Here is a 72,089-nt window from a genome sequence, read left to right on the forward strand (position 1 = left end):
TCTTTTGAATGATTTGCTCGCCTTTTCCTCACCACACATTCTTTTGCTTGTTTGTCAAAGTGTTTTTATTGCTTTCAAACGAATGGTCTCTGCATCAGCCCGATCTCTACTCTCCCTATCCATTTTTTCATCCCTTATTTCTAGTTGCTCTTGGTCAGAAGTATCTTTACTCTCAATTATTTCCTGCTATACTTTTTCGACTTTACTCAAATCGAGTACTATCCCAGATGCAGATTCTTCCTTTCGTATGTTGATTCGAAGTTGTTTAACAAGTATATAACGGTCTCTGGCAGATGTTTGGGATACTTTGAAATAAATATCTTGAATTTTGTTGAGGTTTCTGGAAACTAGCTCACATTATTCTCCCCGTTGCTCTGTTTGTTCCTTCGTTCCAGGAGAGGATAAACAATAATAATTTCTCTTCTAAGCAGCTCCTCGTGCTTTCCTGTCCATAACATTGATTTTCTAAAATTTAGAAACATAAAATTCTCTTTAAGAAGGTTATGGTTGAATAATCATGCTAAATTGACAATAAAAAGCATATTTACGGTTTACTATTTATTGCTAAACGTCACGTTCACGAGAGAACGTGAAAACATGAAATAGAATTTGATTGAATATTTACAATATCAAAACAATCCTTGTTCGTCCTTGACATGGCGATAATGCAATTCCTAATTTCATGTATAGTTACATGAACAAAACTTGAATTTTCTTCATATCCACAAGTATAAGAACGTAAAGGCACCAATAAATATCATCAAACACGTTTCTTCACTACTCTATACATTTTCAATAAGAATCCAGTGACCAGTTTCAGAAAAAAATGGATTTTTCCTCTCGATTAACACATTCAACAATACAACTTTATAGGCAACTTGCTGCCGTTTACTGGCTGCCAGTAATTGGGCTGCGCAGAAAAGACTGGTACCGATTTTACAGATTTTATATTATGAGTGGGACTACTGTTCGTCTCTATACTGTGGCATGACAACGACTCTGATAGCGAGCTAGAGTCAAAAACATCCTCTGTGAGGAAAATAGAAGCAAGCAAAAACGTCGCAGTAAGTCTCCTGATGCCATAAGCATTTATGCTGGCGATAGCAAAGACGAGTTAGCAAAACGTTTGGGCTCTGCTGACAAGAATACCAACGTTGAGACATCAAAAACGAAGGAAAATGAACCCAACGCGCATGAACATAATTTTAAGATGACCTCGCGAAATGCCTGTCAAGGGAGGAAAGCACAGGCCCTCATTTAACACACAAGTTTGTCCACATAGTGTCAAAACGACAAATGAACCCCGAAAATTTAAGCTAATCCTTGAGAAATACATCCGACCAAAAACTGTCCAGGTATGTAGTGCATGAAGGTTAACCCAGAGATATGACCACTGTTAAATGCAAAAACAAAAGAAGTCATATATAAAAACGTTCATCATACAACAAACAGTTGTATGTTTGCAATCTTACAAACAACATAACTCGTTTGGTAGTTACTGGTTGTAGAAGAGAAAACCTTAGTTATTTGAAATTTTGTGGATGCCATAGATTTGATGGGACATGCACACAATAATTTGTCATTGGTGCAAAAAGACCAGATACAACCTGCAATTAAACAGGAATATTAGGCAACATGTGCGCCGGAGAACCAGGCAGACAGCATATTACTGTTTGAAAATGGCTTGGCTAAAAATATAAAAGGCAAAAGAGGCAAAAAATCTAGAGGCGAGTCACAAAATCTCAACCATGAGAAGTGGAATCGTAGAACGTACTCTACTGGGTAAAAAATAATTCCTTCATAAAAACAGGGGCATTCATACAGCACCAAAAATTTTATAGTGCAAAGCCAGAAGAGGAACCTGCAAATAAGGAAAAAATCGGCGGACAAGAAAAAAATCTTAGAGACTTTAACTCAATTCAAAAAATCGGTTAGTAAGTTTGAGGAATTTGTTCCAGAAATTCAAAATCATCTACAGAATTCAGGCAAAAATTTCAGTGCAGGCACTTCTTCGCATAGACCGAACTAACTAATGACAAGGAGATTTAGTCTCACATAGCACGAGTTATAATCTAATGCATCGAGGAAGAAGCGCAGCATAAGATACACACGCAAAAATTTTTCCCACGTAAATGCTCTTTGCTTGACGAGGAGATACTATAAAACGGTGCAGTACCAAAGTGCATTTTGAAGTTGGACAAACCCTCTCTGGTATATTTTTACGCACATCGCCTAATTCTGAAATCGAACGCTTTTAATGAGGGCGTGGTCTATCATCATTTTAAGATGGACGCTATTCAAAATGAGTCACAGAGCTAGTTACTAAAAAATGCTTTATGGCATCACTGGACATAAAAATGCGTACAACTCCATACCAATAAAGGCATCGAATCAAAAATTTTTAAGATTTATATGGCGTGAAGAATTTATTTATCAATTTACGTGCTTGCCAAATGGGCTTTCATGTGCAACTACGTTATTCACTAAAGTTTTGAAACCAGCTTTAGGATGTACGCGCTCAAGAGGACATTTGTTTACAACATTGATGACTGCTATCTTCACGGGCAAACATCTGAGAAATGTGTTTTTCACGTCATTGATACGTTTGTAATGTTTGAGAAACTGGGATCAGTCACATCCTTCTAAATCCTGCACAATACGTCACAAGAAATAATTACCCTAAATAAATAGTAACAAGCTTCCCAGGGGTAATATATCGGCCCTTGAACTTTTGAGCACTAGAGCACGATAAAACTAACGCAATGAAGGATGCCCAAAGAAATTTTGATACCAATATGCAACTTTCACAGGATAAACAAACAGAACTACATTGATTGGCCTCTAATGCCAAAAATTCATTTTAGAATCTGTCAAGGAAAGAAACCCTAGCATCCAATTACCACTAGTGATTCCATCTCAAAGTTGGAGGAGCACCCCCCAACAGTATCAAGGAACATCCACAGGAAGGGCGTGGACAAAATTAGAAACCACAAACCACATTAACTATATAGAAATGTTAGCGGTCTACCTAGGTCTACAGACCTTTAAAGTATATTCAAAACACATATATCAGAACACTATGTGACAACACAACCTTAATAAACATATTAAATCCTATGGGTACAAGCCATTCGGACATATGTAATACTATGGCACAAAAGATATGGGAGTTGTGTATAAATAAAAACATCTTGATTAGCCTTGCTCACATCCCCCAGGAAAACAAAATATTGTCCCTGGTTTCGAATCAATGCGACTAGATAGGGAATCTGAATGGATGTTAAATGAAGCAGTACTCTCATGAGCTCTTAGCAAAGCTAGAGTATGGTAATGTGACGATTTTTACTGTTTCGTCCGGTTTTTTGTTGGTTTTGTTGGTTTGTGTTTTGTCTTGTATTTTGTATATAGTCTTGTTTATGAAGTTTCTAGGGTAATTGTTTTTAATAAATGTGGAGTGTAAATAGTTGTGTTCTGATTTCTTGGCTTCTTCGGTGTTACAATGAGTGTTTATCCTGTTAAAAAGTGTTCGAATGCAGCTTATTTTATGTTGTGTTGGGTGATTGCTGTTGAAATCGAGTATTTGGTCTGTGTGGTGATTTTGCAGTATACTTGTGTGTTTAGTGTACCGTCATCTGTTCTGGTTAGTAGGATGTTGAGGAAAGTAAGTTGTTTGTCGTGCTCTTCGTCTTTAGTGAAGGTTATGCTCTTTGTGGTATTGTATATGGTGTGTAGGATTTGTTCAGTTTTGTCTTTCTTGACTATGACAAAGATGTCGTCGACATATCTTTTCCATAGTCTGATGTTTGTGTTGTTTGTGACTGATTGTGTTTCGAGGTGTTGCATGACAGCTTCTGCGAGGAAGGTGGATAGTGGTGATCCCATTGGTGTGCCTGAAATTTGTTTGTAGTATGTGTTTTGGAAGGTGAATTCAGTGGAGATGCAAACGTTGAGTAAGTCTAAGATGTCATTTTGTCTAGTTGTGTTGTAGCTTGCCAGGTTTTGTCGTTTGTGAGTAGTTCGTTTGTAATTTGTTTGACTACGTCTAGTGGTATGGATGTAAAGAGTGATTTCACGTCGTAGGATATCATGATTCGTCTGGTCGTAGTTTAATGTTTTCAATATTGGCAAGGAAAGTGGTGGCATTTCTGATGGTGTGAGGTGAATTTTTGACTAATGGATACAGAATGTTATAAAGATATTTCGAAAGTCCATACGTAGGTGATCCTGGAAGCGATACGATAGGTCGAAGTGGATTGTTTTCTTTGTGGATTTTTGGTAGTCCGTAGAATTTGGCGGTGGATGCGTCATTGGGTCGGATTCTTCTGCAGTCGCTTTCGGTCATTTTTTTGTCTTTTAGTTGCTTCTGTTTCTGGTTAATGTTGTTGGTGGTTGTTTTGCTGGGGTCTGCAAGGAGAAGTTCGTAGGTGGTTTTGTCTTGTAGGAGGGTTTTGGCTTTTCGATGTATTCTGATCTGTCCATGATAACTGTTTGCGTCCTTTGTCAGCTCGTAATATGATTATTTCGTCGTCCTTTTGTAGGTTTTTAATTGCTCGTAGTTAAAAGGGTCTCTAGGGTGACAGGTGGTTTGTGGCAGAGGTTATTGGTGATTTTGTGACGAATGTCTTCTTTCGTTTGGTCTGTTAAGTTGGTGTACTTTAATGGTGATTCCAGGTCGGCAACGTAGTCAAGTCTGCGGGGTAAATTTAGTTTACTGTTCGGTTCGTGGTTTGCTCGAGATGTTTGTGACAAATTCGTTTGTGTTGGGATGGAGTTGTTTGTATGATCTTGATTCTTGATATTTTCGATGAAGTTCGTGGTGTCGTTTTGTTCTATATGTGGATGTTGCTTTTTTGATGGCTTTTTTAATGGATTTGGCGTCTGATTTTGTAGTGTACCTTGTTACAGTTTCTCGATGTTCTTGAAGTTTATGTCGGGAGATTCGTAAGCGGTTTTGGGCATCTGATATGAGGACGTTTAACATACTGCAGCCGTTTGATTGTGCAATTTGTTGAGCGTGAGTTGTTTTTAATGGTCGTCTGTAGTTGATGCTGTTTGGTAGGATTCGTTGTTTACATTTGTGTAGGAAGTTAAGCTGCTAAGACGACGGTACACTAAGCACACAAGTATACCGCAAAACCACCCACACAGACCAAATAATCTTTTTCAACAGCAATCACCCAACACAACACAAAATAAGCTGCATTCAAGTGTTGATGGAAACAATGATTTTAAAACGGGTAACTATCTAGGTGATCTTACTAATGAATGAGATAATGACGAATATATTGGATCAATTTGTTATGCGGGCGAAAAAGTTATTCTTATAAAACAAATAAAAATAATGAAATAGTGGATGCAAAAGATTCTCTTTAAAGAGTGATGGAAAAGGAAAACTAATTTTGATTCGAAAAAGAGTGTGTGAAAGACAATGAACGTAATTTATAAAGAAAAATATCACGAAAACCAACAAAATGTATTTTAAACGAAGAAATGAAAAAAATTCACATTTACATTTGATAAACGTATTATACTAGAAGATTTTTTTAAAATTCCATATGGCTATTTTTTAGATAATATGTTATACAAATCAGTTGTAAAAATTCAACATCCTTTTATGACGGTGTGTGTCAGGGGAGCAGGGGGGGGGGGAAGGCCCCCAGCTGTTGATTTTTTGGGGGGCGCAGAAATGAATTGAAACAGAACAGTTATTTCCACAGTTATAATATACAGTTAATGAAGTTAACTTTGGGGAAAAAGGAAGACTGATCAAAATGAAACCTTGTAAGGGGGGTCGTTTTACAGTCAATTAAGGAATAAAGTAATTGAGAAGCATTCTTGATGTTTCTTATGTGGCCATAACACCTGACTTGTCAATTGTCACAATGACTGTAGACAATATACAGGGCCAAATTTAATGTCCTCTTAGGGGGCGCAACAAGGCCTAAAAATGTATAGTTTTTTTGCCTATTTCAATCAACTTTCTTGGCTTTCTCTCACAGACAGGAATCACTACTGGCATTGCATCTTATTATAAATCCAAGCTTAACAATATTTTCTTGTGAGTAGCCTGCTAACAGGCTAACCACAATGTTATACTAAAAAATATCTAGGGGCTAGGACGGCAATTCACGAATTGACACGACTACATGACGATGATGCGTTACGGAAAATATTCGAAAGTATAAAATTAAGGAAATTCGTAAAATTTTGCTGGCAGTAGTTGAAATAAACATCCCAAAATATCTAGCGTGTATAGGCTATATAATGTATATGGCGTGTATAGCATATATAGTGTATATGGCGTGTATAGGCTATACAGTGTATATGGCGTGTATAGCCTATATAGTGTATATGGCGTGTATAACCTATATAGTGTATATGGCGTGTATAGCCTGTATAGTGTATATGGCGTGTATAGCCTATACAGAGTATATGGCGTGTATAGCCTATATAGTGTATATGGCGTGCATAGCCTATATAGTGTATATGGCGAGTATAGCCTATACAATGTATATGGCGTGTATGGGCAAAATAGTGTATATGGCGTGTAAAAGGTTTACCATGTTTAGGTAATCAAGGACTTCCAGTTCGTCAAACAGCCCTTTAGTTTCTTACTGGACAACAATCTGGGGGAAAGAAAACAATAAAATTGGGTTGTGTGCCTCCTCTCCTTGCCTCCCCAGCGCCGCCACATTAAATTTTTCTGTAGAAATTAGGTAATTGTTCTTTTTAGAAAACTGTGTGTTGAACTTTCGTGTCATACGTAAACATTTAAAGAAAAAAATGCTCGACGTTTAGTAGAAGAAAACATCGCCTTGCTACGAATCAATAAGATATTCGTAAAAACATACGTAGCTAAAAAGTTCATTCTAAATTTACTCCATTTTCTGGAAAGAGATACTTCCAAAACGTCAAAGGAAGAAACGCTTACGAAACTTGAGTTTTCCTAATTTCCGACATGATCCATGCACAGTTTTGGAAGTATTCTCATGGTTTTGTCATAATTTTTGAAGTACAACAATAATTCTTAAAGAAATCAGTGCGAAATTAGTATGTTATTAAATCAAGAGACTGACAACAAATTCCACTTCAGCAATAAAATGATTTCAAATCTTTAAATTCAATAATGACGATTCGCCAAAACCATATTTAATACAGACTGAATTTAAAATAGTAAATTACAATTTAAAATAAAAACCATTTCCATCACTATCTACAGCATCAGGTAAAATGATCGCTGCCCCTCCACCAGGTGATGTTGCAAACAAACTCTGCTCTATAGTGCCATGATTACCAGGATCTTCACAGTCAACCTGGTAAAATTGCCTTTTGACTTCCTTTAAGAACACATCGACTGCGTCATTCGGCACCATGGAAACAGTACAGCCACCCCAACCAGCTCCAGTAAGACGAGAACCAAGTGCCCCTGCACATCTAAACAGTTAAAAATTGCTGACATCGTCTTGAAGCAACACTATCGATAGCGAATACAAAATGAGCAAGTTCCCAAGACGATTCCAGTCGCTAACAAGTTACAAATATAAAAATCTTTAATAAAGATTAGATAGAATCAGATAAAATCCTGCAACACATGCATTTATCTTTTTCATAAGTATAACTAAACGTCAAAAAAGTTATAGATATGGTGGAAACTTTGCACTAAAAATGCGCAAAAATCAACAACACATGATTTGAATGTTTACAGTATGAAAAATTTCATGAAAAAATTTGAAATCGTAACTATTGTCCGCATGTTAATTGAAATGTCTTAGTGCTATATTATGCTTGTAAAAAAATACGAAAATATCATCCATGACGATGGAAGAAACTCATTATTAAAATATCATAAACAAAGCACCCTACCTACAACAATCAACCAGTTTGTCCAGCTCTTCACAGCTGCATTCATACTGAACCCTACAGCTGTCATGACTTTCGCTCATTAAATTGCCAAGACTCTAGATAATAAAGACAACAGTTTGTTTGCTAAATAATTACATGGAAGGTATTGTAGGCCAGATAACAGTAATCACTCCATCTGTTATATGTTATAACACTGAGCGTTCTGCTTTTGGATGTGCTGATTAATTCTGTCATTGACCAATCAGTGAAAGTTGCATAGTTAATGTTTGTGAATGGACAAACGTCTTAAACAACTCATTCAAATATTCTTTCCATTGTTTTATAGATTGCTTTAGTTGAAAAGAACAAGAGCAAAGCTGATTGTACAATAATAATGTCTGGTTATTTTATGAACCAATCACAATGCACAGTTTCAATGTTTGTAAAAAATCGTAAAATTTGGAATTTAGCTATTTATTTGCTAAAGGTTAGCGAGAATAGATAATTTTAATCGTTTTCTTGTCGAATCACAAGCTTACTTGTGATTCCAGTTATGAAAACCAGTTATATACAAGTTTATTTGAATGTCTGCTTTATCTAAACGACCCTTCCTTAGATTTTATAAAATGCACGTTAATGCTACTTGAAAATTCCTAGTTTTTGTGCAATATAAATAAATGCTATTGATTTTCAACTGGTGGTCTTTAGTGCTCCTTTGTTTTGATGAATATTCTACAACGTTATTGTTAAGTCAAAGCGTGTAATTTAATGTTCTTTGTTCTCTGAGCAAATGGTGTATTCTGGTGTAAAATGTCTTTTACAATGGACGAGTAAAGTAAGACGGTTTTTGCTTTGTTTACTGCTGCCACATTCGTAAATATTGTGGGAAATATATTTAGTTGCAATTTAGAATACATCAAAAATTGATGAAAGAATAGTAAAAAAAAATTATCACAAAACTCATCAAAATATAACAGTACGCAGTGTTCACGTCAATGTTCAGCGAAATAAAAAATTATAACAGAACGTAAGATGCTTACCTCGACAGCATTTTTTGGTTTTTGTTCACAAACACCACGAAACTCTAATACTCTTTTCGCCTCGCTATACACGTGTATCGCTCGGTCGTAGAGCTTGAAGCTATCAACATGCGCAGTAGACTCACTTAGGCATTCTTTAATCAAATCAACATCCTGTGAACAAAATGTTCATTCAACCATCGGTAAACAAAAACAATTACTTCATATTTTTCCTTAAACACTCACCGTTATTTCTAGTAATTTACATATTTCCTGTCTTGAGTACGACCCCTTATGCAATATTTCTTCAACAAACTCTAACCTAATTTAAAAGAAACTATTATGTGCTGGTGCAATCTGGATTGTGATTGGCTAAGAGTCTACAGATAATTCTTAATGTCTTGCAACCTACAAAACATTGGAAATCATTAATACGTGACTTAATTTTTAAAGCAATAATTGAAAACAGATAAGGTATAATTGTTAAATCTTGCTAGAAATTCGGAAGCATCTTACAAACTGATTTGGCTCAAATTTTTGAAAAAAGCAAAAAAATGACCGGAAAGGGTTTTGTCAGTGAGGAGTGTTTTCATCGAATATTTACGGAAAAAGACGAAAGACAACCGTTAAAATAATTTTATGTCAACGCACGGAAACTTTTATTGCTTTGGCACAACAAAATAGTATAAAGGCTTCTGCATTTATCACTGTATGTAATAATTGTTATAAATCTATAGTTCAGTCACTAATTTCATTTACATCACAAATATACGCCTTGACAAGCTGAGAGTAAATTATCCAACTAAACCTTCGGTGCTTTGCAATGCATGGGGCATTTAGATTGAAACAAATGAAAATTTGTTCATGGCAAACTGTCTTAAATGAAAGATGTTGTGAAAGTGTGATGGAGGACAGTCAATAAAATACACATTCATTCAAGTGCCTATATCAGGGTCAGGGAAATAACTTCTTTACACACTTTATCTACTTCTAGGCACAAACTGCGCACGAAGATAAAATTTTTGACCTATCATATATATTGAAAATTATTTAAACATCGATTTAACAATATAAAGGAGAGATTTTTCTCATCTTGATAGGAGGTACTCTTAAAAAAACCTTAAGATCGACCATTTTAAGTGCGTCATAAATAATGGCACGACTCACATTTTCCCTAAATCAACTCCGAGTTCCTTTTGTACTTGGGAAAGTTTACGTATAGATTTCCAGTCAACACCTTTGGCTTTTGCAAGTACCTAAAATGAAGGAGAATTATGCTCCATCCCGTGGAGTTTAGGTTAAGTTCTGTTAAAGATTGTTTTATTATTCAAACATTTAAAGTTTAATTAACTTTAATTTACAACAGATTACATGATTGGAAACAAAACAAAGATAGCAAATAAGTGAGAATAGAGTTGTGTGGGTCGTTGAAGACGTTGTACAAGCAGCAAGATGTTTTTAGTAAAATGATTGGCTGTTATAATATTAATTAGCTATGGGCTTCGATTTTCAAATAAATATAATTTCATTAAAACGAGTATTTTATGGTCAAGTGAGTAGGAGGGAACATTCATGCCAAACAAAAGAATGAATACCAAATGTTGAGCTTTGTAAAACGTCAGCTGGAGGATCGCATTATTTAAATTATACATGAGAAAAGAGTTGAAAAATAAAGCCATCATAGTTGAGGTTTCTTTAAAACATCTGGTTCGTATCAAAATGTAACATACCTGTGCAGCTGTACGACATTCAACAACTCGGACATTAAAGTGTGTTCCAGCCGTTTTTGACTTGTTCATTTCAACCTAGGGATGTATAAATCGTGTAAATTGGCGTGCGTTTTTTTTGGCAGGCAGAAAAATTTGCATGCTAGTAGTGCAAACCAGCTGTGATAATTCTTTATTCTAATTCATTCAAACTTTTCATTGCTTATCGAAAGAGAATTAATAATCTATTTGTTTTAGTGGAATCATATAGTATTTATAAAGAAAAGGGTCGTTATAGCTCTTTTTAATTTGTTGTTTTATGCATTTGTTGTAGCTGACATCGTTTATGTTAGCTAAAAAGCGACCGACTTTTGCTCAAAGAATGTTTAGTTATTTTTTGAATGTATTTTACCTTTAAATATCTTAACATCATAAAGCCTTTACTAGAATTGCTTTTTGAAGTAAACAACAAGTTTATCGTTACAAGCCTGAGTAAAACGGGAGACGAAGGGCCGGTAGCCATACTTTTCCGCTACTCGGTATCTATTCTTTCGCTAAGAGTATCGTAGCCCATTAAATTAAAGCATTTGCACTCAAAGCATTAGTACGATTCTACTCAATTATTATAGAGCGATTTGGACAGCAGAAAAGACACTTTAACAAAAACACATAAGATTGTAAAAAGTCTACAACAACAGGTTTCTTGTGATTTGTGTCAACTTTAAACAAGTTTTCATATATTAAACGATAACTCTCAAATGTCGCACTTACTATTGATCCACGTCTATGTATATTGAGTTGACTATCCATTGGTTTCACAGTAAATAACGACATTTAAAATAAATGATTTTTAATGTCTAAAATCCTCGTTTAAAATAAACCCGACATTTAAAATAAATGCTTTTTTAATGCCTAAAATGCCTAAATCTATATCATCTAGAGTTGATAGTGTTAAAAGGAATATTTTATTTTCATCTGGAGACAAAGCTGGAACATTCATTAAAAGCTTTAAAACAATATAAAAGCGGAGGTTTCATGAAAATTACCTGACTATTTGCAATAACAAACGTAATTCCTTCAGGAATGATAACGTCTGTGGAACGAAGTGGATCAAATTCAATATGCTTTGCCTATAAACAGACATATGGTTGTAAAAAAAGGGAATAAAGAAAATGACGACAATTACAGATAACCAAATCATCACACAGAAAGAAGTAGAGATACAAATTTTTCTTTCATATTTCACAAGATAAACTTTTTCAGTTGAAGGTACCTACAACCTATTGGATTTTTGTAAGTAGACGCTGCGCATGCGCAGCTAACCACTATGCTATCGAAAGTCTCCGTCTAGGTCTCGGTCGTATTCCTCGGGGCGTGCGATAGGGAAGAATACCGCTTATTGCATTCGTCGCTTTGTCAGAAAAATATCACAACTTGTTTTGCTAAAAAATTTTCATTTCATTGTGTCGATTGACTTTTTCGTGTTTAAGGTAAAACGAAATTTTGTAAGTAACCAAACTTCCTTTGTGCTTTCTGATCAAAGGTAAAGTCGTACTTTGCATAAGGTCAATCAGACAATGGCAATGAATCCAAGCGCACATACATATCATAGTATGAATGTAATAATATGTTAGCTATGTTTGACTGTGAATCGTATGGTCGCGTACAAAGATCAAGAAGCAGTTATTTGAAATGAGCAAAGAATCGACGGTGGCATAATAATATCAAAATGTTCTTATTTTGAGAAATATTATTTTAACTTGAAACATCACGGAACTAAATAGCTCCTATAGATAGTTAAATCGATGTTTGAAATTTTTTCGATATATTTGAAATATTCAAGTGGAATTAAACGTGAGCACGATTCAACGATAGTACAAACAAATAATCTTACTGTTCATAAAACTTCATAAAATAGAAATAAACAAGTCAAATGCAGGCTCGAAAGCGATCAAAAATATCAATTATACATCGTTCCAGCGAAAGATACTAGCAACTCGTACTTATTACCATGTACTGTCCACGTATATAGTCTAATTGAGAATCATTTACATTGTTTATACATTGCTACTCATCCAGACTTACAGTACACTCTTGATGAATATAATAAAACGCTGAAAGCAAATAAATTTCCTTTCGAATATTGTAAAGTAAAAAAATTATACAATTAACACCTGATACGTCTAAACGCAATCTACATATGTAGTCCAATATATGTCATAAGCGTGTTGATTTTGTGAACGGCAAAAAGACACGACAGAAAGCTGCTTTGAAACATAACTATAGCAAAACCAGTTTTCAGTGAAAAAAACAACTTTTAAAAGTCGCGAGAAATGTAAATCGCGTCACTTTCCATGATGCAAGACTTGTGAGCACAGTCACGTTACATGCAATTTCAGCAAGGGCATTTGAAAAATCAAGACAAGGTTAAACAATCACAGGGAAAAACTAAAGAACGTAAATCATAATAAATATGTAAAGTTATTTGAACTATGTTGATTAAATCTACTTCACTCAGTAGTTATATACTAGACATGCTACCACATATACGCATTGCGTGCCTATTTTTCTATTACAAAATTCCAGAGAAAAAGCCTTCACTGGAACACCGTCATGCAGTTTTCTTATAATTCACAGTAAGAATAATTGATTGCGGATACGTGCGAGAGTTCAAAAGACCAACATCTTCGTATCACACTCATATATATGCATGTTATAATCCCCATAAAACAAATGATTTCGAAGGAGATTAATATGGTAAAATATGCACGCATGACTATCCCCTCCCCTCCCCCAATTATCGCACTGACGCAACCATAAAGGGTTGTTACATGAGTATGATGTATGTTAAACTATATCAAAATAAACTTACTTTGCCAAATCCTGCCAAAAAGGAACAGGCTTGATCCATTCTAAAAAAATCAATAAAAATGTCGGTCATTTGTTGCATCCCAGAAAAACTGAAAGAGAACTATTGCAATTAAATTATCATGGTCAAAACTATCAACGGACTTTTTTTAAATGCAATGGCAGTGAGCAAAACAAACTTGACCATTCAACAGCAACCCAGAATTAGCTGTCGAAGTGAGTATATATCTCGAAAACGACAGTATTGCATGTTTTCTTCATCCGGGGATTATTAGAAAGGGTTGGGGGAATGGGACTAAATAAATTTTTGAACAAAACTTATTGTAAGGTTAAATAGTTGGAATGTTATTAAACAAAAGAATAATAGCATAATGCTCTATCCATCAACTACAAACAATAACGACCTTATCTAAAATACTAATTCATGCAACAAATAATTCAATCAAAGTAGTCACGTTAGTAACCAAGGGGCTAAAAGAGGCTTGGGCTGAAATGGATAAAATACACAGTTTAGTTTTTAAATGTGTACTATATGAGCGATTACCCTTGATGGTTAAAGTAGAGTATAAATCAAAAGAAATAAAACACACAAGGATATTTTTTCAAAAGTATTCGCTATTAGATACTTTTTCTATGCAGTTTTGCACAAAGTCTAACATAATACAACAGAATAGCTACATCAATGGAAAAACATCAAATATTCCACTCGCATACTAAAGTATCTATCAACACGTACCCACCACCTTCGGTTCCAATATAGCGTTCACATTTGGTACAAACTTCAGCAATTTCCACCTATGAACACGTAACAAAAAAATTCAAAATGCGAAATAAACTGTAGATACTTATGCAGTAGCTATAAAGGAAATACGCGCTGTTTTTTCTTGTAGTTCTTGTGTTCTGCACAATATTATGTTGAATCTCATACATGTAGTAAACACCAGAGTAGTGTATTTAAGGAGTTTAAGCGTTTTTATGACAAGTCAAAGACTTTTTAAGTAGTTCAAGTGTTTTAAGTGTTTTAAGTGGTTCAAGAAGAAGCACGAGCAATGATACTAAATTTTATATATACGTGCAGGGATGAGAATTTTATTGATAGATGATGATTTTTGATGCGCCAAACATGAAACATGCTGAAAAGAAAGAAAAGGACAAAGCTATATGCTGTTTCACGATCAATATAACAAAAATTAAATTCACAGCGCCAAAAATTACCTACAAAGGTCTTACAGGATGATAAGGAAAATGTTTAGAATAAAAAGTCTATCAAAAAAACTGAAAACCAACACAGATCTGTTCAGAGTAGAAGCTCAGGGCACAAACAAATTTTTGGAGCTTCCATTGAGTTAGGGGCAAAATCAACCTTTTCATTCATCCCCTCTGAACAGCCCCTGACCCTTAATTTTCATAGCAGCTACTGTCAATTAGAAGACCATTGCCAGTTCAAATTTTTATATCTGTAGATATTGAAATACAATTCAATTCCTAACATTGATCAAAATATAACATATGATATACATTACAATACATAATGATAACCAGTTGAGAAAATCTATACTGCACAATTCAAAACTAATTATGAAATTATTTCAATTGCTTTAACTTCTCCTTAATCATTTACAGCCAAATCATGGAATTCTAAAGATAGGCTGATCTCAAAGTGTTGTAATTTATTTTAATTAATAACCAGTTTAATCACAAAAAGCTCAACTAACCAGAGAACAACCGAAGATCATGTCCTTAAAGATCAATTACTGCCGAATCATGCAAATTCTAAACGAGTGAAAGTTACAGTTTTTAACCCCCTGTACTATGCAGAATACGACGTCATCTTAAGCTCTGTTATTACAAAATGATGAGATGGTATTTATCATCAATATGCGTATTTTAGACAGTTAAAGGGCAATTTCTTCATTTAAGAGTTTAATACACTATAGCAAACTGATTGATGTGATAAACAAATGCTGGTAGCGTGTCGGGTAAAGCGAAACATGATTTATCGTTCTTTATGAGCGGCAAAAATCGAAACGCTCCCAAGTTCTTGTGGTTCACGCTCGCCAGTAAGAACATGAAGATCTCTTCAGCAGATCACGAATGCCAAAGAAAAACTCCTCGACAAAGAAATTGCTCTTAAAAGGTCCAACATACGAGCAATGACGTAAATCAAATCTCATCATTCTGAAGATATCACGCGTTGCAATGAAACATTGATAAAATTCTTTCTTTATATTTTCTTATTATAGTGGCTATTCATTTACTTGTAACAAGCCAAACTTTAATGTTTTTATAAGATTACGTTGCCCGCTTGGAAAATGTATTACCACTGTCAATATGACGTCGTTGAATTGCACATCACGTGATGCTACAACTGATTTGAAACCAGTCCGTCCAAATGGAATCAAAGAAGAATTAGTTGACAACAACACCAGAATAATGACAAACCACACAGTATCTAAATAAAATATGCAAGAGTAGTTTGCTTACTTTACTTAAATTCCCGCCATTTACATGCATTGTAGCCAATCCTGAACAACATACAAATGCCGACGAACTTGACAATCCAGCATTCTATTAACAAAAAAGTACATTTTAAGTATGAAATACTTCCTAAGACGAGTCCTGCAGTACATTGCTAAGGTGCTTACTAAAATTTTAAGTACAATTTTAGAAAACCTATTAATAAAAGCTACGTAGGCAGGAGAATAAAATTCCTTAAACTGTTAATTAAGCAAGTGACGTCGCCAGTTTGATAATTAAATAGGCTAAAATCCATATATGTATGTTACTATCATAACACGGCAAAACATGCACATATGTATATTACCCTTCCACCAATTATTGAGCATGTGAAGCCACTGAATCAAGTAAGATTTTAGTATAATTTTCACATTGCATTGCAAGGAACATATAAAAATATTTCTTAACTTATACAATTGAGCTTTGTTAGTTCACTTTTTCCGGAAATATTTCACTTTTTTCCATAAAGAAATATCATTTTCACATAGCTAACATTGCATAATGGGGCTTTGAGAAACAGTAGTTTTTACATACAGTATGCAGTAGAAATTTCAGCAGCATTATGTACATATACACATGTAGCTATGTATTCATTACTCTGCTGTACTTGCTGAGAAAACTTTTTGATCATGTAGAATATAGGTACGTAGCGCGTACATTTAAGTAACCTGGTAAATATAACCTGGCACAAAATGAAGTAGATTGAATGTACAATAAATTGTTCAAATTATTTTATGTACTTAATATCAATATTGAAATTTTAAAAATACTGAAAGTTGATTCAAAATGCTATATATATCTGCGGAGCACACTTGCCTAGAATATAAGTAACGTAACCGCCACGTGCTCAAATCAAGAAAAATTAAGAGTTATAGTTCGCACTTTCTCGTGCAAACATGTTCCATCTACATCAGACAGATCAATAATGTGGAAGGTGGATGGAATTCAATCAAAAATTTGACCAATTATATTCCAGCTACATACCTCGTGAATATACAAAGCATAAAGGCTATTGATAGTTTTAATTTCGTAACATTTTTGGCATGCGCAGTGGTTACCCCCGCTATGTAAATTCTCAAAGATTAAAGATATTCATTACTTTAGAAATGTAATAATCTCACTATCGGTGAACACAGAAAACAAATAAAAGGTGTCATTAACTTTTCTAACCTTTGGGACATTTCCATCCACTAGTACGCTCATACCAACGGGATTTTTCAAACCAAGATGGTCAGTGATTCCCTAATAAATAAGATTACCGTCATATATTTCTTACATAAAGTCTTTCTTAACTTTACGTTTTACCAAAAAACATAAGGTATGTCAGCAGAAAAAGTCAAAATGGATGTAAACGTAAATATTAAGTAATGAGCACGTGCCAAGCAAACGTCAAACAAACCAAGATGTTGCATAAATAAAGAAAAAAAATTAAAATGAAAGGAGATAACGACGTAGTAGAGTAGTCAACCCGACTGTTTTCACAGCGAGCAACAACAAAATTTCCTACATAACATAACCAAACTTGTGAGTTGGCTACGACACTTCAACGAGAAACAAATTAAAACACAAGTCAGTAGAAATATATTCTCAGTGTCATAGCCAGCTCAATAACCTTAAGGAAGAAAGTGAGGATGACACAAAACAGATGTATGATGTTCTTCCTTTAAAAATTCTTTCGAAATCATTTTTTGCTACTGATTATAACATGTAAACATGAATTATAAATACACGACACCCCTCAGGCTAACTACACCAAGGCAGACCCTTGGATGCGTACAGAAAAAAATGCCAAATATCTACGTACATGCAATAACAGCAATTTCCAAAGTCAACTTTCACCTTACAACTTTTCATGTAAACCAGGTAAAAGGCAAACTTTTATGTAAAAACAGTTAACATACGGCTCAATGTACGCAAAAAAAACACCATAACATATTAGGCAATAAAAATCATTGATAATGAAGATAGACATGAAGTAACTACAGCATTGGTACCTTGAAACCACAGAGAAAATAGTGAAACCATTCTTTACCATCAATCTTGTAATCCTTAATATTTACTGAAAAACTCCTGCGAAATAAAAAAATCTTCAAATCAACATCACATGTGTTTTTGAAACAAATAACAATTCATAGCTACCATTGTTTTCATTTTTCTATTCATTTATATTCATCTATAACTTTTTAGACGAGTTATGGAAATTTCAGAGCACTATCACTATTTATTTGTTCCTATTTTTTAAAAAATGTTTTGTTTTTTGCATAGAGGGAACAAAAATTACGTGCAACGACCAAATTCGCAGGTGTTTAACACAGGTTGAGAAGAGCTTTTGAAATAGTTTGCGCATGAAAATGGTACAGTTAAATAGCAATTGCAACATGCATGGTTTCAAAATAGATATGGAACATGTTGACCAAAAGCTAACAATGTTTCATTAAATTTATAGCCAAAGCGTACGCTACAAAATCGCACACTATTTTGCGTTTTGCCTTTTAAATGCCATTTTTTTGAAACCTTTGTCACGTTTATATTCATGTTCACATTCATTTCAACCTAAATTTATAAGCATAAATCATACAGATTATAAAAAAAAAGTCATTGGAAACAAATAATTTAAACAACCTGAAATATGACAGCTGAACATTTTCGTACGCTTTACATGCTTTTAATAAAACTTGATGAGCTTGAACAACATGTGCCATAGTTAAACCCAATGTGTTCCAATCGCTTTTTAGCTGCGTCGGTTTCGTCATCAAGCCATACCAAAAGTGCAAACGTTACACAATTCTCATTCTAAAAAATGGTTACTATTTGCCATACTTTTGTCAGGTGAACCATTGCAAGTCCAAATAACAATTTTCACCTAATGTATTTGCAAATCTTCCTTGCTGATGAACTTAGCGACGTTTTTTTAACTGTTCAGTTTTTTTATAAACCCAGTAGTATACTTCAATACGCACATGCAACAAGGAAATAAATCATTAGTATTCAGTAAGCTACATACAGGGGCATTCGTGATTGGTCCCGACTACAGAAGTATATTGCAGTAAAATGTAGTCTTTAATTTAATTCGATAGCGAATAATTCACACATATGACTTAAGGTACGCCAGTTCCTGTTTAACAGGTTTGCAAAAGAACTGAATAATACAAATGTCCTGAAATGCACAATGCAGGACTAGAGCTCGTGCGCTGGCTGAAATAATGCCCGTACAATAAATAAAACTTGAATGACACATTGAACCGTTTATCACTGGATGTTTACCTGCCTCAAAAATTTAAAATCAGCACTTCAACTTGACCTAATCTTTTCACGCTCGACCCAAAGAAAACTGATAAAAATTCAAGTCTCTTGAGGTAAAATTTAGCTTCATGCAAGCAAATGATAAGTCATATAGTCAGTTCAATGGACTCAGTGGTGTACTGGAAGGGGGGTGGAGGCAGGGGGGCGTGAAATGAACAAGGGGCGTCAAATTTTGAATTTGCGTGGGATAAACGCATTTGAAATTATTTTGTTGGTACTATTTCACTCTCCAAAGTCCAGGAAATGACACTTTAGTTCTTAAGTTTCGGAGGAGCATACTCCGCATCACCGAAGCATGATTCGTAACCTTCAGAGCTCTACTCATATATTTGGGACTCGTTTCAGGACGCGTTTCAGTGGTTAGCAACTTCCCCCTCCCCGCCCGAAATAAAGTGTTTCTAGCACGTCACTGAATAGACTAACAAATTCAGTAAATAATAAACAATGATCAACATTTTACGGTTTAAACAGCTGAGGCAGGAAAACTTAAAAATCAGCAGCGTCCACTTACTTGAATTTTTTGTCAACATTTGCAAGGACAATCTGTTCCTTGTCATTGGGAACGACGGCCATTATTATATCTTGTTCTATAGCCATAGGTAAGACGCCATATCCACAATAATCAATGTGTTCTCCTAAAACAAAGCATTAAAAGTGATATATATTAGGGGTTGTCGACAAATAAGGTTCACCTGGCACTCGTAGACTTCTACAGCGAAGGTGTAAACCCCTCGATTACCCACGCTCCATTGCAATTGATTTTTGGTTCCTAAAATCGCCACAAACTGTTCATCATATAAAATGCGATGGTTTTAAATTTCTTCTAGCAAATTAAGGAAAATTATATTCGTAGCGACTTCATCTCACGCAATATCCATATGGTATTTACAATGATGATAAATCTCATTAATCACATTTTGCAAGAATTTTCGTTTTCATAAAAGAGTAATGCCCCCCTCCCTGCATCTCGAAACAAGTCCGTGATTGCCGCAAAGAAAATCTATTTGTTGACTGTCTCTTATCAAGAGTAATCATAAAAAAAATTAGTGTCGAAAGACTAGATAAATATACAAAACTTTATAACCAATAAAATCTAAACGGAGTAAGCCTGGCGTGAAAATTCATTACGAAATAATGCTCGTTTCGTTTAGTTTTACTACTGTAGACGCTGCTTTAATGAAAGTTTTACTATTGTAGACGATGTTTTAATGAAAGTTTTGCTACTGTAGACGCTGTTTTAATGAAAGTTTTGCTACTGTAGACGATGTTTTAATGAAAGTTTTACTACTGTAGACGATGTTTTAATGAAAGTTTTACTACTGTAGACGATGTTTTAATGAAAGTTTTACTACTGCAGACAATGCTTTAATGAAAGTTTTACTACTGTAGACGATGTTTTAATGAAAGTTTTACTGCTGTAGACGATGTTTTAATGAAAGTTTTACTACTGTAGACGATGTTTTAATGAAAGTTTTACTACTGTAGACGATGCTTTAATAAAAGCTTTACTACTGTAGACGATGTTTTAATGAAAGTTTTACTGCTGTAGACGATGTTTTAATGAAAGTTTTACTACTGTAAACGCTGTTTTAATGAAAGTTTTACTACTGTAGACGATGTTTTAATGAAAGTTTTACTACTGTAGACGATGTTTTAATGAAAGTTTTACTACTGTAAACGCTGTTTTAATGAAAGTTTTACTACTGTAGACGATGTTTTAATGAAAGTTTTACTAGTGTAGACGCTGTTTTAATGAAAGTTTTACTACTGTAGACGATGTTTTAATGAAAGTTTTACTACTGTAGACGATGTTTTAATGAAAGTTTTACTACTGTAGACGCTGTTTTAATGAAAGTTTTACTACTGTAGACGATGCTTTAATGAAAGTTTTACTACTGTAGACGATGCTTTAATGAAAGTTTTACTACTGTAGACGCTGTTTTAATGAAAGTTTTACTACTGTAGACGATGTTTTAATGAAAGTTTTACTACTGTAGACGATGTTTTAATGAAAGTTTTACTACTGTAGACGATGCTTTAATGAAAGTTTTACTACTGTAGACAATGCTTTAATGAAAGTTTTACTACTGTAGACGATGTTTTAATGAAAGTTTTACTGCTGTAGACGATGTTTTAATGAAAGTTTTACTACTGTAAACGCTGTTTTAATGAAAGTTTTACTACTGTAGACGATGTTTTAATGAAAGTTTTACTACTGTAGACGATGTTTTAATGAAAGTTTTACTACTGTAAACGCTGTTTTAATGAAAGTTTTACTACTGTAGACGATGTTTTAATGAAAGTTTTACTACTGTAGACGCTGTTTTAATGAAAGTTTTACTACTGTAGACGATGTTTTAATGAAAGTTTTACTACTGTAGACGATGTTTTAATGAAAGTTTTACTACTGTAGACGATGTTTTAATGAAAGTTTTACTACTGTAGACGATGTTTTAATGAAAGTTTTACTACTGTAGACGATGTTTTAATGAAAGTTTTACTACTGTAGACGCTGTTTTAATGAAAGTTTTACTACTGTAGACGATGTTTTAATGAAAGTTTTACTACTGTAGACGATGTTTTAATGAAAGTTTTACTACTGTAGACGATGCTTTAATGAAAGTTTTACTACTGTAGACGATGTTTTAATGAAAGTTTTACTACTGTAGACGATGTTTTAATGAAAGTTTTACTACTGTAGACGATGTTTTAATGAAAGTTTTACTACTGTAGACGATGTTTTAATGAAAGTTTTACTACTGTAGACGATGTTTTAATGAAAGTTTTACTACTGTAGATGATGTTTTAATGAAAGTTTTACTACTGTAGACGATGCTTTAATGAAAGTTTTACTACTGTAGACGCTGTTTTAATGAAAGTTTTACTACTGTGGACGCTGTTTTAATGAAAGTTTTACTACTGTAGACGATGTTTTAATGAAAGTTTTACTACTGTAGACGATGTTTTAATGAAAGTTTTACTACTGTAGACGATGTTTTAATGAAAGTTTTACTACTGTAGACGATGTTTTAATGAAAGTTTTACTACTGTAGACGATGTTTTAATGAAAGTTTTACTACTGTAGACGATGTTTTAATGAAAGTTTTACTACTGTAGACGATGTTTTAATGAAAGTTTTACTACTGTGGACGCTGTTTTAATGAAAGTTTTACTACTGTAGACGATGTTTTAATGAAAGTTTTACTACTGTAGACGATGTTTTAATGAAAGTTTTACTACTGTAGACGATGTTTTAATGAAAGTTTTACTACTGTAGACGATGTTTTAATGAAAGTTTTACTACTGTAGACGATGTTTTAATGAAAGTTTTACTACTGTAGACGATGTTTTAATGAAAGTTTTACTACTGTAGACGATGTTTTAATGAAAGTTTTACTACTGTAGATGATGTTTTAATGAAAGTTTTACTACTGTAGACGATGTTTTAATGAAAGTTTTGCTACTGTAGACGATGTTTTAATGAAAGTTTTACTACTGTAGATGATGTTTTAATGAAAGTTTTACTACTGTAGACGATGTTTTAATGAAAGTTTTACTACTGTAGACGATGTTTTAATGAAAGTTTTACTACTGTAGACGATGCTTTAATGAAAGTTTTACTACTGTAGACGATGTTTTAATGAAAGTTTTACTACTGTAGACGATGTTTTAATGAAAGTTTTACTACTGTAGACGATGTTTTAATGAAAGTTTTACTACTATAAACGCTGTTTTAATGAGAGTTTTACTACTGTAGACGATGTTTTAATGAAAGTTTTACTACTGTAGACGCTGTTTTAACAAAAGCTTCAATGCAGCTTAAAGCATTTGGAAAGTTACTTGGTCAGACATTATACAATAACTTATTATTTTAGAGACTTATTAACTTCGTCTTTTAAATTGTGGTTGGTCATGGCAAATAGATGAATTTCCAATTTATAATAAATTACAATTGAGAACTGCTATTCGCCATGTTAATTCTCCAGGGTAATAATATGTTACTTAGAATGATTTTGATGTCTTATTTTCTCTCAGCAATTCTGAAAATATAACTGTCTGTTGAAATGCAGCATTACTATCTTCCAAAAGAAGATAGGATAAGATAATTGAAGAATTTTCACAATCTTTCAGTAATCCACATAGTCCATAGGGGATAAAACTATTACTTCATGAGGTTGAGCTTGAATACAGAAATGATAGAGCTAATCATAAAATAAATTTCTGGAAAAACGAGTAGATAGAAAATATTTAAATCTTTTTGATAAAGTGTAGTTCTCAACACAGCTAAATACAGTGAAAAATATCATGTCACTACTGTGTCATTTAGCAAAAATATAGATACATACTCACTAATTCTAAATATGAATATTAGAGCCCAACAAATAATTTTGAATATAGTCACAAACAATTTGGTTTTGTGAAATTTATTAAAATAGTGACGTTTCGTCTTGACTCAAGACATCACTATTTTAATAAATTTCACAAAACCAAATTATTTATAACTATGTTGAAAATTATTTGTTGGGCTGGCACTTCAATGGCAACAATATCTCTAATTCTAATTAAATCCCAGTTTTTCAGTTTGATTTGTGATTCTCATTTCTTTTATATGTTATATATTAAAATTTTTTCACCATGTGACAATGACTCTAAAAACATTCGTAGTAATCCTTGACCAGATGACTAACTCATAAAGTATAAAGAAAGATTACAGTTTAAATAGTCTAAACTTTTAACTTAATTTTGTCTTTGAGCCTACAAGAAGTCCTTGTTTTGTGTTATATTTCATACATTGTTCAATAAGCAAATTTGATTTTCCTTAATTTTTTTACCATGAACATCATGTAACTTGTATACAAAATATCAAATGCGTTATAAAAGGTGAACTTTCATCATTATTGAAAATTAACTACAGGAGAAAATGAATTTAAGTGAAGCTAGAACAAAATGAACAAACTTTTTTCATTTCTTAGACTGCGGTCCTGAATCTTCTTGCTAAATACCTGAGTGAAGGGTTGTTTTGTTTTGCATTGTTTTGTTTTACAAAGGAACTTACTAGCCAAGTTTTGATTGCAGTAATCATTTTTAGCAAGGCTTTGACAGTTTTCTTAGCGACTATTCTTAAATCTGACTTCACAATTGAAAAATATATCTGCCTTTACCTAAGAACTAAATTATGTTACTAAAAATTTTTTTCTGTCAAGATAGATAAATATTTCCCTGACACCTCAGAAAAATATATTTTATATCCAGACCTCCAAACCCATCAATAACAGAAATTTCTTCATTGCTAACAGTAAGAGAAATTCACTCTTCTAATTTGTGAAGGATTAATTAGGCAAAATGACAGTTTACCTACATTGATTATAATCAGGATTTTCAGAATAACTTACCAATAATATTAACTCTTCCAGGTGCTCTACAATAAAAATTTGGGGTCGTTGAATACAGAGATTCAAATTCCTTCTTTAGTGCCTTTAATCTGTGTAAACAAATAAATTTACTATCTTAGAACACAAATGTTATAATCAGCAAGTATTGATCATGTTAGGTGGTTAAAGACAATACCCAAAAATTGACAGAAATTTTGCATCAAGTAGATCTACATCTTAATTTGATGTAAGAAAGAACTATAGATTGTGCAGTGGCAAGTGGTTTGAACCCATCACAAACACTTTTTTATAACAAGTTCATTTCTGTAAAATCAAAACATAGTTTGCCATAAAAACATGCTGTAATCACCAACAACCAAATCCCAAGAGCCTAGTGACACTTATTCAACAACCATGCCATTTGGTCGTTTCATAAGGGAGAGACTTCAATCCAATACCAATTGAGAATTAAATAACAAATCATTGAATCATACAATCTGTAGGAAATTTTGTTGAACAACATCCGTGCGGCAAATGTGACTAAAACTCGACACACTTGCAACGAAAAAATTGACGCATGGTTGTTTGGTTTCTTATTCAAGAACAAGCATGACTTATAAAAAACACAAACGTTGACACTTTCTTATTCTATACGCTGGTAAGGAAGTAAAACGGAAGAAAATTGTAACATCTATGGAATGATTGTAAAATAATTTATGGCGATCTCTGATCATATCCTACAAAATTTACTTTGAAGAAACTGGAATCATGCACAAGTAAAGCTTGTGTTAAATAAATGAACTTGTTTCTAAATGAACTTGCCTGAGCTTTGCTTTATCACTTGAAGATGGATAAACAACGCACAAATCTTTCAAATGAGGGACAGTTTCATCCATTTTGTTTATAATACTAAAGCACTTTATGTAAAAATTGCCAGTTAATGCAAAACGCACGTTTATAAATCTAGGAAGTCTTATGTCTGGAAAACAAGCAGCAATAATTGGTTTTATTGATTGTAAGAATTTTTTAATGTTATCTGACTTTCTCAAAGTATATTTTGAGCCAAATTCAATCGAGGTCACCCAACCCTGCCAACTGTAACAAACCACAATGGTACAAACATTTAAACCATCGGCATTGGCACAAACCGTTGTACAAATGGGTACAAACCCAATACGCATCACCTATTATGTACCCCAAGCACATGTAAGCCCCCAAAATATCCCGAGACTAAAACAACTATGAAAAAACATAGCCCTCCCTCCAATTTTCCAACTTTCGTTTCCAGTTCGCTAGCGCGATTATTTGAATTTATGTAAGTCAAAGACAGTCAATGATGTCGGTTTATTTTTTAATAAATGTACTATGTACAATAGTTCTGCACAGTGTACCTGTTGAGTTGCACGCATTCCGTAAGTGTTCCGTTTATGCCAAGTGTGACGTGCTCCTTTCTCAATCATTCCAATGCTGCATCTCCCAAAATTCAACCCCACCTCCTCACCAGGGACACTCTACATAAATGTCATCTCCCATAAGGAGATCTTGTAGTGTGACATCAGTGCTACCAAAATGCGAGTGATTTAGAATGGTGCACTCCCAGATCCTGCGACTCCTATCCATTCCTTCCAGGTGAAAAGCTGCTGCCTTCTGGTAAAACTGAAAAGCCCATCTTATCTAGAGCAAATTTAAAAAAAAATACTGGCATTGTGCAAACGTATGCGGCCATACTGCCAAAATAATTTTTTCCAGGTACACCATGGGTACACGTTTTCCCCAAAACGTCACTTCCTTATATGAACCTCCCACCTCAAATACGTTTCAGCCGTTTCAGCGTTATTTAAAAAATATGATGTACTTTCTCGTCTTTCGTCCTCTTCAGCTATTGAATTTCCAGAGTCACAACGTCATCTCAGCCTTGTTACTTGTCATATAACAACGCTGCGGTCGGCGAATTGTCAATGTAACTTTCATCAGTAAAGAGATTATTGTGGTATGTATGTACCATGTTTTACCTACCGATGCCCACAACCAGTGATAACTCTTTGACTCAAAATGGAAGCGACAGGGAAGATACAAACGTGAATCATCCAAAAATAACACCAAGCAAAATTAGCAGTATGACTGGTCAACTTATTGTTGGAGGTACACTAAGATTTTTTGTTATTTTTTAATTGAGAAATGGCGAAAAAATATACTTAGTCATTATCAGAACTATTTCTCCAGAAACATTTGTGATGCTTAGTGTTTGATGTTAACATCAAAATTTAACTTGCAATTTTCAACTTATAGTTTGAGGAGTAGTTCTTCTATAGTTTGAAGAGTAGTTCTCAACTTATAGTTTGAAGAGAAGGTCACAGACTGATAGTAACATTCCCAGCTTGATAATATATTACATGCAATGTTGACTTAACAGTCCATGTATTTGTTGTGATTGGCATAAATGATACAAACATTAACATGACAGAAGGCCACTTGTTTTTTTTTGTAACATTCTCTCCTTACTGAAAAGCAATATAAATTTATGGGTAAATTTATATAGGGCATGCGTCCCTTAAATTTTGTCTAATTAAAATGATATAAGTGTTGTGGGTCCAAGATTTCCTTCAATAATATTAAAGAAATTTTGAAAATATGTTTTAATTGTGCCATTTCCAACAGTTGTAATGATTAGCCTGTGATATAGCTAGCTGTATTTCATTGAGCCATGTTCAAGACTGATATGTTCCAATACATTTTCAAAAAAAAACAATGTTTACAGTAACATTTAGGATCATTTTAGGTAATCAAAGTTTGCCACTGTGGAAACCATAACTGCCTACTGGGGATAAATAGCCTAGTATTTATACAATGTATAATCCATTCTAGTATCTTATAAATTTTGTTTTTCTTTTGTTGATTGTTGCACAATGAATTAAGTATGGGAGGCTTAGCAAGACATGTTCCTTTGGAAAATAATGAAAATGTTATTTATCATCACAAAATCCACTTTCATTAAACTCGGCAAACATCATTTTAATTACATTAATTAAAAAGCAGTTTAAACCTTCTTTTCTAATGTTTCAAAAATTCCAATACTTTTTATATTAAAGGCACAGTTAATGTAAATATAGTTTTGCTGAAGGTAAAAATTCTTTCACTCAATAAATGTTCTATTGATCTTTTGTAACAGATAATTTGACTTTAAAACATGTGCCAATCATGTCCAGCAATTACAGGCTGGTTTGAGAAAAGCTTTTTTATACAAACAAATCTTCAACTGCCATTTCAGTAATTGTTTTTCATATTGAAGAATCTGTGATCCATGACAATAAAGCTAAACTTAATATAAAATATATCCATTGTGTAAACTTAAAAAAAATCTTTTATTTAAAACTACTGACAAACATGTATTTCAATTCAGTTATTACTGGGCGTAATCTTATTGGCATGGATGTTGGTGGGAAGTCAGATCCATATTGTATCATCACAGTTGGTGATGAGGAAGCAAAGACAACTGTACAAAACAACACAGTTGATCCTGAATGGAATGAAACCTTTATTTTCTCCCTCTGCCATGGACCTCACTTTCAATCACATGGTACATATATCTTTCTCATATACTTTCTTATAATTTGGAAGATCATATATTAATGGGTTGCTTCCCTTAAATGCAGGTGGCACGTCTTATGTCACAAATTACATTTAGGTCACAAAGTGCTTGTCAAATAGGAAATTCCATGTCCAAGAAATCATTTTATTTCGTGAGATAATGAATTGTTACCAAATTAAGGTTATGAGAACACATAAAATCTGTATGCAAAAATGTCACTATGCACATTTTCCACTATTTGGGATCAGACAAAAAAGAAGCAGTGTGACCAAATTTTGTACTTAAATAACTTTTATCAAATTTTTTAGCAATGTTTTGTACTTTATGCAAATTAAAAATTTAATTGTTTTGGTCATAATATTTTGGTATAATCCAGAAAAATCCCTTTACCCCATGAAACGAACAACTGCTATCCCAAAATTCAATGAAAATTGCTGAAGACTAGTTTGTTGTTATATGCTGACTATTAAAAATCTTGTGTTACTAATATATTGCCTTAAAAAATTATTAAATTTTAACCACATTTTATGATATTGATTTTTGACTTTTGAGTATTGAGTATTTTTCACCAAAATAGAAAAATACAGATATCATCTTTATGTCATTAATGTTTTGTATTTTAATTTAACCACCCCATGTCGTGCTTTTCATCAAATGTTGTTGTCTCCTGACATTCTTCACAATGTCCTGTAATTGACTGGAAGTTGTTTTGTAGTTATCACATGGAGTACCACAGAGGAAAATTTAAAAATTAAACAAGAGTTTCACAAGTCATCAGGTGGGAGGGAGGGAAGAGTTGTAGGGTGGTTTTATGAGAGAGTGCACACGCATGCGCAAGTTAGTTACATTTTAAAGAGAATCTGAGATCATTCTTTGAGTGGAAGAGTTGGGTAGGTGTAATGTTAAAAAAATGTGTTCGGGCATACATCTCTTCCACTCCCAGCTGATGACTTGTACAATTCAATGATTGATTTTTAAATTTTACCACGTCATAACCGCTTGTATAGGATTCCACGATGAACAATGAAATCAAGGTTAGAATCTAATCATTGAGAGGAAAGCTAACAATTTGTGCTGTCATGTTTATATTATACATTACAGGCTAACAGAATATATTAATTATTCTCTACTGGCTTCAAAATTATTAATATGTTTATGGTAGAACGTCTAAAAAGTCGTGGCATTGGACCAGCCAACCGACTCGATAATCTGGTTGATTTATCTTAATTCGATGTCTCTCAGCTTTATATACTTACTTTGTTTCCTCTCATTTTTTTTGGATTTAATGCTGCGTGGCTACTTATGAATAAGATACCGAACTTCTTTGTCTAATTAAGGATGAGTGGTATCTTTCATTGTTTTTGTTGAAACATTGTATTTGTACTATTTGAGTATTTGCTACACCAAGGATGCAGTTTTCTGATTTGTCTGCGAGACGTCAGATGAAAACATGAGGAAGAAACAACACTTTCAGCTGTCTTTGCATGTTACCCATAATGCTTTGATGGATTAAAAGTGTATAAACCATATACACGACCTCGCATCATTAATTTCTCACTTCATATAAACATTTAAATCAACAAACAACAACGTAATTATTCATTTTGAGAACAAATATTTATGTAGTGATGATGACGACATTCGGCCTAAAATTTTTCTCGTATGTTCAATTTTTCTGAATAGACCATCTCCCGAATTTAACAACTTTGTGAAATATTATCTTAAAATTTTATATCATTCTCACTAAGATAATATTTTTTGATTAGGTGAGGCTTGTGATATTGACGTCACTAATACAGCCGTGGTTTATTACGTCATCATTGATGTATGGGATAAAGACACTTTGAATCGGGATGATTTCATGGGGAGAGTGATGATCCCAGTGTCTTTGCTAAGTCACGAGACGATGTGTGGTTGGTTTTCCCTTGGAAGAACCTCATCACGTGATGCAGATTTTACTGGTGAAATATATATTGAACTTCGTATAAAATCACAATTGGTAAGAATTTCATTGGCAAATGGCAAGGATAGCTTGATTGTTTTGTCATACTCTCGGTGAATGTTGAACAAAAATATTGTGCTTTGTGATTTTTAATCCTGTAAACAAAAAATTATTTCCATGTTTAACGTTACAATGGCCTGTGAATAATGATGTCAATATTACACAATTGGATAATTTGTCATCCCATGTAGTAAAACTTCCCCCTTTATTTTGCGCATCCTTTAGTAAATTAGCTAATCTAACATTAATATGCTTAATTAAATAAGGTATTTGTGGAAGAATATGTATTATTTGGGAAAAAATCATCTTATTAAGTTATTAACCATTTCTGCATGTAAAATTTAGGGAAGCAATACTTGTCTTTTTTATCATAAAATTGTTCAAAATTGCGTAATTTTTTGTCTTCACATTTTGTAAGATATATTATATTTTTTAGCCAATCAAAAAATGGATTGTAGATGACCAGCTTCATAAAAGTTGTGATGAACTGCCAGAGTTCGAACTGTCCATAAAAAGTTCGTCAGATTCCTTTAGTTTCCCAGGTATGTATGTGTTAATTTTTGGAAAAATTATTATAATCTTGTCGTTCTTTGTTTTTCATTGTTTTGGTTTTGAACTTATACATTTTCGTAATAAATACCAGAATACATGTAACATTTTTTGTGTGCTTGACCTTAAAAAAGACATTCGTTGGAAACTTCAAGAAACATGACTGTTCTCTTTATGTATTAAATGAATAACTACTCCTTAGCGTATTTGTAGAAAAAAAGGGTTTTGACAAAGAGCTGCTGTGTGTTTTTAGGGCTAGGGGTCAAGGTAACTAAGCACAAAGTGAAACTCAAAGTTTTCTATTTTCTAATTTTCATTTGTCTGATTTTAAAATCGCCCATTTTAAATGCTTTAAGCGGGAAAATCTTTTCCATGGAAAATATATTTCATAGTTTTAAGTATAAAATTGACTGGATTAAAATCTTCTTATCTCTATATTTAACTTTGAAGCCTAAGCAATGCTGTAGATATGTACAATTTTGCATTGAAATTTTTTCTCTTAGATTACAAAGGTCTTGAGTATTATGTAATGTATCACTAGAAAGGCTCGTTGAACGTAAAACCTTATTTGTTTCCCGTCTATAAAATGTTAAGATGTCTTGTTTTCGTATCACAGGTGAAACAGAACGTGTTGAAATGGTACTGGAGAATGTTGTTGTTGAAATTAGCAAACATCGTGACGTTGGTACAGTTTATTTAACGAATTATAGGTAAATGAATTTTAGTAAAATGGTTTCTTACTTTTATTGCAATTGAAAATTATATTGATGTTTTGACCTGCCTTTTTTGCAATGCTACAACGTAATGACTTACTTTTCAATGTCAAAAAGAAAGATACCCTACATTCATTTCAGCTTGTAAATTAAGTAGCCCTCGTTCTTGAAAAAATCTGGCATAGGCCATCCTCCAAAAATAGACAACTTCATTTCTCTGTGAATGTCAATGTAACATCAAGTTACCTATTTTGCACGAACAGTAAATCACGTTGATATTATGAATTGTCTGAATTTCCCCGAGCCGAATATTTTATTGCTTTACCGTAATAAATGATTGTCCAGATAAAGGGGAACGGGCGGTTTAAAAATGTTTTACATTCATTTACACCAACTTCTATTTCAGACTTCTCATCATGTGTAAAACGAATGACAAATTATCGGAGGTAACTACCGTCTTTCTACATAAATGGCGCAGAAATCTGTAGTCATGTTTTGATTTCAATCAATCAATCTATCACATTCTCATAAATGAAATAAACTTTGTCATGCTCGTACTCAAGCAGCGTAGCAACCCCCAAGTTTTGTTCATGCTATGTAAATTTCAGATCATTAACATTGTTCATTTCTTTAGAAAACTATTGTTTTTACAGTAAGTAAGCACAGGAATATTAACCTTGCAGGACTTAATTTCACAGCCTGGCTACTCCACTGTACCCAATCCCCTAGCACAGCATGAAATTTAGTGTATACTTTTCTAGTGAACATAGTCATTATTTTAATCATTTACTCAAAATTATTGATTACTGCAATCTTGTGATGATTTACTGTCAGCAAAAACTGCGTACTTATATATTAAAACTTGTATTTTGGGTCAAACTAAACTGACGGTGATTTTATAATTTCTTATCAATCAAGGAACATTCCATGTGGATTGCTTTCAAGAATATTCGGTCAGTTAACAAGGCAGTCGATGAAAAGGTACCAAGTACGTCTAAGATTTGTTTAATAGCTTTTTGACTTAACATATCTTGTGACTTCTGCCATGTCACGTGCTGAGGAACAATATCACGTGTCGTAAAGCTCTCTGAGTTAAAACTGTTTCTTGCTGGGTGTAATGTTAATCAACTTGTTCATGTATTACGGCTTGTGCAGAAAATTATGTACCTACTCTTATAAGAAATATTCCGTTTGAATTTGATTATATAGTTTTGATATAGTTTTGTAAAAGTTGTTGGGATATGCGTTTAATTGGGTGACATCTCGTCAAATCTTTCTTATTTTGTGATTAATTAAATCACATGGGATGTTGAGACATAATATCTTACAATAAATCATGTAACTGTCTTCTTACCCTATGATTATTATCCATCTTAATAGTTGCTACCAAATCACTAATTGTTTTCTGTTAAGCTCACTGACTATAATCCTGTGCTTACTGTCCATTTTTAGGCCGTGCGTAAAACATTGTCTGGAAATCGTCGTATTTTTGTGGTTAAATGTCTTACATTAGAATGCTGCGACTTTCGTGTAATACGTCTTACTTTCGTCGACTTCACCCAAACAGCTCAACCCTCTATTAGTTTGACGGAAACCCTCAAGCAGTCATTACTCATTCCCAATTTCAATCCGACGCGTGGCGAGATGACGTCACGAATATCTAAAGACAGTCCAAGTGCTAAAACCAAGAAATTACACGTGAGTTGCAACGATTATAAAGATATCGACGGCTGGTCACTGTGTGAAGATGATGATTTGGAAGAAGAAGAGATTGTTAACGAGGCAGCTCAACCAAGTCAACATTCTCCGCGCTTTGCAAGACGTAAGAAAATACATATATGTTATTTACTGGCTGGAAGGTCTGTTCGGAAAATAAATATTTTCACCGAGAGAAAATATTTTTTAAGTACGGACCAACCTAAACTGTAAATATCGGTCGTATCTATTTTTCCCCTATAGTTAAATATCGTAAAAAGCTGCCCACTCAGGCAGCCAATCAAATTGCTGAAGATCAAAAAATGTCGCTTTGGACTGCTACATAAAAAGTAAATCAAAGCATGAGAGTGATGTGAAACCAATGACTTTTCAATAATGAAATATTATCAAGCTACATTGGAGTAAAGATTTTCACTTCAAACAATAAATTCTTTGCGATGGCAATTAAGTACAAGGTCTGTTTTCGTATAGTATTTTTTTAATTTAATATCATGTTCAAAATAAAAACTTTTGATTCCAAAAAATTGTGGCGGCCTAAAAATTTTTGGCATTGGTTAATGCGGCACTGGTCTGTAGGTCTGTAGATGGATTTTGGTCTTTACCACAGTTTGCTGGCTCACACTCTCTGTTTTATAAATATGATTCAGTCATGTTAACATGATCTTAAATCAAGGTCTTCACCATCATCGTTTTGTTAAGTTTACAGATCGCTGTACTACGTACATATTTATTAGATCGAACTTTGTGTTTGAGGATAGTATTTTGGAATCAAACAAAATCTGAACATACTTCCTATATGGTCTTAATGTCAGCACATAAATAGTAGCTATATAATTTCTTAAGCAACATATTTACGAGAGCTCTTTTTTAGGCAAATTCTCTGCCCTCGCTTCTCTCAGTGATATTGCGAAAATGTTAGTAAATGTTCAAGGTATTTTCACTCCGAACTCAACGACGAGCAACGTGTTGGATGAACAAGTTGAGAAAGAGGAAAATGAAAACCCCATCACTCGACCAAGGTTTTTATTTCAAGTTGAACATCATATATATGTATACAAATTTGATAAAATATTGCGGAAAATACATGTTGCCCGAAAGCTTAGCAAATGAAGAAATAATGATGTATCATGGACACTATTGACGTTGATGTTGATTACATACTTATTATTGGCATTTTTTTCTTGTCTTTGAAAATGATTATTTGGGGAGATTTCCATTAAATTATTGTGTTATAATAAAAGATTTGAGGTACTATTGCGTTTCGCAACCCAAGGGTCTAAATCTCAACTACTTGCTGTACTCCATTATGGGTTTTAATGATTCTCAAGAAGCTTGAATTGTTTTTTTTGATGTGGCAGTAGACGTCCAGTTGCGCATTACAACTGCTCATTTGCAAACTTTTAGGAAACACTACTGGAAACACGAGAGCTTGGATCATATGACACATAATACAGACTAACATCGTTTCTCTCCTGACAAAACATAAAATTTTTTCATTTCTCAATTATTTAATGATTTTGATTTATCTCTTTTCTTCTAGTTTTGTTCATAAATATGCGAATATGCTCTATGTGCGTCTCACCCATCTTATACATACTTACACCGAGATATCTTTTTCTCAAAAATTTGTCAAGTAAGTGAAGTTTTTTTTGCAAACGAGTATTTAGATGCTCAAGCGGTAGAAATTAATGTACTTACCATACTTGCATGGTTGAATATCTTTGAACTTAAAATAAATATAGGCAGCAAATTGGACGAATCCAGGAGGGGGCTGCACTAGTTTAGATTTGATTTTTGGTGACTACTTTGTTGCAGTACCATGTCAGATTTTTTTGTTAAATTTTCGTTCCTTAGTATAATGGAAAGGTTTTGAAGTATACTCCATATCACACGAATCACGATTGCTTTTGCTAAATTGTTTGGTATTTTAGTATTTTGTAGGAAATAAGCGCCCCTATCTTAAATCAATTCGGGATTCAAGTTCTTGAAAGTCTTTGAATTTAGATTTTTTGTCAAATTATAGCAAACATGTCAACTAGAGCACTAATTTCCTGTTTTAAAAGAAGAGGTGAAATTATAATCCTGATGTCAATGAAGTAACCTGACAACTTTAATGTGACGGCTTTCTCTCGTCACGTAAAAAGACAACTTTTGTTGTTTTTTTGTTAAATTTTGATACCATTAATTGTCTAACTACATCAGAACATGGTCTTAAAGCAGCAACGGTGTAGGTTTTAATCCCCGCCGTTTAGATTTATCCATTGTATTTTTTTAGAATTTTTTTGCAGTGAGTATGCATGATTATTTATATAGCAGGGACAAACTTTTGAGCTGTGACGTCACTGCTTGAAACTCTTTAAAAAGGGCTTGCCTATCATTTCTCCTCTGTTATATTGCACACTGATTGAAACTTTTCTTTTTTCCTTAGAGCTTTTCCTCAGTGTGCTTCATGCGGGTGGGATGTTTATGATGTAGAAAAAGAGTTTAAAAGGCAGGAGGTAAGAGTATTCGTTGACGTTTTACAACTAAAATCTTCACAATAAAGTAAATGGTTTGAACCCGGGAGTATCGTTACATGTTTGTAAATGTAGATCGTCCAAGTTGGTATAGTCCTGAGAAGGACTGTTTTTGTTGTTGTTGACTGACGTTTCGACAACCTTAGCGGTAGTCATCTTCAGAGTCAAACAGGGTCAAATCTTCACATTCATCATGAAGGTATCGTAAAGTTGAGCACGTCACTGGCCGAACACAATACAAGTGTCTATAGAAAAAAAGTGATGTTGTAGAAATTGAAGTTATTCAATTTCATATTAACTTAGCAATACATCGAGAAATTGCACAAATAAACTGAGATATAATGAACAGATCTTTTATTGTGCAACACTGTATTGTGTATACTCCTAGCTTATTACTTTATGTTATGTACTGAGCCGTTGTTTATCGTGAACGTTACTTTGTTGGATGCTTTCGTTTGATGGGGTAGATGTTCACGAAATTTTTTATTTGAAATCAAAATGAAATTACCCGCAAAATTCATGTCTGCTTTTCTATTTAGGTAAATGATAGTTGGCGAATGACTGAGATCAATAAAGATTATAGTGTTAGTCAATCATACCCCGGACTTTTCTTTGTGCCGACTGGTGTCTCGGTAAGATTCTTTGTCTTAATTTCATATTTTCATTGACTTCTATAATAGCTGTAACGGCTATCTCAATCACGACTTTTATTGTCGACTGACGCAAAAATAGTGGAGGAAAAGACCAATTTCCGCTGAGATTCACCAAAAATGACTGCGTTGCAAGAATTTCAGAATTTATCACTCCCCTCTGAAGAAAGAGTGAAGAATAAGTATGTGTGTATTTTGCATTTGGCAAGCACTTTTATGATGAAAATCAAGGTAAAAACAAAATTCATAATATCAAGTCAACTGTGGCTTGGCTTCCACTTGTCGGCTCCTACGAGGGAAGCCTTTTATAACCATCGACGAACACATATGAATGCGGATGTGCGACGTTTTATTACTTCGTCAAACTTGTTTGCTCGATTAAACTTTATAGTCTATACAAAGAAAAAGTCTATGTATCTCATAGTTTATCTCTACGGTTCCAGAAAGAATTCTCAGCTCATTCATTCGCATTTATTTATTTATTTCTTTCATGTAATCAGTTATGTAATCGCCTTTTCGCCAAAATTGTAGGAGATGTACTTGCATATGCATGCTGCTTTTTATAAATGAATGAAGTGTTGACAGTTACTGCTTGACTTAACATGTATGATTTTCTGGAAGTAAAGCAAATGGCTAATGTCCATTGTGTTGTCTAATAGGTATAAATAATTTCAAAATCTTTTTCAAAACAAAAATTGAAATTAGGAAGAAATATATTGCACTGTAAGTTGAAACTTTTCATTACTGCATCTTTAATGCTTAAATATAGCATGCATTGACTCTACTAATAAAGACATGACATGATTTTACTATTTAGCTATGCCAAACTCACCGCATTGTGCAGTTTAAAATTCTGTAGTGAGTCATCATAAGTCTCATTATCGATATCCATATAAACGCGATCATTATGACCATTTTACATCTTTATGTATTGACATTTCATCAAGGTCGAAGCCGTTAAAGGCACATTTTCTGCCATCTTTTTTTGGTACTTGAACTTCACTTTCAAAGTATTCAAGGCATCCTTAGTGAATCCATTGTCTCTCCATCCATGGACAAATAACGGACATTAGACTATGATAAAATAACTATAAGATAGGAAAGGCTTTAAATCATCTACCTTTACCTTCAGCCATGTCATCTTTTTGCAAGACTCTATATCTGCCTGGTCAATAACATCTTCCATTTGTCTTCATAGTCATCAATAAAATAGTGTTGGTACTGCACCATTTTACAGAAACATTTTGCTACCTGATTTTCTCTTCATGTTGTCATCAAAATGATCGGAACAAACTCTGCTCCACTACATGAGTCTTTGGGGTGACCGTGCCTTTATGTTACCTATGCAGCAGGTGAAAATTCAGGGTATTTTTTGTCGTCTTTGAAACTAGATTGCCAATAGATTGGTTAATTTACGATTTCATGTACATTAGCAAAAACGAAAACAAAAAAGAAACAAAAACAGGAAAACATCAGTATATTTGGTATTGAGTGTCTATGGATCTTACGAATTTTATGGTTGTGTTATGGCAAAACAAGCAAACGTTTCACCTGTGATAGCGATATTCTCCTTTTTGTGGAAACTGCGATGTCCAACAATTGAACAATAGCGTTATTATAGAAATGTCAAAAAAGCTATTATGTTTGTTTTTAAACAGTTTCTATAGATTTTAACTGTAGACATCAGAGGTCGAGAATATTTTATTCTGCAAAGCAATCATTTCAGCGGAAATTGGTCCTTTGGCATCCATCTTTTTGGCGTCATCGCCTGCCTCAGTCCACTTAGCCGCTTCAGTTATTATAGAAATGAATGAATGAAGCCAACTAGCAGACAAATCAAATGTCTTATAGAAAATGCAAGTTGATAAGATATTCACGCCACTGTAGCAGTCTTTAACTCTATTTCTTTCACATCGTTGACTTTTGACAACAATAACAATACGATCAAAACTTAAATGACAAAAAAAACGTTGAAAGTTAAGGGATAAGGGCACCGTATTTTAACACTATTCCAAAACTATCGTAAGTAAATCATAAATTTAAAAATGTGACAGGGTTGTAGCTACGCGCAACAAAAACATGTGCCTTATATATAGAGTGCTTTCACTCATTTTCTAAGGATGAACATGATAATATATAAAGCACCTAAATTGTTGTTCCATACAAAAGGAATGGATTGAAGTACTTTCTATTTGTACGCGAACATGGCATCATGACGTTGGACGAAAACGCTGTATATGAGATTTGAGCTTGCACCTTGCGTCTTGCGATACCAGTCAGCGGTTTTTGAATGGCATCTGAATTAAATTTTTGATGTACTGACGACATCTTTGGAATGAAGTCGCAACACAGTGCCAATTTTCCCCACTTGCCGTTTATGAATGATTTGACTCGTTTCCAATCTCTTTTGTGTCAGGAAAATCATTTTTTAGACAGCTAAATTGATTTTAAGAACATCGGCAATATATTTGATCCGTCAAAAGTGTTATCTTAAGGCCCGTTTCAACCGTAGCAATTTACATGCGCCGAATGCATTTGAAACAAAAGAAAATGAGATAAATTTCTTAAGTGCAGTTTTAAGTACCACTTGAGGAACGAAAACAAACTTTAACATACGACAGAGCTTAAATGACGACGTATTGCTGTTATTTTTTGGAACTTAAAGCCATGTATAAACATAGCAGATTTTGTGGAAATATGATTTTCATTAATATTATGATCACTTTTTCGTATCAAGTGGACCTTCCAATATGGCGGTTCTGGCTTCACAGAAATAGCGGAGTGCGTTATCCAGTATATTTTCAGATCAGTGTTTGAAGTAGGTGACTCAGCACTTGAAGTGATGTACATTGTAGAACTTGCGAGCTTCGTAAAGACTGTATAAATTTATAGAATTTTAGCGGGAAATAGCATCCGAATACTTCTACTTTTTAAATGATTATTATTTTCTTTAAACCTGTATCACGAAAGCTAAATCTTCAATGTGTGTGTACTCCTATCTGTCTATGTACGTCACTTCCGGCGCTAAATCATCTATTTCTAGACCCAAAAGACCCATGAAGACAACTTTTCGTCTTATAAAATTCATTGCAAGTGTTCTTAGAATCGATTTAACAATCTGAAGAAGTCATTTCCCTGACTCTGATATAGGCACTTAAACGGTTAGAGCGGTGGACGGGTATCTCAATTAAGCGATGAATTAAATGTTCTGAAATCGGTCAGTAAGACTTATTGCTTGTCTTTTAACCTTTGCAGGATTGCATTCTTGAAAAATGTGCAGCATTTCGTAGTAAGGTATGATAATGGGTACCACAACGCTGCTTTCGAAATGGTCATAGTAGTGGAAATGGATAATCGATAGTCTTTTATGAAACGAGATTCTAATGTTGCTTATCGTTTATAGGGTCGTTTGCCAGTACTTTCCTGGTTTAACAAGAGAAGAGGAAACTTCATCATGCGTTGTGCTCAACCTCGAACTGGACCACGGCGAAAGGTAATGTGGTATGACCCATGTTAACTCTTTGTCACGTGAGCTAATTTTTCTTATGAGTTTGATTTGATTTTTATTGCGGTAGTTATTGCGCTCAATATACAATAAAGAACAAAACGTCAAATTTTGCTTCAAATATTTTTTTTAAATGAATGTGGATTGTTACCCTCATCATGAATGACAACAGCTTAAGTTTGCATGAATTTATTCATTTCTAAAATTAAAAGATTAATGGAGTTCTCCATCTGAAGTCGAATCTTATGCTACTTAAAGATTGCTTTACATCTCTTTGTGTCCTGGATCAAGGACAAGTGAACGATTGTTCTCCTTGCTTTTATTTCGTTTCACTCACCTCTCCCTTTTCATTGGACAAATATAGATATGAACAGTTTACACCCCCCCCCCTCCGTCGTCCAGAATAACTTTATGCTTTGTCAACTGTATGGTTTGTCATCTGTCTCTGACATGTTGATGATTTGAATTTTGATATTTCAGTTTAGTGCTGATGATGAATATGTGATTCAGAGTGCACTATCTTCGAATATGTCATCTCACAGTATGGCGATTTTTGATGCAAGATCAATTTTAGCTGCATCGGCGAATCAACTTAAAGTAAGTATAACATTAAAACTTTACTTTCCGTGAAGTTATTCTTTAGTATAAGGCAAGCGTCACTTCAGGCAAAGTGGCGCGCTTTGATTGCCTCAGAAATATTTTTGTCCCATGTCCATTATTTTCCCGTAATGGACCACGGTCCAATACGCGTAGTTTTACAATTAAATGTACACAGAGAAAATAAATGGAAACGCAAAATGAGAAAAATAGAAACAAACAAAAAACAATTTACCAATGTGAGTCGACCGAGAAAGAAAGAAAGTACTGTTTCAGGTGAAGTAATGCCATATAATAAACCTTTTTTTGACCTCGCTTTTTTTGTCTTTACTGAGAAACTTCGGGCAAATTTTATTGTAGCTACAAAAAGCTTCGGTCCGATATTCCTCCGTAAAGACCTCGAGCTCGGTTAATAAGGGCTTATTAAAATTTGTTAGAATATTGATTTGTAACATTAGTTTGTAACATATTTTAAATGATGACTTTACGGATTGAAAAATGAGTATTCTTATTAAAGTGCCTGTATTAGGGTCTGGGAAATAACTTCTCAAGAAAGTCAAATTGATTTTAAGAACACTTACAATTTATTTAAGAGATCGAAAGTTTTATCTTCATTAACGTTTTGTCCCTAGAAGTAAGTGAATACGCACCGGAAATGACGTAAAAAATAGAAGACATAGTTTTACTTTTTAAAAGTTTTCTTTGACTGTTCGCTCGAACGATGTCATCAAACTATACACCAATGCGGCATCTTACATTTGTAATGCGTATTTTGAAGAAGATTTGCTATAACAGTGCTTTTCTGTGTTATAAAAGCTATATATTCAATGCATGTGTTCTCCTTTTAACGTCATATCCGGTGCAAAGTCACTTCTATGTGGAAAAAACGCATGAAGATGAACTTTTCGACCCTTTCAAATATACTGCAAATGTTCTTAAAATGGATTTAACTATCTAAAAAAGTTATTTTCCTGACCCTGATAAAGTGATCTGAAACAACAAATGGAGACAAATTTAATCAATCATAGAATCTAAGGAACTTTGTTGAAGGGATTTTGGTAGAATGTGGACACTGACGTACGTGGAAAAAGTGATGGAACAATGACCAACGAATTGAAATCACGGACAGGCGACTAATATTTTATAAAGCGTGTCAATGAAATTTCAAAATGGTAAAAGCGGATATAGCTAGTTACAAGCGAAATAGCTCAGAATCAGAATCCCGTTTCAGAAGTGCTTGTTCTAAAGTCTATATCCGCGTAAATATTTATTGTGTCCCTCGGTTTGGAAAAATGTACTATTTGGTTTTCCTGACATTCCAAGGCTCGATGGTGGGTAAAACGCCGATACGGTTTTCAAAATAATTTTGAAGTTTTTTTTAACATATATTTGAAGCAAAACATAGAGTTTTTTGTGTTACTGTGATGACGCAAATTACAACCATATTTATCTCATAACTTTCTATTAAATGACATGACATATTCAATGGTGCCATCATTTGAACAAAGCAAGCGCCATGACTAAAGAGCGATTTATTTCGAATGATCAAAATATATTCAAGAAACAAGCAAAAAAGGAATGATGTTGAGTTGTTGACCAAGGCCTTTAAACTTGCAAAAGATATCAGAAATGCACGTGGTTACAAAAAAAACGAGCAATTCAGAAACGACGGATGTTACAGGCAGTGTTAAAGGTAGTGTTATTGCAGTCGTTTCATGCTGTTTCAGAAAGAGCTGTCGCATCATGAACTGTGATGCATCAAATTTTATATTGCAATCTAGTTCACGCTGGTGTTTACTACTTTCCTGTTGTAAGGATGCAGGTAATGGTAAAAATCCCAAGAACTATGAAATTTGACAGGTGCCCACTCCCTATTTTAATAATTTGGACATGGTGGAGGCTTTGCCCACGGCGATGGTCGGACGTCATTTTTTTCTGACGTGTGCATGCAGTGGCTGTATCTGAAAAATTTGCACTTGAAATAAGAATATTCATTGGCTGAAAAAGATAGCTCAAACCACGTGAGAAAAGAAAACAAAAAGAAAGCAATTTCACTGCAATAGTCAGTTGGCCATTGAACAGACTCCCGTAACAATGCAAGAGGTACAAATGTACAATATGCAACTCCAACAGGTAATCAAGGCAAAACAGCACTATTCTTTATAACCACGAATTACACGATGACTTAGCAGCCATCATTAGTATTCTCAACATCTTTTCAAGTCACATAATGAAAGAAGTTGCGTATCTGACTCTGGCAGCATTTTAGCAAATCGAAAGCAGGGGAGAGGGGGGGAGGGTGGTTTTAGGCAGCCTGTCGTTCGTATATGTTTATTGTAGGTTTATTTTCATTATAAAATATGAAAACATTGTACATTGCTACTGAGCAGTCTTCGAAAAAATCGCGCAGTAACATTTAAAATTTTTCTTTGTTGATATAATTTGTTATCAACCTTATATTTTGAGACAGAAAACAATTCTCAGACAACCCATTTTGATTTCTTTTCATGACAGTGATAATAACATTTCCCAGCTGGGAAAGTTCTTGCCCGAGTGCTACTAAACCGGCTAATAGACCACCTTGAAGTAGGACTGCTACCAGAATCACAGTGTGGTTTTCGTAAGGGCCTGGAACTGTTGATATGATTTTCGCAGCATGACAACTCCAGGAAAAGTGTCAAGAGCAGAACCAAGATCTGTACACAACCTTTGTCGATTTGACAAAAGCCTTTGACACAGTCTCCCGTCAGGGCCTGTTGAGAATTATGTGCAAGTTTGGCTGTCCAGAGAAATTCATCTTGATGGTTCGTCAATTCCACGATGGCACGATGGCCAGAGTACTAGTTGATGGTGAATACTCCGAAACCCTTCCCAGTCACAAATGGTGTCAAACAGGGCTGCGTACTGGCTCCAACATTGTTCAGCATGGGTTTCACTGCCAATCTAACTGATGCTTATCACGATGGTGTAGATGGTATCAGCATCAAATATAGAATGGAAGGGAGCGTATTCTACCTACGTAGACTGCAAGCTATCACTAAGGTTAAGGAGACCATCCTTCGTGACTTCCTGTTTGCTGATGACTGCGCCCTCAACGCGTCTTCAGAATCGGAGTTGCAGATCAGCATGAAAAGTTTTCCGCAGCCTGTGACAACTTTGGTCTAACCATTAGCACCAAGAAGACAGAGGTCATGCATCAGCCTTCTCCTCATACACACTACACTGAGCCTACCATACTGGTGAATGGACAGCGTCTGCAGACAGTTGACAAATTCACATACTTAGGGAGCATTCTTTCCAGAGCTGTGACTATTGATGCGGAGGTGAACAACCGGATCGCCAAAGCCAGCTCCGCATTTGGCAGGTTGCGCGCAAACGTTTGGGAGCGTAGAGGAATCACAACTGCAACGAAACTGAAGGTCTACTCTGCCATAGTATTACCAACTCTCCTGTTTGCATCTGAATCCTGGACTGTTTACCAGAGGCATGCGAGACAGCTGAATCACTTCCACACAACCCGTCTCCGTAAGGTGTTGCAATGTAGGAACCTGACGCAGTTATCTATGTGAGACATGGCAAGATTAGTTCCAAGTGTAAATGGAAGTCACGATGCCTTAAAAGCTTTATTGATGAAACAGGACTTTGGAGGTTGAACAAGACAGAGACAGAGATGGTCGACATCTTCGTCACAAGATGAGAAAAAGTTTGACTTAGCAATTTTATCAATCAAAATTATCTGAGCAAAGTATTAATGCACGAGCGTAGACGGCAACATTAGAAATGGCAGTCGGTTTAAACAACTTTGTTTTTAGTCCTCTGCTCAATCCATCAGGATTCAGGAAAGATCGTATGAAAATCAAAATGAGTAAAAATTGAATTAAGTTATGTAACGAGGGACATTTAGTAAACATGTAGAGAAAGAAAGAGCATTTGTTATTATTATCACATAGATAAAATTATAGTTTATTTTAGTATTGAAAGCAGGGATATTGTAAATGTATTATAACTAACCCACAATATGAAATGTGTATAGTTATGTTGCCACTACACAATAATTGGATATGAAATGATGAATGGTTCGTCTTTATATATCCTTGTTTGCTACAATACATAAATGCATGGTAGCCAATCTAGGGTACTTTAGAATGCATCAAAAAAGTTGTATTTAAAATTCAAAATACTTTTCAAACATTTCTATTGGTAAAGTCTTGGCTGTAAAATTTTATCCAGAAATTTTTAACCAAAAGTATTATTGGTATTGCATTTTAAATTTAAAATAAGGCGTTGTAATGTATTCTGACATACCTTAGATCCGCCACTGAACACATTCAACTAATATATTATCTCACATTAGGGTAAGGGAACAGAGGATATTGAACGTTATCCCGGATGTAAGCTCACGTTTCTCAACATTCCCAATATACATGTCGTTCGTCAAAGTTTGGAAAAACTTCAGCTTGCATGTAAGACGTTAGAAAGAAAATGGTTTTCACAACTTGAAGCGTCTGGTTGGATGGCTTATATTTCGCTAATTCTTCAGGTATGATTTTTTTCTTGTATTTATACGTCCTTATTAAAGAAAATAATGTTTAGTTGAGTCGGTATGTGCTAAGAAAGAAAATATTTCGGTAATTTTAAAGTTTTATTGCTTACATTCAGAACTGTCTGTTTTGCGACAAAAGAAAATTTATATGATCATGTGTGCAGTGACTTTTGGATTTATGGTTGATAAATACGCTTTTATGAATTAGCTTGCCTAAATTCTGCTGCCAATTTGTGAGGAGTTTGCTTACTTAAAGCTGATTTCCATTCAGTGCAAATTGTCGCGCGATCGACTTTTTTCCGATCACTTTCTTTTGAATTATAAGCTCTCGACCAGAACAGTTTCACAATACTGCACACAATTCAAAAGAAAGTGATCGCAAAAAGTGGATCGCACGACAAGTTGCACTGAATGGAAATCAGTCTTTATGCAGTTCGTCAATTAGATTAAGTTTTTCATTCTTATGAAAAAAAGGCATATTGGAGCAAAGATATTTAAATGCAAAGTTCTTTTAGTCTGTGGTAATTTTTACCAAAAACAGTATATAAAAAGGTCGATGTTTTTGTTTGTTGTTTTCTTTTTGTCCACTTCGATTTGATTGAAATACAAAACAAAACGTTACAATTTTCTACATAGGGGGCAATAACGATTGTTCAGTATGTTGATGAGAAAGGTATTGCTGCTCTGATACATTGTAGTGATGGTTGGGACAGAACAGCTCAACTTTCGTCCCTTTCTCAGATACTTCTCGATCCATATTATCGAACCATTAAAGGATTTCAGGTTGGTTTTATCAAATTTTTACTTCATTATACATTTTGTAACATATATGATATAACATATAAAAATAAAAAGAGGCTGGGAACGAGGCTTGTACTTTGCATTTTTATATGATGTATGCCATATACATAGAGTATAGAGATTTTGGGATTGATTACTTTTAAACAATGGAATTTAATGTAGTGGCAAATATTTAATAACAACTAATATCCTTTATCACCACGGATGACAGAACGACCCAGCTGCCTCTTTAAAAGGATTGCAACACTTTTCCAAGGAATGAAAGGACAAAGAATATGTTCGTCATATTGGTTGAAATTTGAATTGTAAACAAGAAAAATCTTTGTCAAATTCAACCAACATGGCAGCCGTGACGTAACCATTGAACTAAAATACATATAACGCTACCTGTAATAGAAAAATCTAATAAATTGTTGAAGCCAAATTTAACACCCAGATACGCAAGATTACACCCAGACACGCGTGTGTAGTCAATCAATTTTCAGAATCTCGAAACACTACACACGCGTGTCTGGGTGTAAGATTTGGCTTTAATTATTTGCTTTGTGTAGCGTTCCATGTATTTTAGTTCAATGGACGTAACATGCTAACCACCTACGTTTACCGCCATTTTTAACATTTTTTCGAGCTTACTTAATAAAAGAAGCTGAGTATCCGACGCTGGTGGCAATTTATCCAGAGGCGTCGGATATTAAACATATTTGTTATTTAACAAACGAAACAGATGTCGAAAAAGTACAACAAGTACCACAATCTTAATTTATGACGAGTTACTAATTTTTCCTCAAGGTATTGATCGAAAAAGAGTGGACAGCATTTGGTCATCGCTTTCGTGACAGAAATGGTCATCCATCATCAAACAGTAATCAAAGATCACCCATATTTCTTCAATTTCTTGACTGTGCTTGGCAAGTATGTGTTTTAATTAATGGTTTTAAGGAGTTGTTATCGGTTGCTATGCTGATTTCATTGCAATAGTGTAAATTTAGCTGATTGCAGTTGCAATATCGTGCTCATTTTAGAGGAGAAGCTGAAAATTTTTTTATCGACACAAATTCATTAGAAGTTTTTTAATATTTAAAAGTTTTCTTTGTTATCAGGTTTTGGTTCAGTTTCCATACGCGTTTGAATTCACCGGTGATTATCTTTTACGAATTGTCGATCAGCTAAACACTGGATGGTGAGATTAAAGTGATATTTTTTAGTTTGACTTCCAATATAAATTCTTGCTAAGTTACATTTTGATTTATATTTCCAAGATTTGAAAACATTCATAGATCTTTAAATCGTAGTTCTTTTTTCATGGAAGGAAACTTGTTGAGGAATGTAGAGGAATTTGATAATCATTTCTAGGTTTGGCACATTCATGTGTAATAATGAGCGGCAACTACTTATTGAAGAAGACAAACCGCTGACAACTTTGTCGCTGTGGGCTCATCTTGATAGTATCGCTAAAAAGTTTCAAAATGATAAATATATTTACAAAGATGAGGTACGTGAATTTATCTCTTGTTCAAATGGCATTTTGACGTGTGTTTTGGCTGATTGTATAAATGTCAGTCATTGTCTTTAACTACAATTTCAAATGCAAGCAATGACACTGGATAGGAAACAAATTTTATATTTAAAGTGCTCAAAGTTGAATGTTAGGTCAAGTATTGAAGATTTTTAGACAGAATACTGCCATTGCTAAGATTACTGTTGATGGAAGACTTTAACTGAGAACTATCAATCAATGTAACCGTTTGACCTGCTCACCTGACACCTCACTCTAACATTATTTATGATGAACAATTGATATAGGTATTGTATCCGACGTCTAACATCAGACGTCTGCTTTTTTGGTCTGATTATTATTTACGCTACGATGAGACGTTTTGGAGGTCAAACCAGTTATGTGAGTTTGGATTAGCTGATTTGGACGAGGTATATTGTGTTCTTCTTTTGCATTTTCTTTAATTTAAAAATATGTAATTCACATATTTTTTCATACGAATCACACATCGTTATTCTATACTGGTTTTGCGTTCTTAGTCTGGCTGAAGTGAACTCGTTGATTTTCTCTTTGTAATTAAATCCTTGAAATTTGTGTAGTCAGTGATCTTGTCACATGTTTACAGATATTGATCGTCCAGGATAATACAGTCCTCTCGAGAAAAGGACTGTATTGTTACGTGCTATATTGGTCTTAGTATTAACTGACGTTTCGACATCTTCATTCTAAAATCTAAAGATTACCTCTAAGAATGTCAAAACGTCAGCTATTGATACTCCCAGATTTAAATCATTCGCTTTGTAAGCGTATAGCTACTTGTCTTTGCAAAACCCTGCTACAATATTTTCTTTTTATGTTTCCCTTTGATAATACTTCTCTGTTAGACAATCGAATCTTCATCAGTTGGTAAAACAGTTGTCTGGGTGGCGAATGAGCGCGTTAAAGAATGTCATGATTGCCAAGTAAATTTCACCCATTTCAACAGAAGGGTAAGAACACATTAAAATATGATACTTAGCTCCAATTAACTATTCGTCCATAAAATATTGGTACATGACAATGTCCTGTCAAGACAATAGTCATGTCGCTAAACGATTGAATTTTTTCTCAATCTCTATTGATGTTTTTGAGCGTGGTAGCACACTAATCTTGACATGATTCGACCCAGTCCTAATGCGATGACTTCTCGTCGAATGCGTTCGATTTATCTGTTGAGTGAGCAAAGTATCATACTCTTCAAAAAAAGACAAATACAAAGGCAAATTGTTGAAGATATGATTGTTGTCTCAAAAAAATTGTTTTCATTCAAAATGACAATCAATTCATCCTTAAAATTTGCAAATAAACACTGGAGATATTTATGCCGGAAGTAGACCGTGGCTTTCAAAGCGCATGACTTTGTTTGTTCCGAGCACAGGGAGCACTCATTTCATATATGGTTAGCAGTACATCGCATCATTCGCACGTGGCACGTTGATTACAATGAAGAAAACTGTAAACATGTAAAAGCGCTAAACCTTTTATCACGCAATCATAACGCATGAAGCTTACAAGACTTGTCTGGAAGTATTTTATCCAAGATAATTTGCAAGATATGCTAGAACACCGAATCACTGTAGTCGAAATTGTGGACCTAAGGGTGTACGACTATACAAGGCAGTTTTACTGAAAGTGGGGCAGAGAAGGACTTCCCTTTGCGATAGTAACTTCTAATCCTACAAATATGCAAGAATGTTATATGCAGTGCGGTGTTTGATCATATCTAAATTTAATTTAATCCTACAAATATGTTATGAATTTAAATGCTGACGTCATACAATATAAAAGACCACAGCTTGACTATGCATTGTGCATTCACACACGTCCTAAATCATTTACAAATAAGTAGTATTTATGTGGACTATTGTTATGCTTGCGGCTTTCTTTGTATTTCTTAATTTTTAACTTAAATTTTTTCTTTTTCATTTTATTGCTTGTTTAAATTCATGGTGATATGTATTCAGCATCATTGTCGGTACGTTAGCCTTTATATTGTTATTCTGTATATTATTACGTATTAACTGATATTATTATAAATACTTTGGCTTTTCTGATGCATTATAAAAGTTTTATAAAATGTATGAAAGAAGAAATTTTTTTTGTTTTTTCACAAACCATTACAAGCTCAGCAAACAAGCAGCTCAGAAAAAACTGTTCTTTCATCAGCAAACTTTTAATCCTGAAGCAAGCAACTCATGTTGCAAAGTATTACCTCAGAATACAATCTTTCCCCGTTTGTCAACAACTTATTATGCGACAAATCAGTCGGTTGACTCTTGTACCAAGAAATATCAAAAACATTTTATAGTTCGCAATGTAGCATACACATTAAATATTAAATATTAACACGATAACTACAAAGCCCTAGTATAATTTTCATTTCATTATCTATAGAAAATGTTATAAAAAAGTTGCTTATGTTTGCTCCTAAATCATAGAGTTTCTATCTTCGTACAAATTAAGTTCTTATCATGTGCAGCCTGTTATTTTTTATATGCAGAGCATGTGGACAAATATTCTGTAATGAATGTTCATCACATCGTGTACATTTATTGAAACTGGGCTACACAAAGCAAGAAAGAGTGTGTGATAGATGTTATATCAAGTATAAGGATGAACAAAGAAATCCACTGGAAAGCATTAAGGTTTGACTGATAAATTTATCTTGGCTTACTATCTATACACGTGTTATTGCATTTCCTATTAGTTTTTGATAAACTTTAGTTGTAACTTTACATCAATAGCTTGATTTTCAGTTTACCATGTTTATATTCGGCGAGTTCGACGAGGTACAAATAAAATTATATGAAGTTAAACTTAAATTCATTCAGCAATGTTATTTGCTGTGAAATTTCCAAAGAATAAAATCTTAACAACTACTCAGCTTTAAAGACATTCATATAACTATGTCTAACACTGGATAATTCCAGTGCAAGGACTTCAGAAATGGCGATGGCTATGGGGAGGGGAGCACGCACCACCACTTTTTCAATGGACATGCAGTTTATTGGTTAAAATCTAGCTTCTCACTCATAAATTATTTTCTCATACTTTTTTCAATATACTGCCCCTCGCTACTTTTGAAATAGCTGTGCAGTCTATACAGTGATGAAATAATTTCTAGAACATCTATTAGGGGCGTCGGAAGCACCATAAAATAGAAATTATATGTACCATTCTACAATATGTTGCTAAGTAGTCACCATTTTAACTTTGGCTACGCCCAATCACGAATATAATAAATTAATGAAATAAAAGAATTGCAAAAGGTTCCTGCATGATTCTTTAGAGCAAATTCAGGTGCAATGTAGATACGTATGTTTTGTAGTCAAAATAGAGTATTAGTGAAAATTGTGATGAACATTTGTTTTTTTTTTTGTTGTTGCTGATCGCGTGCATTTCACGTGATTGACACTTTGGGATTATTACAGAAGGGGGGAGTTGTTGTTGACATTATTGATTTTCGAGATGTTGTTATTGAATTGTGAAGTAGTTTTCTTTAAGACGACTTCGTTGTACAATGAAAGTTCAAAAGTAAATCATTTAAACTAACGTCAATTTCAAAATTATGTGCTCGAGAATAAAATTCATGATTTTAATTCGTGCAACGTGCATGACAAAAATTCTCGTTCGCAGTGATTTTGCTATTTTAATGCTACGTTTGTGGCACTGTCCCCCTTCTAAGAAAATTAGAGGCTTAGCTTCCCCACTTCCGACGCACCCTAATCTATATGACTTTATGTCTGTTGATTTGTAAAAAACTCGTTAACTATGATTCAAAGCTTCTTTTGTATATAAACATTGAAGGTTGTAAACTTTCCATTTGCTTTTTGAAAACGAAGTTCTGAAGTTTTAAAAACGCACTTCTCGAATGAATTATTTGCTAATTCGTTGACACGAAGCATTCTGATTATAGTCTAAGTCAATATAAAACGCATTTTATTTTTAACTTTTTTTCTCTGCATGGCTTTGTGTACAAAGTATGGATATCGTTGTTCAACAATAGCAATTTTTTATTGTTCTAAGTATCATATGAAATGCAAAAACCTGTTTTCAAACTGGACAGAAAATCAATAAAAGAGTCAGTTCAGACTTGACAATCTTAAAGGAAACATTTTACCAGATATTACATCTTGCTTCCCTTACTTAAGGCCAGTTTCCACTTAAGAAAACTTTCAACGGTACGTATACTTTTCCAGGTTGCGCATGCGCTAAGTAAGGCAAGTGATGCGATCAAATTTTCTTGTTGGAAAAATGTAATGTTTATTTTAGTACAAATTTTACAACTTTGTGTATTTAGTCCGGCGACGGTGTGGGCAACCTCGAAAATCATACGTTTCGTGAAAAATTTTCGGTGGAAACGGGTTTCAAGACGCATTAAAACGGAAACAATTTCTTAATCCCTTATTTTTGATATTTCGTTTCTACTTTTTAATATAGAAATGCGACTTAGGATCGTTTGAAGTTCTCTAGTTTGATGGCTGAAAGATCACTTCCCTTATGATTTACACCTGTAATATCTTGAACAATGTCTGCAATGAGGTTCCATTCCAATTACATGAAAGACAACACAAAAGACGTCTCAATCTGAAAACAATACGTGTTGTTGTTTTAACGTGGAAATCAAAAACACAAAGTATAATATCGCCATAAACATTTATTATTCATCAATTTTTACTCAGAGCTTTGTGTATTAAACATTAAATAAAAATAACCTTTGTCACGATTATTGATGTCCATACTCATTGATTTGTTCAATTTGTTTGATTATTTGTTGCTTGATTATTGCAAAAATCAAATACGTACCCCAACCCTGACCCAATTCACGCTGCGTTTACACTATAGATGGTTTGCATGTTACGTCACGGCAGCCATGTTAGTGGTCAAACACAAAATAATCTTCTATCTATGCCTTTGTTGTCACCAGCCAACGTGGGTGGGTCAAATTGTTTCGTAATTCAGTGGAGATTGGTTGCAACCCAAGAATACCGGATTCGCTCATCGCACGACATCTTCATTTGCTTTAAATGGGTAACTTTTCGGAGTAAAAGCTTATTAAGTTGATAGATTTGGTCTATTTGAATGTGTTTCTGACGTTAAATAACTTCACTGCCATTTAACACAAAAATAAAATTCCTTGAAAATGGAAACACTGGATAGGGTAATTATTTATAACACGTACTTTTTTCTAGTCCGTACTTGGGTGGATTTGTGCCTTCTTCACTCCAGACCAGTGGCTCATACATTTCGATCAACTTCAACTTCCAGGTAAGTCTCGTAGCATTGGTCATGTCGATACAAAGTCACGTGAGATTTGAAAGACATAGCCATGAACATTGAACCAAGAAAAAAACAAGTAACTTTACCAACATAATTTTCTCTAATCGATATTAAGTGACTGTAGTAAATTATGGCCAAAATTTTCAGACTTGGTAGAAGCCACAAAAAATCACTGGTTTATAATAAAATTTGCTAAATTCTTCTCTGATCAATATGGGCATGGAACATATTTGTGTCAATATTTACGGAAGATTTCTAGCAGTGTTCATTGCACTATATGCAAGCTTGTTAAAATAGAGATCACTAAGGAAGTTGATACGTTGTGTTACAGTGGCTGAAAAGGGATAAATTTTTCAACGGCAACAGTACTTTTCCCATCATTGCAGGTTATGTGCTGTTTTCTGGTGCTATTTCTTCAGGATTGTAGTATGATACTCGTAGCTGAGTTCGAAAATCCTTGGCCTTGAGTGCTGTGCAGTAGTCTGTTGGTGCATTAAATGAAAGCAGAATGCAAATTAATGAATTTTGCTTTTTAGTCTTTAACGAAGTGGAATTGAAATATTATTTTCGTGGATTTGCAAACGTCGAATGACATGATGAGTTATAACAATGATCATCAACTCGTAATTTGACACATGTCAAATTATGAGCAGGGAATAAAGTTAAATTTTTTTAATATCTCGTTAAGTTGGTTTCCTGTAATATTTCTTTGTTTTTGTTTGTTTAGTCAATTCTTTTTTGTTGTGTGAGAACTTGAAACGCGACAAAAGAGCGAGTAGTTAGTACTGCTTCTAACTTAAAAGGAAAGCTCGACATATGGTGTTGTATGAGATATGCGCACACAGATCGAGGAATCAGTCCTTCACGCAGCGAGTGATTTCAACAAATTTTATACATATAGGAGGGCGATAAAAGCGAAATATTGCTGATTGCTCCCCTACAATGTCACATGGGTATGCGACTTCTTAGTTAATTTCACCTAACAGCCTAACACGTTTAATTTTTAAATTCAATGTCGTCATTGGACTACGTCACTAATGAGTCATACGAAACTTTAAAGCGTTTTAATCACGAGCTATATGTGACAACATGGATAATTTAATAATAAGTCAATGACAAGCTACAAATTTAGCTCTATGAGGATGCTAACAACAAATTACTGAAAGTGTTTTCGGAACGTAAAGGCTTATTATAGTATTTCTGAAATGTTTTGGCATTACACCACCCTGCGGCTTCTAGTTGGAGTCAATTGGAATATTAGCTTTACTTGCAGCAAAGGACGACTCTGATCTCATGCTGTAACCTAAGAAGTCGCCTATTTCAGCCAATTTTAACGTATTTTTTAAACATCTTGATATTGTGTCCGGGCTAACTTCATGATAAGGCTTTTGAAAACTGATCAACAGCTGCCTGGCCGCCTCTCTTACACTACTGGTTCTCTTAATGTCGGTCTGGAGAATTTAAAAGGACAAATCTTCGCGTCCAGATAGTGAGATCTTACCACTAAGGGTGCTTAATGTTTTCCAGGTCTAGATGTTTGCAGTAATGTTTTAAATTGAAACCAAATTAGTCACCATCACAAGGCATATTATCAATTGACAAAGCTTTCAGTGTTTGACATCTCTGTGCTGAAGTTTTATAGCAAGCATCATTGTAAGTTTAAACGTCAACATTTAGAATTTTAAGTTCTCAAGAAACGACTTAAGGAAATCCAGAACTAATTTCAAACCCCAATTTTCATGGTACTTAGGTAAAGAGGATCAGCTCGTAAAAACTCTTTTCTTAAATCTTTATACCAAAGGGTGTGCCCCAAAGCTCATGTTGTGTGGTAAGGTAACAATAAATGAAAACGCACCCTTGTTGAATTCATGCCACTGTAGCCAAGGCCGTTTTTGAAGAGCTCTGCAAGAAAATGGATTCCTTCTTCTAGGGTAGGCAGAAAGGGCTCAATGTTCTATTTATTACAAAATTCTCTCCATTTCTCCAGGTTTACTCGGTATAGTTTATTTGTACTTGGTCTCCATAGTACAAATCTTCCAGGATTTCAGAAGCTACTTTTGATAAGCCTCTGTTTTTGAACTTTTCCGTGATAAGTGGCACATGAGCAAGAACAGTTTTCCTTGAAGAGGGTGCTTTTTTATTGGGTTGCTGGGAGGAACATTGTCACTTCTTTGTTTTGCAGGATTATTGGTGCCTTTATCAATATTTTCATTGCTAGTGGCCACCACGACTGTTTTGATCAGTTTGATTGGACAATCAGCCTTTCTTCTTTCTCTTTCTGAATCTTTTGCAGCACTCGATTAATTAAACCAAAAGGCGGAAATGCATAAAGTTTAAAAGCAGCCTATGAGTGATGAAATGTTCTAACTACGATTAATTCAGGTTCCGCTATATATGACATTTAAGGGTAAATTCTGTAATTGATCTGTGAAGCAAGAAGATCTATGTTTGGCACTGTTTTAAGCATTTTACAAGCATCGAGAAAAAATTTCTGGTGATGCTGTTGTGCAGCATTATTCTTCTAGCTTATTATAATAATAGTTATACATTGGGTATAAATTTGCTAAATTTGCACCAGGCACATGACCAATGCTACTTCGCTCGTGTGAAATTGTTGTCATTCAACACGCGATAAATTCGGTTCTAGATCAAAATTCAAGATTGCCCATAAGGTATTTGAAGAAAAAGTGTCATAAGCAAATGATCGAACTTCCAAGTTCAGTTTTCACAAGAGGATTCGTTATCCAGTCAGCCTGTTTTCCACTTGCCACGTATCGTAACGTATCGTAGCATAACGTAACGTATCGTAGCAAGTACAGATACGTTAAACGTTTGCCATTATTCGGCACAACGCGTAATACTATTTTCCCGCCAAAGTTCAAAAACAATACAAATATTTTTGTGATGGGTACTCTCAGCAAAAAAACTCGCTTGATTTTACTTTTAAGTAGACAAATGAAGAAAGATAAATATAAAAAACATTTTGGATTCGAAAGCTTTATCAAGAAAGAAAAACTAATGGAGAATTTTATCTTTTGGTGCAGAATTTACGTTCGATGATGAATTATTTTTCAGGTATATTTGAATGAACGCTTCCAAATTTGATGAAATTACTAATTATGGTCGCCCCCAAAATAAAAAAAAATGCATGACTAGAGATTGCATTGGACCAACTGAGATGCTTTGCGTGACGATGAGATATTTAGCAACCGGGGACTGTCAAACGACCATAGCTATGAACTATCGAATGAGTCCAACAACAGTGGGAAGAATCATTTTCAAAGCTTGCAGAGCATTGTGTATTGTTCTAGCAAAATTTATAAAGCCACCTACAACTGAGTCCGAATTGATTAAATTGGCTGAAGAATTTGAAATAAAATGGAACTTTCCCCCACTGTATTGGAGCGTTAGACGGAAAGCATGTGGTCATGCAGGCCACTTCAAATTCCGGTTCAATGTTTTTAAATACAAAAAAACTCATTCAATTGTGTTCATGGCTATTTGCAACGCCAACTACGAATTCACTCTGGTCGACATAGGTGACGCTGGAAGAAATAGCGATGGTGGTATATTTTCTTACAGCAAAATTGGAGAAGCTGTGAAAAACAACAGTTTGAATTTTCCATGTGAAAAATCATTGCTTGGCTTCCAGGAAGAATGCCCTTATGTTATGGTAGCAGATAAAGCTTTTCAACTGCAACGTCACATAATGAAACCCTACCCAAGAGAAGTTCTAGGTATTGCAGAAAGAGTGTTCAACTACAGGTTGTCACGAGCAAGACTGACAATAGAAAATGCCTTTGGGATCATAGCTGCACGCTTCAGGATTTTTCGACGTCCAATATATGCTAGAGTTGAAATGGTTGTCAGGATAACCCAAGCTGCAGTGGTCCTTCATAATTATCTCATGAGGGAAGGTACATGCTCTCATGGAAAGAGTTATTTTCGCATGGAACTAATTGACAAAAACACAAAACATGGCACACAACCAGGGTGGTGGAGAAAAATAACGCAAGGCGACAAAGGCTTGCAATCAATCTATAGAGATGGATCAAACAACTACTCTCGTAATGCCAAAAAAGTTAGAGAAGCTTTCAAAAAGTTTTTTTGTCAAACGAGGGGCAAGTTATATGGCAGTGGGAATCTGTTCATGCTACTGAAAATTGTTTTGACAAAAATAACTAATAAGGCAGATTTATTATTAAACATGTTTGAACAAATCAATATATTATAAGACAGAAACAAAAACTAAAAATAACTTGTTACAACAAACTTTAAATAAAAAAGCAAATTGAATGTTCTGTAATACATTTGTCAGTGATGCTAATGAATTTCAGTCATCTTCTTCAAACTCAAATAGAACTTGAAGCACCTTTATCTTAGCCATTTGTTTAGTTTTTCCCTTCATTCCTTTGAAACTAGACACTAAGCTTAAGAAAAATAGTGTATCCTCATCTTGTTGATTGTTTGTCTCACAACTACCAGTTTTACTAACATTGGATAAATCATTAGCAATACTGATGGCTAAAAGGTCATCAATTTGGTCTGATCTTCGCTTGCGTGCTTTCTGATTAGTTTTGGGGTCAAAAACCTGCTCACTTGATTGATTATCCAATGACAAACTACTTGATTCAGAAACCTTCACAGGATCAATGATTTCATATTCAACATTGCTTTCAGTTTTCTGCCCACTAATTACATCCCTTAAGAATGATAGCTCCACAAAATAATCACAGGTGGGTAATTATTTTGAAGAGCCACTTCCAGAACAAGTTAATTGCTCTCTTTTGCGAATGCATCAACGATAGTTATCTTTCAGTCTGTCAAATTCTTTGTTCAATGTACTTTCAAAATTGAAAGTAAAATATTCATAAATAAACTGCTCACAAAATTTACTGTTTCAAATTTAATGTTTTACTATAACCTATATACATGTAGATTGTTGAGTACCATTGTTTGTAAATTTTACAGCCAAATACAATTTTGAATACAGAATTAACTTGTTAATTAACAAATATAATATTAATTGTTGTTGTAAACAATATGATTGCTGTTTAAAGTAGTAGCAAGAACATTAATGCACAGGCAGTCAAATAGAACTGTTCAGTTTTTGTCTAGGTAATGCTTGCAGCTTGATGGTTGATGCAAAGTTGTATTTAAAACAAAAGGAGGATCCACTATTTATTAGATATACTATTCTTTTTTATTGAGGGACTTATATGATTATATGTAATGTTTTGGCACTTTTTCCAAATGTTAACCTATTATTATATTACTTGTAGGTGAGCAGTTATTTTAATTGCCAGTGTAGTTTATAATATTTACTTCAACAAAAGAACTACTGAATATAATAAGAACTGTGCGACAAGAAAAGTTCATTACTGGGTTTATTGCCTTATGGCATTATCATGTATAAGCTCGTTCGTGAATAACTTACCAGGTGCATTCAATGCTGTAGAAATCCTACGCCAGGCTTCATTTTTTTGGTCTTTCTTTGTGACTTTTTAAAGAAACAATCCACATGCAAGGTTATTTACGTATTTCCTCAATTGAATTTGACAGAAGGGAAGCATCTTGCACATTGATATCTGATTTATTTAATGAATCGTCTGTCCCTTCTTCTTGAAATAACTAGATGCACAGCTCCTCGAGCGTCGCCATTTTGAAAGCATGAATTTTGTTTTCTCATGAAATGAACGACTATGATTGGTTGAATATATCCGTATTACAGACTCGTACGAAAAAAGTTGACAAACGCGAACTTATTTCTTTATACGCGTATTAAAAATTGCGATACGCCATAAGCCATCAAATACACTTGCACGCATGCGCCATGTTACGTTTTGCTACGATACGTAAGTATCATTGAGTTCTATAATAACTCAATGGTTGTATACGTGGCTAGTGGAAAACAGGCTTATACACATATCAGTGATTGCACATCTGTATAGTATAGTGCCTGCCGTTCGAAGATAACCAAATGCCCGGGAAATATTTTATAAAACCGGCCTTCGCTATTTTATTGATAAGTTTTCTGGTATTTCTATGGGTAGCTCTACACATGAAATGCGAAGACGGCGTATCACGAATAAAAATGTGGACATCTATTTTCGACTCGTCAATGAGCGAAATTTCTTACGTGGATTGGTCGAAGGTGAAGCCTAGAAAAAAAGTAAACAAGGAAGAACATCATGACAAGTGGATTGTTGTCACTTCTATCGCCCAGCCAACAGAGCAGGTGAAGAAGCTGGCGGTAGTAGAAGGATGGAAACTTCTCGTAGTTGGCGATTCAAAAACACCGAAAGACTGGAGGTAAGAGCGAAATACGCTAATATTATTTGTATGTGCAATTTTGACCCAACCTTTCTATTAAGATATACAAAATAACGTGGCATGCCACGTCAGCTACGGCAAACATTACCACTGATGAAATTTCCTTTATGTACCAGACCACCAGTGCCGTCGCCAAAGACAATATTTATACCTGCATGTTTTAATCCCGAAGAAACAATTTATTTCAAAAGAACTTAATACAGAAAAACATGCACATATTAATAAAATCCCCCTCACTTATACTATCTGGCGACGCCACTGCAGTCCACAAACAAGGCTGAATCGCTAGTCAAGAATATGACATACTAGCTTCGCAAGCTATATTGCAAATACTTTAATCAAATGTTTGTTAGAAAAAATAACTACAAAACAATACAAGTCAAATTTAAAAATCAAACAAGGCTTACCTGTAAGGTGAAGTTTGATTTGAATTCTACCAGTCATTGGTCAGTTCACAAAGAAGTCACGTGAGACTTTAAAACAACACAAAACCATGACCAGCCGACAATTTAAAGAAGTATAATATAAAACAAATTCCGAAGAAGCAAGACATCTTGAAATTGCAAAATATGAATCAAAACAAGACGAGAAGTAAACTGTAAATTTTCGACTTTATTTCAAAGTCATCCTCAGACAGTTTACTTCTTGTCTTGTTTTGATTCATATTTTACAATCTCAAGATGTCTTGCTTCTTCGGAATTTGTTTTATATTATATTAAAACAGCATGTTCATGAACAGCTGTGCAAAACGTTTGAAAGAACAACATTTGTTCATATTTTGAGAAGACAAAAATTAAGAGATTGTTCTCCAAAATTAAGAGATTGTTTCATAGGTTTCTTATAAAATTTATGGAAAGTAGTCTCATTGACCCATCCAGCTGCCTTCATTATAACATCAATGGAGAGATTTGTAGCTGCAGATGCAGAACGAGTGCTATGTGCACTGAAACAAGTTGTATCACTTCCAGCAATCCCCATTGCAGTTTTAAGCCATCGTGCGACAGTGTCTTTACTAACTGGTTTGTATGGTTTGTTGAAACTAAGCCAAAGTTGGTCATTATTGTCTCTCACCTGGTTTGTCATGATTAAATACTGCTTCAGGCAAGTCACCACACAGAACAGCTTATCAGCTGGATATGCCTTAAACACTAATGGATGAATATGCTTTCCAGGTTTAGATGTCTTCAACATCTTACTAACTTTAAAAGTAATTTGGTCATCCAATTGTCGCATTCCACTCAATGTGAGAGCATGTACTGTTTGGCATCTTTCAACACTTAATAAAACAACTAACATAACAATTTTGAGTGATAAAGCTTTCAACTTTAAATGTTCAACAGGTCCCATTTTTCTTAAATAGTCTAATACAGAAGAAACATTCCATGTCATTTGATGTCTAGGAAGAGAAGGTCGGGATTCAAAAACACCTTTTAGAAATCTAGAAACTAGTGGATGCCTGCCAAATGATTGATTATGAGGAAAAATGACGGTAGAAAGTGCACTTCTAATGATATTCAAAACACTGTATGATAAACCACGTTGATATTCAGTGAAAAGGAATTCAATGCCATTCTCTACAGTTCCACAAACTGGATTAATTTTCCTTGAACAGCAGAACACTACCCATCTTTGTAAATATGTGCGATATTGTTTTTCTGTGCCGTGGCGCCATGACGGTACGATAATCCCTGAAGCCCCTTCTGAAATGCCTCGGTTGAGGAGGTGACTCCTGACTTGTGGCAACATAATAGATTCAGTTTGTTGATTCAGTGGGTGTATTGCTTGTGGATCGCTGTGTAGAATCAATGTATTTTGTTGTCTAGGTAAAAGAAGTGGATATTGTATAAGCATGTTCATTAAGGTGGGCCAGCAAACTTGTGTGGGCCAAAATGGGACGACAATCAGACCTGTGGCTTTGTCTTCCCTCACTTTTTGAAGTACTTTACTAATAATAGAGAAGGGAGGAGAGGCATAAAATTTGTATTTTCCCCAAGACAAATGAAAAGCATCAATTGCAAAAGCTTCTGGGTCTGGTGTGTAAGCAACATATGGCTTGACCTGATAGTAAAGCTTAGAAGCAAACAAGTCTATATCAGGAATAAACCAGACTTTGAAAACATGCATGGCACTAAAAAGGCCTTTGCTAAGAGACCATTCAGTTTCTCAACGTGATGCTTGAGATTCTCTATCAGCTACACTATTCTCTTTTCCCAGAATGTATGCCGCAGTTAGCCAAACATTGTTATTTATACACCATCACCAGATTTCCCTCACTAATGCACTATTAGCTTTTGAGTGACATGTGCCCATGTTGGTAATAGAGCTAACTGCAGTTGTGTTATCTACTAGTAATCTGACATGTTTCCCTGCAAGTGCTAAGGAAAAAGATTGCAATGCCAAGAAGGCTGCTTGTATTTCCAGATAATTTACATCATTTTCCTTTTCAGTAGGCAACCAGTTACCACCTGTTGTTGTAATGTCTATACAAGCCCCCCAACCAGTGAGTGACTTCAGTTCTCTCCATCACTTATTGGGTTATAGGCATCTGGCACAGATGTTCTCCACCATTTTAAATCTAGTTTAGATTCATGTGAGATTGACATTTTCCTTTAAAAATCCCCTTAGTTTACTTTAAGAGCATAATTTTTGTCCGTGTCCAAATATCTATCGTGGAATTGGCCATACATTACCCCCGGAAAGGTGGAAGTTATAAGACCAATCACTTGGGCTACTTGTCTTATGATGGAACAATCTGTTTTAAGCAATTTGTTACAAGCATGAATTACTTTCTGTACTCTTTCAGGAGTTAATGACACATTTTGAGGGAGTCAGGGAAAAAACCAAAAAAAAACAATGCGTTGTGTAGGGATAAGAATTGACTTATCTGGGTGCACACTAAATCCAAGCTTGTCAAGCAATCTTAAAGTAGCTATAATATTGTTAATACAATCATCATAAGTCATTCATTTTAACCAAGAGTCAGCAATGAAGCCAACTGATGATCTACCGGATGATTTTGGTTGAAACGATGTCTGTATTTTTTCCTGTATTGTAGTTTGCCGCCCTAAAGCGGCTGTTTCCATAAAAAAGGCTTCTGTTGGCCCATTTTAGTTTTCGCTTGATAAGAGGAGTAATGGCGTCTGGGCCAGTGCTGCCACTCTGTGTATGCACATTTCACCTACCAAAACTCTATTTTCCCCCTACCTCCCTCTGCGATGATTTTCCTTGTTTCCCCTTACTTTTCCCCTACACATCAACATATCCCCTATTATATACCTACGTCGGGTCAGACCATTGAATTTTTTAGTCTGTTTTTAAAAAATGCATACAAAAAAAGATTCATTGAAAACTAAGAACATCGAGACGACAAAGTTAGTAATTTGATGTAGGAAGTAATGCCATGCAGGTGGCGCAAATGACACACCGAGTTTATCTAAGTTGCTGATCCTCTATTGCCATATATGGTCACAAAATGTGCCAAAAGAAAGATTCTGTTACAATCACTTGCTAAATGGCGAGAACACAGGAAGAAAAAAGTATTTTGGGCAAAAATGAGGCTCATAACATCGTTGAGTGTTGGGCGAATAACATCGCGTCTTCTTTGAGTCAAATCATAACTAATATGGCCCATGATAGCAAGGGCCGGCGTCCATGTTTTTGCGAATCACGCTTTCAATGTCTACTTTGGTGTTTTCGGCCTGAGCCGTCAACAACATATCTGTTGTCTGCGAGACAATACTACCAACCGTTGTTAGGTTAGTCTGCAAATAGGACAGTTTTAGGTCTTTGTTACGTGTTTCTCTATCGAGACGCCCCCAGATTTCTGGGTTGACTTTTGGGGTGATCTGTCGGTCGCAGTTAATTGGACATAAGTGAGAATAAAGTTTCTCGCAAAGACTTTCATCTCTCAGCTTAGTCAACCGACGAGAATTTATAATTTTTGCCAGTTCTGAGATTTTTGGGGCGGTGTTTTCATCGTCGTTCATAGCCTGAGCAATTTCCTCCAGCAGAGGGTCATCGTGTTCATCAATATGTTCAGGGACGTTACCTTCGTAATTATAGTTACTGTTCTTTACGGACATATTTGTGGCGACTTTGTTGTTGTCGTTAACAACTTTTTGTCACTGACGCGTCTGCTGGTTCAGCAGTTGATCGCTTTCTGCAGCACTAGCTTCAGCAGCCACAACATCATTCGACTCCATTAATTTCCTCTAGCAAGTCATCCAGCTCATCATGTTCTGGAGAAATTCCACTTTCAGCTGTTTCTTCTCTCTCCTTTTTACGGTAGTTGGCTATCAATTTCCGCATGCTATCTCTAACTGCGCGCTGATCTACTAGAAAGCATAGATGGTCATGAAGTTCCAACTTTCTGGCAATGCTCTCCTACAACTTTCCTCTTTCGATAGATTTCTTCCTTGTCTCAAAGATTTGTGACACCACTACCTCTTTGCACAATCCAATGTCATGTTTTGTAGTCCATTTCATCACAAAGCCAATTCTAAACAGAATTTAGACATGATGAATAGGAATCCAGCAATATACATGGTCAATTCTCTTTGGTAGAACCTGCATGAAAAGGGTTAAAAGTACTAGTATAATATGCTGACATATCTAATTCAGTATAAATTAGAATTAATTGGATGTATAATATTTCATACATGTTTCATTACTTTGCCAACTTAAAAAATAAAGTTTACAGAGTGTCTAATGCACATTAAATACCCAAAACTTTGTAATTGCTTTATTCTTTCCCATACTTGAAAAAAAACAACATGATAACAGCAAAGAATATATGCTTTATTATTGATTTGATTAAAATTATCAACGTCTACTGATATCGTAGGATTTCATGCCTTTTCTGAACAAAGAAAAAAAGATTAACTTACAGTGAACTTCTTGAGTATGGTGCTTCAGAAGTCATACTTGAAGTAAGAGTTGCTTATTACAAATAAAAAGAGGTTACTAAACATCTAATACAAAATAAGAGATAATCAGCAAAAAGGCACATTAAATACTTAAATCTAAAGCGCGCTTTGTTTCAACCAAGATTATTTAATTTGTGTAAACTATTTGACATGTTTTGGATCTGACTTAAATTTGAGTTTACAAGATGTCTTTGAAATTATGTTTTATTTTAGATTTTATAATATTTTTTTTACTAAATGTGTATGGCTTGGCAGTTAGGCATTTTATCTTTTGACAGAAGGAAAGCACATTTTCACTTACCAGAGTAGCAGAAATGGGATTTTTCAACCTTTTTTATTTTCTCCACTTCGCAAGATGGTCTTCCACTCTACTCCAACTCCAAAACAAGTAAAAACGCCGCGTCGTTGGTGTGCAAAAAATGAACGACGCTTGCGCATGCGCATTTGTCTCAATTGTACTTCCGTTCGCTTTGTTGACAAGCGCGTCGTAAAATCTTAAGGTCCTTATTGCTTGATTTGCAAACAGCAATCATATTCGCATTTAGTAGCGTGATACCCGATAGTAGTTCTTTGTTCACATTCGCCGAAGATTCGTCTTCCTCTTCTGAGAGAACGATGTCAGTATTTTCTTCAATTCCTGTCATTTCTGACAGAAAACTTTTCCTATATACCCAAACACTCTGAAATCACACTCGAACTGAATGCTCTGATTTCCCACGTTTTATCTCACGTGACTTCTTTGTGAACTGACCAATGATGAAGTAGAACATAAAGTTGTACAATATTGCCTTATGTTAATTATTCATACGGAAGTAAACATGATCTTAATTTGAGGCCTTGTCTACACGTATCTGGATAAATTTGAAAACGCAAAACTATTTTTACTGTTTTACTGTAAAAACTTCCGCGTCCACACGTAGTCGTTTTCGGATCGTTTTTGCCCATTCACACGTATCCGGACCATATCTGACGGACAAATTCGATAATCCTAAATAAATTCATCTGAGGATGGGTTTGATGCAAGATTAGCCTGCAATGGAGGTGTACGTACATGTGCATTTTTGACACTTCAAGGGAAACTCTTCTTTAAATTGCTTATAAATACAATTGAAAAAATTGGTACGCAATGCGTACATGTGGGTAACCAAAATAAACATAGCTGTAATAATATCATATATCAAATAATATTTGCGCCAAACTTGTTCGAGATTTAAAAAAGTGCTATGTGCACACTAAATAGTCGAATGACCCAGTAACTTTTTAACCTATTTTTCATTTACCAATCACCATCCTTTATATTGCATGTCAAGTGACTGTACTCACAATAAGAAAAAAGATGTACCCAAGATTTCTTAATAATTTTAAGGATGAATTTGTTATTTAATTTCACCAAAAAGCATTTTTTTTGCCATAAATAATTCATCGTTTACAGGCCTGTTTACACGATGCGTGCTGTTAGATCCGATTTTTGCAGATCCGACTTTTTGTTGCCTTTTCACACGGTCAGATAATTTTGTTGATATTTATATTCGTTTCGAATCGAAACTTTCAATATTTATAGTCGTGTGAACAGCCATTTGTGCTATCTAGTACATTTCTCAATATATTTTCGTTCTTAATGTTTTCAAGTATTTTTAAATCTATGTAATTTGGCTAGTTGGCTTTCATTGATCTGTCGGATGAAAAAGAAAGTTCTATTTCCAACCGATTTTTAGATTAACGGAGCCGACTGCAGTAGGATCGAATCGGATTGTGTGAACAGGCCTTAAAACAGTTTTGTGCTACTGACATTTAACCGATAATTCAACACGCTTGTGACTTTTTTGTTTTACATATATAGGATAGCTTTAATTCCGAAAATACCGCACCCATTGTAAGTAATGTTTAATGGTTGAAAACTATTGATAATGCTTCGCAGTTCGCACATTATCAATTGATCGTACGTACTTAAAATGTATTTCCTGCTCTCAGTTCGACTGTTGGTACGTGTCATATTCCATAATTTCCATAGTGAATTAAAGTTATGTAAATCATAAACAAATAATATTTGTAATTCGTACAAGAATCGAAAGCAAAATAAATTTATTTGCTTCGTGTCTTTTATTCAACAGACTACTGTAATATGTGAAACGAATCAGTACATATACAATACAAACAATATTTGTGATCGCCAGCGAAGCCTTCCTTTGTATATTATAAGTCATTTGCCCAATCCATGAATCGATTTCTTGTTTCGTTTGGTATGAAAGGATGAGTAAAGGCAATGTCATACATGTGTATGTTTCATAGTGTTTGTGTTGCGTTCGTTTGGTGATTAATGAAGTTATCAAGATGCCTCTGACAAATTTTTGTCTAATGAAATAATTTGTCGACTGCAAATAACAAGGATGAATGTTTCACTTAAAGCAAGTGTTTCGATGTTTTACATTGACATGTAGCATGAATTTTTCCACATAGGATGAATTTTTGCTCTGCGTTTTTGCAATATAGCAGTTTTGTTCGCTTCTGTGCCTCATAGATATTCGTCAGGTTGATTAAAATTTGAATTGTAAAGGAGAAAAATCTTAAAATTTGAATTGTAATGTTTGTTTGATAATGTAACAAACATATAAATAAATATTTTTTCAATTATGTTAATTATTTAGTCTAGGTGATTTTTTTAGCCCATATTTGCTAGGCTACCTACTTGGAGACGCTGCGTATCTATTAAATGTACTTTCCACAGACATCCGGACACTCTTTCGAATACATGATAGAAATGCTGATTGAAATCAGTAGAAGCAAAAAGTTTGGATTCGGGTCAAGCTTGCACAATGGCACAGGCAGGATTTTATTTTTTTGGGGGGTGAAAGCAAAGCACTGAATGATACTATATATCATCCATGCAGACATGTTTCGAATTGTACTGCTAATTGCCTCACAACATGAACAGTTGCCTCACAGCATTTTTTTACTTTCTGATTATGTTGGTGCAGATTTGTGTATTCTTTTTGTAATAACGTTATGTATAGTGATCATTGATTCTATTCATATATTTTCATGGTATATTACGCCCAGAATTGTTGTTTGTGTCTACGAGCGCACATGGAGTAATGCACCACAATATCCCTCGTTCTTCCTTCCCCATGCACTTAAATTTCTAAAGAAGTAGTATTTTGTTGTTTTTTATATTTTCAAGCAATAAAACACTTAAGCACCCTGCTGTTAACACAGAAAGCGTGGTATACACAGCTCATAAAATGTCAACCTGTGCAGTATTGGGGATGTGTGAATTCTGTATGAGTTAATGACACGACCTCCCATCTCAATTTTCAATGCTACATCATAGGACTCCTTTCCAAAAATTCAAATGAGGAGGGCACGTTATGCACCGGTTGATAATTACAATGACGTTCGTCATAACTTGAAAATGAGACCATCGGCCGATATTAGAGAGCTTTAGCCAGAGTACGAATACGACGAGTACCAAATTTGACCGTGTAAGGGAATGGCACGAAGAAGTTTGTTGTCGTTGTCGCTTCGTCAAAATTTAGTTTTAGCTATAAACAACAGAACGAGCCTTTTTATTGTGAAAAACACCGACGTTTGCGAAGCAGCTACGCCTCCATTTGTCAATAATGAAATCAACCAATCGGTAATACTGATTTGGCGAGCACATAGGACTCTTTACAGTAAAAAATCTTCACTATTTTAAGTTTTATGTACGATATATTTGTACTATTTTATTGTTTGTTTACCTTTCACTTTGCGTACGAAATACATGAATGTTTTGCAGGTCATATTTTCATTTCAAATGTACATCTGCGCTCAAAAAAGTTCTAAAGTAAAGCCTGGATGCTCAAAAATAGTACTGTAAACTAATTTCTTACAAAATGAAAAAATATACTTACTTTCTTTGCTTAAAAGTTATCGTAGTCGCGACAAATAACTTTTTACAAAATATCGTACTCAGATTGATGAGGGCTACGTGTTGTTGTTGTCGCAACAATGTTTTTGCGCCAAATTGACGTAATTTGTTCTCGTTGTCTTTGCTAAAGCTGTCCATTATGCGCAGGAATTCTTTCAAAATATTCTGTATTTTTGATTATTTCATTTTTACATTATTTTGGGAAAGTTTAATTGGTATGTAATTAAAAAAAACTTATTTACCGACACCTCGGCAAACAGTGTATTTTGTTGACGTCTTCTCGGATAATTAAGTGTTGAATGTAATTCAGCGTTACAAACACTTGATGATTATTGATGATCATATTGTAATTTTAGATCACATTTTATTGTTTCTTCGTTTTTTTTTTCAGCCATCCCAATGTTGTGTTTCTCAGTGTTGAGAAGCAAAAGCAACTTGGCTATAAAACAACTCCGCTTATGCCTTATAAGAATTACGCTCGAAAGACTATTGGTTACTTGTATGCCATTGAACATGGTGCTAAAATTATTTATGAAACAGATGATGACAACTATCCGTACGATGGAAAGATTGGATTCAGTCTAGATGGGGAAAAACAATTTTTGGTGTATGCAACCGACAAGAAGGTGGTGAACCCTTATGAACATTTTGGCCAATCATCCATATGGCCTAGAGGTTACCCATTAGAGAACATAGGTGATCCTCCTCAACATACTTTTGTAAAATGTGATAAAATCCAACCACTTATTCAACAAGGTGTTGTAAATGGTGACCCAGATGTAGACGCAGTTTTTCGTCTTACCCGGAAGGATGTGGGAGTTAGGTTGGATGTAGAATTTGATTCAAAGGCCCCACCAGTCCTTATACCTCCAGGATCTTATTCACCGTATAACTGTCAAAATACAATATTTCTGTATGATGCATTCTGGGGCCTGGTACTTCCTCCCAGTCAAACGTTGAGAGTGACAGATATTTGGAGATCATTTTATAATAAGCGTCTCCTGGAAGAAATAGATGGTTATTTGGGATTTTTTGGACCAAATGCATATCAAGAAAGAAATTCACATAGTTACCTTGAAGATTTTATTGATGAGAAAGCTCTCTACTATGAATCAGGTCGCTATATTGACTTTCTAAGGAAGTGGAAACCAACAAAATCGGACTTATTTAGCCGAATGCTTGAGTTGACCATCGCACTTATCAACGAAAAGTTCTTAGAACCAATTGATGGTCATGTTATAAAAGCCTGGTTAACCGATCTTGTTAGTATGGGTTACGTGGTACCTGAGCTTCGCACACAAAAATCTCCCTGTGCTACCATCATTGAAAAGGAAAAAGTGATACCACACAATGAGAAACCGTCATCATTCATTCATTTAGGCAAACAACTTAAAAATATTTTTAAACAATCGTAGACATGTTGTTTATTTAATTTATCTTCTTATCATGTTTATTATAAAAATTTGCTAATGTTTACATGGAAGTAATTATTCAACACGAGAGAAAGAATTAACAGAGCAAAGAAGATTTTCATTTGTGTATTTTGTTATCTCATTCTTTCTCTGATTTTGTTACTCTCTATTCTCTTTTGACGTTTGATCAAAATCATTGCTTTATTGAATATTTTCTGCTTACATTATCTAATGCTTCAGATTCTAAATCCTATAGAACACACGTGATCATGTTTCATCTGTTTCTTAAAATGCACTCAATTTTTTCCGTGTGAATGCGTCTACAAGAAAAGGAAGAATGTCCGCCAAAATGTTTTCTTTAAGATTGTCAAGTCTGAATTGAACAATCAAAAATTTTCTTTTCTTGAATAATGCCATCCAGACTTTGTAAACCCTGCCACAGATCTTAAAGAATACAAGCTAAAAATAAAATGCGTTATCAATATAAACTTCAACTATATGAGGATGTTTGAGAACATGTCTAAATAAGCAAATAATCCATTCGAGAAATGAAAATGATAAACGTAAAATCAAGCTGGTGTTGTAAAGCTACAACTGAAATTAGAATTAAAAGATAGCAAGTTTATTTGCTCTCATTTATTCATACATCGATGTAGAAAATACATTTGGAAAATTTAATAATCATTTGCAGATATTGTATTTAATACATTCTGGCATGCATATATTAAGATTATGAAGTGGCAGCGGATAATCTGTGTGTTTGTTATGTTGTGATAGTTTGTGATGTAATTCTTCTGTTTCTCGAAACATCGTGTTTGCAAAGCAAATAAAGCCAGAATAATCAGACGAATATTCCTTTAGAATTAGCTACAAATTCACGTGCCGACGTTGATGCTGAATACATATCACCAAAAATTAAAACAAACGATAAGAAGAAAAAAACATTAAGTGAAACATTAAAAAACCTATCTCGAAGTATGCTGCAAACATAAAAAGAGTCCACATAAAATTCTATTTGTTCATCAATGATTAATGATTTTGGAAGTCAAGCTGTTTTCTTTCATCTTGTTTGACGTCAACAATTAAATTCGTGGAATATTTATAGGAAAAGATCAATACAGATTGAAAATCAAAAGCACAGTGTAGGGAATATACATTAGGTTCACTTCGTATGTAGCTGGCTGCTGTATTAGATTACTGGATGCCGTTTAGCCATTAAGTAACACTATTAGTCAAAATATATGTAAATATAGCTTGCAAGCGTTGGTTCGAGAGTTCGGAAAAGTTGACGTTATTGGTGTATGAACTGGTCATAAAAATTTGATAAATTAGTAGTCGTTTTGCAGAAGGCAATAAAGTTCGAAAACTCAGTTCAAGGATTGACGGTTGACCGTAATCGTAACGATATCAATTCAAATGTTCTGTATCGTGAAGAACCAACGTTTGGAACTCCGTAACGTAAAAATCGTGCACAACTACTGTAAATATCCTTTCGAAGTGTTAAATACAAAGTTTTGAGAACAGTGAACCAGCACTTCGTAAAGATTGTGCGAAAAAGAGTTTTAAAAATTAAACATCTACCAAAGAGGTTATATGACGATAAAGAAAGTTTTCAAATTATTTCCCACAATGGACACGATATCGTATTTGCAATAAATTCCATTTACACTATTTCAATAAAATTCCAAAGCAAACGACAGTAATTCTTTAAAAGATAACATTGATGTTCCAACACATACTTGCCCAAGACAAACAAGAATCTGAAAAAATATGGGTGATCTTTGACTACTGTTTGATGATGGATGATGTTTGATTTCTGTGATCAAAGCGATGACCTAATGCTGTTCATTCTTTTTCGATCAATACCTTACTAGCAATTAAAATTATAACATTAAAATTATGTTGCAAAATACTAGGCTCGTCCCCAGTCCCTCTCTTAAGCTATTTTTGCACCTGTTTTTTTTTGTTATGTGTTGACATGGTCTGCGCAAGAAACATGCCAGACGCAATACCTTTTACACAGAATTCCCGTTTAGTTCGTTCAGTGCCGTACCTAACGGATATCCGGGTGTCAAGTGACATGAGCCCCCGAGCGTTAGGGGTTTCGGACAAGAATTACCGATAAATTTTTTTAATAAATAAAAAAACATTTGTGGAGGTCAATATTAATACTATCAATACTATTATGATACAAGTTTGCAATTGTATATTGTCGATGAAATAGAAACATTCATTTGTTGAGGAATCTTAGAAGAATACTATTAAAAAAATAACATGCAGGATAAATGTCACGTAAGCTGAGAGTTGAAACAGAAAACAACTCAACGTACGCTTCAGATGTGTTGACTTCTTTTTCATCAAATTTTCTGAAATTTTCATATTTTGTAATCAAGAACACGTGAAATCAAAATTGTTTCTAACATGGATGCGCTGCGCCACTGGTTAAATATCGTGCGAGGAATGTCCATACAATATGGCACGGCTGCTATTTGTGACAAATGCGTCAAACCTTCCAAAGTCAAACATGACAATTTCCCAGCTTCGATGTACATTCAGCCTCATAATATTTGACACAAGACCGACTAGTTAGTTTATATTTGTTAAATAGAAAGCATACTCAAAGACACAACATCATAGTAACAATTTACTTTAAAAAATAAAACGTTATAGAGCTTTGCAGTGTTTGCTCCCGTGAAACCCACATAAGTAGATGTAATTTAGATGTTCGTGAATATAAAAATAGCAGTTAAATCATAAATGTTACATAATGCACAATGAAGTAAAAATTTGATAAAACCAACCTGAAATCTTTTAATGGTTCGATAATATGGATCGAGAAGTATCTGAGAAATGGACGAAAGTTGAGCTGTTCTGTCCCAACCATCACTAC

General features: G+C 34.4%; 4 protein-coding genes and 2 long non-coding RNA genes across 7 annotated transcripts in view; 4 read left to right on the forward strand and 2 right to left on the reverse strand.

Moving 5' to 3' along the window:
• Positions 1 to 7,096: 7,096 nt before the first annotated feature.
• Positions 7,097 to 25,723, reverse strand: LOC124457487 (N-acetylgalactosamine kinase-like). The gene is made up of 15 exons (XM_047007723.1): positions 25,450 to 25,723; positions 24,649 to 24,737; positions 19,767 to 19,890; positions 17,947 to 18,022; positions 17,123 to 17,194; positions 15,920 to 16,003; positions 14,172 to 14,230; positions 13,440 to 13,479; positions 11,614 to 11,697; positions 10,592 to 10,666; positions 10,029 to 10,117; positions 9,108 to 9,183; positions 8,883 to 9,035; positions 7,864 to 7,958; positions 7,097 to 7,434 (listed from the first exon to the last, which is right to left on the reverse strand). The coding sequence occupies exons 1-15, from the start codon at positions 25,521 to 25,523 to the stop codon at positions 7,179 to 7,181; spliced, it is 1,446 nt and encodes a 481-aa protein (XP_046863679.1). The 5' UTR covers positions 25,524 to 25,723; the 3' UTR covers positions 7,097 to 7,178.
• A 328-nt stretch (positions 25,724 to 26,051) lies between these two features.
• Positions 26,052 to 52,071, forward strand: LOC124457486. The gene is made up of 25 exons (XM_047007722.1): positions 26,052 to 26,769; positions 28,028 to 28,204; positions 29,983 to 30,215; positions 30,655 to 30,760; positions 31,384 to 31,477; positions 31,887 to 31,926; positions 32,399 to 32,461; positions 32,933 to 33,302; positions 34,068 to 34,215; positions 34,737 to 34,829; positions 35,625 to 35,694; positions 36,252 to 36,344; positions 39,618 to 39,656; positions 39,766 to 39,855; positions 40,348 to 40,464; positions 44,819 to 45,004; positions 45,644 to 45,790; positions 46,598 to 46,720; positions 46,909 to 46,988; positions 47,162 to 47,300; positions 47,612 to 47,734; positions 48,188 to 48,292; positions 49,307 to 49,317; positions 49,843 to 49,987; positions 51,783 to 52,071. Exons 1-25 carry the CDS (start codon positions 26,631 to 26,633, stop codon positions 51,813 to 51,815), a joined length of 2,964 nt encoding a protein of 987 aa, XP_046863678.1. The 5' UTR covers positions 26,052 to 26,630; the 3' UTR covers positions 51,816 to 52,071.
• On the forward strand, positions 36,407 to 37,727 carry LOC124457488. The gene is made up of 2 exons (XR_006952625.1): positions 36,407 to 36,593; positions 37,561 to 37,727. It is a non-coding gene; the product is annotated as an uncharacterized LOC124457488 (long non-coding RNA).
• Positions 52,072 to 52,378: 307 nt separating the features above from the next.
• Positions 52,379 to 53,309, forward strand: LOC124458087. Its single transcript, XR_006952998.1, has 2 exons — positions 52,379 to 52,610; positions 53,009 to 53,309. It is a non-coding gene; the product is annotated as an uncharacterized LOC124458087 (long non-coding RNA).
• Positions 53,310 to 58,484: 5,175 nt separating this feature from the next.
• Positions 58,485 to 69,320, forward strand: LOC124457783 (probable glycosyltransferase STELLO1). Its single transcript, XM_047007950.1, has 2 exons — positions 58,485 to 58,934; positions 68,179 to 69,320. Exons 1-2 carry the CDS (start codon positions 58,603 to 58,605, stop codon positions 69,200 to 69,202), a joined length of 1,356 nt encoding a protein of 451 aa, XP_046863906.1. The 5' UTR covers positions 58,485 to 58,602; the 3' UTR covers positions 69,203 to 69,320.
• A 53-nt stretch (positions 69,321 to 69,373) lies between these two features.
• Positions 69,374 to 72,089, reverse strand: part of LOC124457784 (myotubularin-related protein 7-like) — a 5,341-nt gene continuing 2,625 nt past the window's right edge. Inside the window, exons 4-5 of one of the 2 annotated variants that reach the window (XM_047007951.1) lie at positions 72,001 to 72,089; positions 69,374 to 69,658 (exon numbers count right to left, since the gene is read on the reverse strand). The exon at positions 72,001 to 72,089 is cut by the window's right edge and continues 58 nt beyond it. In XM_047007951.1, the coding sequence (XP_046863907.1) occupies positions 69,485 to 69,658; positions 72,001 to 72,089 (263 nt within the window). In that variant the 3' untranslated portion in view covers positions 69,374 to 69,484. Of the gene's footprint in view, positions 69,659 to 70,295; positions 70,960 to 72,000 lie in introns of those variants that run through there. The other variant, XM_047007953.1, reaches the window with a different exon arrangement.

The sequence above is a fragment of the Xenia sp. Carnegie-2017 genome, unplaced genomic scaffold, assembly GCF_021976095.1.
Source record: "Xenia sp. Carnegie-2017 unplaced genomic scaffold, XeniaSp_v1 HiC_scaffold_6, whole genome shotgun sequence".
Taxonomy (NCBI): domain Eukaryota; kingdom Metazoa; phylum Cnidaria; class Anthozoa; order Malacalcyonacea; family Xeniidae; genus Xenia; species Xenia sp. Carnegie-2017.

Excerpts from the sequence above, each read along its gene's own strand:
- LOC124457486 (XM_047007722.1), top strand. The coding sequence starts at position 26,631 with ATGTTTTACCTACCGATGCCCACAACCAGTGATAACTCTTTGACTCAA. Across the intron at positions 46,989-47,161 it reads GATCAGCTAAACACTGGATG|GTTTGGCACATTCATGTGTA; the intron begins GTGAGATTAAAG and ends AATCATTTCTAG. Across the intron at positions 47,735-48,187 it reads GATTAGCTGATTTGGACGAG|ACAATCGAATCTTCATCAGT; the intron begins GTATATTGTGTT and ends CTTCTCTGTTAG.
- LOC124457783 (XM_047007950.1), top strand. The coding sequence starts at position 58,603 with ATGCCCGGGAAATATTTTATAAAACCGGCCTTCGCTATTTTATTGATA. Across the intron at positions 58,935-68,178 it reads AAAACACCGAAAGACTGGAG|CCATCCCAATGTTGTGTTTC; the intron begins GTAAGAGCGAAA and ends TTTTTTTTTCAG.
- LOC124457487 (XM_047007723.1), bottom strand. The coding sequence starts at position 25,523 with ATGGATGAAACTGTCCCTCATTTGAAAGATTTGTGCGTTGTTTATCCA. Across the intron at positions 18,023-19,766 it reads AATGTTGACAAAAAATTCAA|GAGTTTTTCAGTAAATATTA; the intron begins GTAAGTGGACGC and ends TTTATTTCGCAG. Across the intron at positions 10,667-11,613 it reads TTGTTATTGCAAATAGTCAG|GTTGAAATGAACAAGTCAAA; the intron begins GTAATTTTCATG and ends ATACATCCCTAG.